The 72089-nt window shown below is 35.3% G+C and overlaps 3 protein-coding genes across 3 annotated transcripts in view; 1 reads left to right on the top strand and 2 right to left on the bottom strand.

Moving 5' to 3' along the window:
* The window catches only part of LOC130988795 (zinc-finger homeodomain protein 10-like), a 1489-nt gene extending 1226 nt beyond the window's left edge, over positions 1-263 (bottom strand). Inside the window, exon 1 of the mRNA XM_057912756.1 lies at positions 1-263. This exon is cut by the window's left edge and continues 1226 nt beyond it. The gene's annotated coding sequence lies outside the window, so the exon portion shown is untranslated.
* Positions 264-46134: 45871 nt separating this feature from the next.
* LOC130988765 (uncharacterized) lies at positions 46135-49613 on the top strand. Its single transcript, XM_057912721.1, has 4 exons — positions 46135-47109; positions 47354-47737; positions 48755-48975; positions 49301-49613. Exons 1-4 carry the CDS (start codon positions 46314-46316, stop codon positions 49556-49558), a joined length of 1659 nt encoding a protein of 552 aa, XP_057768704.1. The 5' UTR covers positions 46135-46313; the 3' UTR covers positions 49559-49613.
* Positions 49614-68755: 19142 nt separating this feature from the next.
* LOC130988806 (uncharacterized protein At5g19025-like) lies at positions 68756-70117 on the bottom strand. Its single transcript, XM_057912771.1, has one exon. The coding sequence runs from the start codon at positions 69635-69637 to the stop codon at positions 68963-68965; it is 675 nt and encodes a 224-aa protein (XP_057768754.1). The 5' UTR covers positions 69638-70117; the 3' UTR covers positions 68756-68962.
* Positions 70118-72089: the final 1972 nt, after the last annotated feature.

The raw sequence follows: 72089 nt of genomic DNA, 5'->3' as shown, positions 1-72089 counted from the left end.
AGATTGTGATTAGAGATGGAGTTTAGGGTTTGGGGGAAAAGCAAGAATCTTTGGCCATGTGGGGAAGGGTGGAAGAAAGGGAGATGGGAAGCTTAAGTTAGAGAGAGAGAGAGGGAGGAGAGAGAAACCAAGAATGGTTTGGTTTTTGTTTGAGTGATGATGATGATATTGATGATGATAAAAATCTTGATTTCGTGGTGATGCTTGTTGACCACTTGTTTTTATTTCTCAACCAGAGTTAATTTATGTGGTTAGCTCTTAACTATGTCTCCCAAATGATGCTTCTTTTTTTTCTCACAATAAATACTTTTTTTTGAGGCAGTGAATCACAATAAATACTTGCTTCTACTCTTAACCAACTTTCATTTTCTCTCTGGGTTTGACTTGGTCTTTTGCATGTAAATTCTAACCATAGTTGACTGTCTAATTTATTACATATTTACATAACAGGAAATCTGATAAATTTGGAGTTTAGTAATCTTTTTGGTATTTTACAGCACATATTATTCAATTGAATTGTTTATGCCTGAGGCTGTGGGATACAGTGTGTACAGTACACTCAGAGGAAAAAGTCATTTGCCTGAGTTTTTCTTTTTTTGAATTCTTTTGTTCAATTTGAAGGGTTGGGTTAAATAAAAAATAATAAGAAAAAACATAAATAACTGTTATTTATGTTATTTTATTGTTCTTTAGTATACCAATTTCAAGAGTAACAAACGTTCAATTCATTGTCTAAGATCTAACTCACTTTGAAATTCCTTTGTAATGGTTAATTGATACCATGACTCACTTTAGACAATTCAAGTCGGTAGAAGGACTTATATCAATTTTTTCGAAGGAAAGATTAAGGAGGTGATTGATACGCTCAAATGGAATGGAAATGAAAATGAAATGAAGATAGAAAATTAATGACAAATTTTAACTGATTTGCATAAGGATTACTATTTGTTAGATTCCATTCATATGATTGGTAGCTAGAAATAAAGTTTAGGAATGAAATGGAATTATTTTATTTTACTAATTTATCTTTTACATCGCTTTCAAAGTATAAAAATTATAAATATAATTGAGTAGATAAATATTTTATTAATATAATTCACGAAAAACATTTACAAAAAATTAAATAAAAATAGTAATTTTGTGGATGTAATATAAAGTTTTATAGGATATATACTCTTTTCTTAAAAATTAAAAAAGTAATTCTATTTTTTTTTCTTTAACTTTATAGAACTTAAACAGTTGAATCAATTAATACTAAATTATGTTAAGACTATTAAGGAATCAATAAAATTTAGCATAAATTTCACATATTATTATTATTATTATTATTATTATTATTATTATTATTATTATTATTATTATTATATTTATAGTAAAACCGTAAGCATAGCAGTTCTCATTTAAAAAGAATATTATTTCATCATAAAATATATATATATATATAAATTATATATATATATATATATAAATTATATATATATATATATATATATATATATATTTGTATTCGTTATACTGTAAATAGTTAATTTAGTTATACATATTTTTTAATGATGTGGACCCAATGTTTATAGCACTCCATATAGGCTACAAAAAAATCAACTAGTTAGTGTAATTGTTGATGTACAATAAATAAGAAAAAATATATATATAATAGAAACATGAAAAAAAGTAGGACAACAAATTATATGAAATAAATACATAGAATCTTATTATATATGATTATGTAATGTGTCGCATCTATTTCAATCCATATATTAAACATATATTAAACTATTGCTTATATAAAGATGATAGTAATATTTTATTTTTAAAAAAATATATATTCAAAAAAAAACTTTTTACATTTTGAGTATAATAATAATAATAATAATAATAATAATAATAATAATAATAATAATAATAATAATAATGTTTCATACATACATATTCATACAAAGAGTAAAATTTTGAAGTAGCCAAAATGAAGCATAAAACACAATTTATGGCCACACATTGAAAAAACACAAATTTTGGCCATTTTTATAGCTTTGGGACGTTTTTGCCCTTAATTGGGCGGACTGGGTAGGGTCAGGAGCGCGGGTCGCGTGCCGGGTAGGATCAGGCACGCGGGTCGGGTTAGGCACTTATGGCACTATTAGTGCCATAAGTGCCAAGCTTGGCACTTATGGCACTAATAGTGCCATAAGTGCCAACGAATTTTTTTTTTTACTCCCCCTGCCCTGTCTACCCCCCAGACCCCCGACCCCACCCACCCCACCCACCCCCAAGCCAAAAACTTTTACTTTATTATTTTATTTTATGGCACTTATGGCACTAATAGTGCCATAAGTGCCAACGAAATTTTTTTTTTACTCCCCCTGCCCTGTCTACCCCCCAGACCCCCGACCCCACCCACCCCACCCACCCCCAAGTCAAAAAAATTTACTTTATTATTTTATTTTATGGCACTTATGGCACTATTAGTGCCATAAGTGCCAACGAAAATCCAAAATAAAATAAAGTAAAATGGTATTTTTAGCACTTATGGCACTAATAGTGCCATAAGTGCCAAACATGCAGAACAAATATAGAAACAACAGCATCATCTAAACCCTAAATGGAACATTTAAACCCTAAATGGATAATCTAAACCCTAAATGGAACATCTAAACCCTAAATGGATAATCTAAACCCTAAATGGAATATCTAAACCCTAGGGGAAGTGTTTAAAAAGTTCCTTTTGGCTTGGGGGTGGGTGGGGGGGGTAGGGTCGGGGGTCAGGGGGTAGGCAGGGCAGTGGGAGTAAAAAAAAAAAATTATTGGCATGGGGTGGGTGGTGGGGGGATGGGTGGGGTTGGGGGTCTGGGGGGTAGACAAGGCAGGGGAAGTAAAAAAAAAAAAAAAAATTTGGCTTGGGGGTGGGTGGTGGGGGGGGTGGGGGGTGGGTGGGGTTGGGGGTCTGGGGTCTGGGGGGTAGACAAGGCAGGGGAAGTAAAAAAATTTTTTTTTTTTTTTTGGCGTGGGGGTGGGGGGGTGGGGGGGGTGGGTGGGGGGTGGGTGGGGTCGGGGGTCTGGGGTAGACAAGCAGGGGAAGTAAAAAAAAATTTTTTTTTTTGGCTTGGGGTGGGTGGTAGGGGGGGTGGGTGGGGGGTGGGTGGGGTCGGGGGTATGGGGGGTAGACAAGGCATGGGTTAATCCCTAAATCTGGATCCGGGTCAAAGAAAGTTGTTGAATCTATTGGGTTAAAGGGTAAATTAGGTAGAGCACATAAAAGATGGCCAAATATTGATGTTTTAAATTTTGTGGACAAAATTTAAGTTTCAATCACCAATAGGGTCATCCGGCCCTATTGTTTCTTCATACAAATATACATGTCAAAACTTAAATTTAGAAGGATTAAGAATGAAATAGAATAGCTAATGTCTGGTAGGTGGAAGGAATATTGATTTCCTTTGATGTAGGAAACTAAGAGTGATGATTCCTACAAAGAAAATATATCAAACAAAGGAATGAATTCAAGGTAGCAATCATCATTCCATTTCCACCCTCATTCCATCATATCAATCACCCCCTAAAGTTTCAACTAAGATAAAACCTCATTTTAAAATACAAATTATGAATCATTTTCAGCTCCTAGATTATGAAGTTTTTCAATGAATTCATTATCATAAAATTTATCAAAATTCCATGTTTCATAGTTCCTAAGAGCAACCATAATGGAGCTCGTTAGGCGGGCTAGACTTGCGCCAGCGAGCCCTGCCCCATTGCCGAGCCAAGGGGCTCGATTGCCTGCTCGATAGAATGAGTCTGACTTGTTGTTGTTAATAGGATTGGTAAAATGGTTCCTATTTTTCGGTTATAATCGAACCAAAAAACTGGTTAATCGGTTAACCGATAATCGGTTTTCACCGGTTCAGTTCAATTTTTGATTATTTAGTTATATGTTAACCGATTAATCGGTTTAACCGGTCAGTTAACTGGTTAAACCGAATTAACCGATTTATCACTATTAAAATTTAATTAATTTATATTTCATATTCGAATTTATGAAATTTCCAAATTAGTAGTCGTCTAGGGCAGAGAGAGGCAGATTTTAAAACTTCACTTCACTTTTATTGTCGCCGTCGGCGCCTTTTCCCACCGGCCACCGGCGCCTTTTACCCCTCGGTCTACCACGCCTCCGTGGGACCGTGGCTGAGCTCTCCCTCGATCCACAGATATTCTTCATGTCGGCTCACCGGTCACCGTTGCTGCCACCTCACTGGTCGTCACCACCACCACCAGCCTCCGCCTCAGTCACGTCACCAGTTGTCCCCGTCGCAGGCTTGCAGCTAGCCTTCTCCTTTGGTAAATAAGCCCTCAATTTTTAGGGGAATTTAGAAATTTTGAATTGACAATTGAGAAGCCCTCAGTTTATGTTTAGCTTGTACTTGTTGTCTTGTTCAGTGGAAGATTTGTTAATTGTAATTGAGTAGTAGATTTGTCATTTATAACTCAAATTTGTTGTCACCATTGAAACAAAAGCTGGGAATACATTTGTGATTTGTTAATATAGAAAGAATTTTGTCATATAAACTTTAAATATAACTAAATCCTGTGTAAAACATCAATTGGATAATTAGATTAGATTGGAGATACGATCCCTGTTCAACTGTTCTTTTTTGAAAACAATACTTCTTTGCACACAAAATATATATGTCCCTACAATTCCTGAGTCATCGTAGGAATTGAATAAGGGACTACCTTCTCTGTAGCTAACTTGTTTACTTGTATCTATGATGCTAGGAAGCTACTTGTTTCTTTCTTGTTGTTTGAGCGCTTAAACGCTCGTTTAAGGGCTCGCTTGAGTGAAGCCCATTTAGGGCTTTCAAACACCTATATCAGGACTACTGAGTGTCCTCCGGACTAGGAATTCAATCAGCCCAAGGTTCTCGTGACAACGAGGGATATGAGAACTTAAAATTGGTTGTCCATCTACCTCATTAACCGATTAATCGGTCCGATTAATCAGTTAACCGAACCATAAATCGGTTTGACTTTTGGTTATTAAAATGGTTGTTAACCGATTCTAAACCGGCCGAACCGGACTGAATACCAACCCTAGCTGTTAATATAAGGCATGTGCATTGCATGCGCCATTTAAAAAAAGAGTCAAAAATTAGATATGAAATTCAATAGTCATTCGATTTTTTTTTCTTCCAAAATAGCTGTTGAATGATAATTTTATTTAATTTTGTTTTTTCAAATTTCTCCTATAAATACATCCTACTTTAATTCATTTTCTTTGGAAGAGCATCCACAATGGTAGAGTCTCTTTGGGGGCTCTAATGAGGTGGTCCCCACTTAAGAGTCATCACTTCATAACAAGGGGAGGGGCTCTAAAAAAAAAAAAAAAAAATTAGCGCACTACAGAGTTATTGAAGTTCCCTAGAATTCTAGGGTTTCCGTCCTCTAGGTTTTTCTAGGGTTTTCGTCTCTCGTCTGAGTTCCGTCCGGGGTTTTTGCCCTCCTTTCGTCGGCAGTGTTTCCGCCTTTGTCTTGCCCTTTACTTTCTCTTGTCTCTCTTTCTTTGTTTCCTTTTCTTTTTCTCTTTTGCTTGTGATTTTACCGGTGTTTATGGTGTGTTGATCACCTCCTTTTCATCGTTTTCTGGTGTGTGCAGGTTCTATGGAGCGGGGTGTATTTCCTTGGGGTTATGAATCTGATACTGGGGTTCAAGAACGTACTAATCGAGAGGCACAGATTGTGGAAATTGAGGGTACAGAGGTGACGGATGGAGTGGTGGAGAATAATGCAACATATGGACTGGTTGGGCGCTTGATCTGCACAAAACCACCAAATGGTTTCCATTTGATGGAAATCATAAAGAAATCTTGGAAAACATCCAAAGACTTCAAGGCACGAGAATGGCGGAAAAATTTGTTTCTCTTCACTTTTGAATCAAATGAGGACCGTGAGTGGGTGATCAAACGACAGCCCTTGATGGTTCGATCCAACCATCCAGTATGCACATTGTTAACGGCAGTTTTTGGGTGAGAGCATACGACCTACCGATGAAATGTATAGCTCCAACTATACTGCGCAATATTGCTGGCCAGATTGGAACAGTTGAGGAGATTGACTCGGAGGTAAATTTTGCGGGGTGTTTTGCCAGATTTAAGATAAACTTTGATGTTACTATTCCGCTGCTTCGTGGATTAACTATTAAATTCGATGGCAAAGAACTCTGGATCCCTCTAAAATATGAAAATTTGCCGATTTTCTGCTACCGATGTGGAATTATAGGCCACCACACCCGTGCATGCGAGAAGGAATCAGAAGAGGATGACTCTGGCAAGCAGTTTGAAGATCTATTATATGGCCCGAAATTGAAAGCTTCTCCTCTTAAACGGGTCAAAATGGCAGAACGGGATAAAAGCTCGAAAAAGGCAGATAACATTTCAGCAGAGGTAAAACCAAAGGAAACGCAGCTAACACCACAAAATCCCAACCTTGCTCACTACTCTTTTCCCAACCACAAAAAACAGCCGGAAGTAATATCTCACAATACTTTTGAGGATGTCATTTTCAAGCCTCCCAAATTCAATAAACCCAGGCCTCCCCCTCTATCCTATAACCCTTCATCCGAACCCGGTCCCAATAATGCCCACCCTCGACCAAAATCTTATGCCCATGTCCCAATAATCCCTCATCTTGGAAGCTCTTCTGATACCTTTTCACCATCCCTTTCTTTGCAAAACCAGGAAAACATTACCCTTCCCCGCCAAACTGATCTCCCACCTGCTTTTATCACCCTTCATGCAGATCACTCGGACATCATTCCCCTCACTTTTTCCATAAATGACACACCTAGAGTTCCCTCCAATCCAACTGATATCACACCTACAAAAGATCTCATCACCCGCCTCAACCTACAGCCTATCCAAAAAACAAAAAAATGGACCCGACAAACCCGCCTACCATCCGAAACCCCCCAAGTATCCACTACTTCGTTTACTAATGCCAAAAAGAGGCAGTTGTGCAAGGAGGAGACTGTCGGCACTCAAAATAATGAAGGAGTTGTGGATTTTGTCCAGAAAAAGCTTAAAAGCACGGTTCTTGCTGATGAATCACCCTCAATTGCATCAACGGCGGAGATTGCTAAGGAGCAATCCCACCGAGCACAATGAATCACCTAATGTGGAACTGTCGAGGGCTTGGGAATCCAGCGACAGTTCGTCAACTCGTTTGGCTTGCCAAACAAAAGCGTCCCGAGGTGCTCTTTCTTATGGAAACAAAATTACTTACTAATGAATGGCATTCAATTCTTCAATGATGGGTTTTAATAACTCTTTTGTGGTGGATTGTGACTGTACCACTGGAGGTCGTCGCGGTGGGATGTGTTTGCTTTGGGGAGATAACTTGGTGGTGACGATTAAGTCTTGGTCTGATCATCATATTCTCAGTACTGTTGATGACTCGAGAAATCCTTCTTGGGATTTTTGTGGCGTTTATGGGTGGAGTCGTACTGAAGATCACCATCTGACCTGGTCTTTAATGCGATCCCTTCTACCTCAGATGGCGGAGAGATGGTTATGTGGTGGAGATTTTAATGAAACTTTATATCATTTTGAGAAATTAGGAGGACAAATAAAAGTTGATGCTCGTTTGGTTTCTTTTCGTGAGGTGGTGGAAGATTGTGGCTTGACTGACCTCGGTTTCATTGGAGATCCCTATACTTGGACGAATAATCAAAAGGGAACGAATCATATTTTGGAAAGACTTGACAGATTTTTCGGTAGTGAAGCGTGGATAGCAGCTTACCCGGGGTTCGAAGTTCATCACTTAGCTCGCAAATCTAGTGACCATTGTCCCTTGGTTTTGATGATGGATAAATCTGAACCTGACACTCTTAATCGGCCTCGTCCTTTCCGCTTTGAAGCTATGTGGTTGAAAGAAAAAAAGGGTAAAGATTTATGTGGCAGACTGTGGGAGATGGGTGGAAGCTCCTCCACAGTTGGACAGCTTCAGCACAAACTCACGGCCATGGGAGCTGAATTGAAGATTTGGGAAAAGACGGAATTTGGACACATTAGGAAACGGTGTGCGCAGATCCGTGAGGAGTTGGCTGAACTGCAGAAACCTTTTAAGGATGCAAACACAAAGAATGAACAGCGGCTGTTAGAAAATGAACTTGATAGTCTTCTCTCAAAATAAGAAGTTATGTGGAAGCAACGGTCTCGGGCCGATTGGATGGCGGAAGGGGATAGGAATACCGGTTTTTTCCATAGGGTCGCTGAAGGAAGAAAAAAAAGAAATTTTATTAGGGAGATTGATACTGGGAATGGTACAATTACTAGAAAACATATGGAGATGGAGGCTGTGTTCAAAAACCATTTTCAACAACTCTTTACTGCTGGTGTGATTCATAACCCCCGGGAGGTCCTCAATTCCATCGAACCGGTCATTACAGAAGAGATGAACAGGGCGTTGATTGCCCCTTATTCACAGGAGGAAATTGTACAAGCTCTCCGTAATATGCACCCGGCCCGGACGGTATGCCGGCTCTGTTTTATTCTTCTACTTGGTCTTCTGCAAAAGTTGATATTGTCCCTTTACTTCTTGATGTGCTTAACAATGGTGTCTCCCCTGGTCCGTTAAATTCTACGTTTATTTGTCTCATTCCTAAGAAAAAGAAGTGCTCTACTCCTAGTGATTTCCGACCTATTAGTTTGTGCAACGTGGTGTATAAACTGATTTCAAAAGTCATCACTAACCGTTTAAAACTTTTTCTCCCTTCTATCATCCATGAGAGTCAGTCGGCTTTTGTTCCTGGGCGTCATATTACTGATAATGCTTTACTTGCTTTTGAAATTTTCCATATGATGAAGCTTAATAAGGCAAAAGCTCATGGGGTGTTTGCTTTCAAGTTAGATATGGCAAAGCCTTATGATAGGGTGGAGTGGAGTTTCTTGGATTCTATGATGCGTCGGTTTGGTTTTGCGTCTTCTTTTGTTGATCTTGTTATGCGATGTGTTACCTCTGTTACCTTTCGTGTGCTCGTTAATGGTTTTCCAGGAGACGAGTTTGTGCCAAGCCGTGGTCTTCGACAAGGTGATCCCTTATCGCCTTTCCTGTTCCTTTTCTGTGCAGAAGCTCTTTCTGGCCTCCTTCGGCAAGCTGAAACAAGTCATTTAATTCATGGAGCTCGCCTTTGTCGCACTGCACCCCGTATTAGCCATCTTCTCTTCGCCGATGATTGCATCATTTTTGGGAGGGCAAACTCCACGAAAATAGGGAAGATTCGGGATATTCTTAGCCAATATGAGTTGGTCTCTGGGCAGCTGGTAAATTTAGAGAAGTCTTCTATTTCCTTTAGTGGAGGTGTCTCGATGGAGACAAAGCTCTTGTTAGCAGGGCAGTTGGGGGTCCAATGTCAAGGCCAACCAGAGACCTATCTTGGGATTCCTAGTATTGTTGGAAGATCCAAAACAGAAATCTTCCAGATGCTTGTTGATCGAACGAGAAAAAAGTCAAAAGATTGGAAGCGGCGTTTTCTGTCAGGGGCTGGGAAAATGATACTTATTAAAGCGGTTCTACAATCTATTCCAACTTACATTATGAGTTGTTTTGCTATCCCGGATCAGATTTGTGAGCAGCTTAATAATGTGGCGGCTTGTTTCTTTTGGGGACAGAAGAATGCCGAAAGAAGAATTCATTGGAAGAGTTGGAGAACTCTTTGCATGTCTAAAGATGATGGTGGCCTTGGTTTCAGGGATATTAGAAGATTTAACCAAGCTTTACTTGCCAAACAGGTTTGGCGTATCACCCAGAATGAAGACTCGCTCTTGGCCCGTTCTCTGAAAGCTCGGTATTTTCCGAGGTCTGATATTTTGCTTACCGGAAAAGCCCATACTCCCTCATTTGCGTGGACTAGCTTAATGGTTGGCAGAGATTTATTGGACGCGGGAATTGCTTGGCGGTTGGGGGATGGAAATAGAATTCGAGTAGGCATTGACGCTTGGCTCCCGGATGGCAAAGGAAATTTCCATGCTGCTCACGTGCCACAAGGTTCGGAAAGGGTTTTAGCTAGCTCGTTGCTGTTGGAAGAGGCTTATATGTGGGATTCGGATCGCCTGGCTGAACTCTTGCCCCCTTCAGAAATTTGGAAGGTTACTACGACCCTTGTTCCGGAATCAAACTCCCAAGATAGGATTTTCTGGCCACATGCAAAAGGTAATGTTTATTCTGTTAAGTCGGGTTATCGTTTGGCTGAATCAATCGTCCGAAGGAATGAAGCTTCGTCCTCTTCGAATAACAATGATCTCTGGAGATGGATTTGGAGGTTAGATGTCATTCCTAAAGTGAAGCTCTTTCTTTGGAAATGCCTCTCGGGTGCGTTACCGACCTCGCGGGGACTGCGTGTTCGTTCAATAGAGGTGGATCCATTATGCCGCAGATGTGGTGATGCAGAGGAAACTACGGAGCACGTGATTATGGATTGCAAATGGGCTAGCTTCCTATGGGCTGTTTCACCTTTGCGACTATCTACTGTTCTACCGGATGAGAGACGAAATTTTGCTGACTGGCTTCAGGTTATTCGCCAACTCCCTCACAAAGATCTCCACAATATTTTTGCAAATATTGCATGGACTATCTGGTACTCTCGGAATATGCTACTGTTTCAAGGAAAAGATGTTTCACATGTCGATTAATTGTCTCCAGCTTGCTAAACGCGTTGAATGGACAAAGAGTGTCGTTGATTCCCCTCCTCAACCACCGCCGACCAGCCTTGCTTGCTGCCATCCTAACCAGGTGAAAGTTTGGTGTGATGCAGCTGTTGATCCGAATTCTGGCATGGGGTTTGGGGTGATGCTTAAAGACTTTGATGGTGAGATCATTGGAAGCCGATATGGATTCATACCCAGGATTTTTAGTCCAGTTGAGGCGGAAGCTGTTGCAATCTCGGAGGGAATGATCTTGTGTCAAGAACGGAATTGTGAAGATGTGATCTGTGAGACAGACTGCCAGACCCTCTTCTGGCTGCTGCGGAAACATGAGAATGATCTCTCATACCTGGGTAAAGCACTCGAAGCCATACACACAGCTGCTCAATCTTTTCGAACTTTTTCTTTCAGTTGGACGCCGCGAGAAGGAAATGCTACTGCAGATAGTTTAGCCAAATTTTCTTTATGTAATAGAGTTGCTAAGGTCTCGTTTGAGAGCCTTCCCCCTTGTTTCAACTCTGCTGGTTTTTAATATAAATTCCTGCTTCCCCTCAAAAAAAAAAAGGCTCTAAAAATTCATTTTCATTTCATTCATATTCATATTTTCAATTTTAAATTCGAACATTTTATTAAATTTAAAATTTAAGCATTACATTGATTAAAATAAAATAATAATAAAATATTACAATAATTTAATTATGGTTGGATCGAACCAAATCAATGACAAATGTGCTCAATTAAGGGGGGTGTATTGGATTGAGATTCTGTAGGATTTTAAAGGATTTCGAAAGTTTGGGTGTATTCAATCCAGACTCTTAAAAGTCCTTTAAAATCCAGAGGTATTCAATCCAGATTTTTAAAATCTTTTAAAATTCAGAGGTATTCAAACCAGACTTTTTAAAGTCTTTTAAAATCAGGTGGTATTCAACATTTCATGTATTTTAACAATACATGGATTCTGATGGATTTGTGATAAACACTCATTTTGCATAATTTATATGGTTTATTTTATGTGGATTAAGTCGAAATTATGCCCGCTTTATGGTTGTTTAGAGTTCACTGCATATAAATTCATGATTTCACGGTTGGGTATAGTTTTGATTGTTTTAACACAGGAATAAGTCTTTCTTGGAGTATGTTTAGTAAGGAATACGTCTAAGGAAAGAGATGTGAGAGAATCGAGCCAGAAAATCAAGAAAAGACGAAGATTTTGAGCTAGAATCGTGAAGAAGAGAAAACGGCAGTCAACGGCCATTGACCGCCGAGTTGGAGGAAAACGTGAAGAAATTCGGCGACTGCTTCGGCGGGCCCCGACCAGGTCGCCGAAGTCCCTGGAGGAATTTTGGCTTTGGTTTTTGAACTCGGCGGTCGCCGAGTTTGAAGGGGATTTGTGCAGTTTTCGGCGGTCAACTCGGCGGGCGCCGTGTTGACCGTCGATCCGGGATTTTCTACGGGCTTTTTCCGAATTTTTATGTTTTCATTTTCAAACTCTGTTTTTACTATAAATAGGTCATCTTTTGACCTATCTAGGGTTCCCAACTTTAGTTTTGAGTTTCATTGCTTTCTAGTTCTTAGAGCTTAGATTTGATTTCTGCAAGATTGAAGATTCAAGATTCAAGATTCAAGATGTCACTTTGGTTTATTTTGGGTTTTATATAATTTAGTTTTACAATTGCTTTCTTAATAATTATGTTTATGTTTTATTTTGTTATGTCTAGCTAGTTCTTTAATCTAAACCTAGGGTTTGTACATAGTTGGTTAAATATGTGTATTTGATTTATTGATATCAATTTGCCCTGTGATTCATGATTCTTGGTGCTTGTTTTCTTGTGAATTATTTGACCAACAGTTTACATGTCTAGCTATCAGTTTGAAGTCTTGAATGCGATGGCTGTTCAGCCGATTCAGGAATGTATGTTATAGTGTTAGCCTTGAGTCTTCAATGCAATAGGTGAAGCTATAGGGAGCTATTCTTTGTGTGCTTTTGAGAGTTAATTTATTCCTTTGAGTCTTGAATGTGATAAAGGATTCATTAATCTACGTTCATATGTGTTTGGTAGAGAAGCTTGTGGATAGTTCGGTGATCTCTCATCAGACGTTGGATTAAATTGGTAATTGAGTCAATAGATTGAATGCATGTGATTGATTAGTGAAAATAGAACCCTAGGGTCAGAGTCTTTTATTATTTGATTTATTCTCATGTTTTATTTGCTTTGTTTTGATTTTAGTTTTATTCATCCATCATAGTTAAGTTTGCCTGAATATTACCAGAGTTTGCATTAGGATTATTTAGAGTAGTTCGTTGTGATAGTCCTTGTGGATATGATACCATGCTTGCTGTTTCGTGCTACAATTGCACTGTTTATTTGCAGTTATTGTTGTTAAGAAATTAGCGATCAATTTGTCAAAAAAATACAAAGGACGAAATCCGAGCTTCAGACTTGAGATTTCGATGGATTTCTCTAAACTCCACGCGGAGTCTATGGATATCTAAAGTCCTTTAAAATTCATGGACTTTTTAAGGTCCTTTAAAATCCTACAGAATCCAAATCCAATACACCCCCTAAATCTGAGTTGAGGCGATTGTGTATTTGTCGGTCGTAAATGAGGATTGTCGAGAAAAATACTGTCAAAATTCTGGCGGAGCTCCAGTTCGAGTACGAGATGGAGCCGAGCTACTCAACGCCTCGTTGTTGCCCTCATCTTTCCATTCCGTTGCGTATTCACATTCGTCTTTAATTATCATGTTGTGCAAAATAATGCACGCAAACATGATATTGCTTAATGGGCATTCTTCAAAAGAAGAGCAGGTCATTGTAATGGGTAAAATCCGTATAAGCCTAAGTATACGACCCAACGGGCTAGCCTGGTAAAGCGGTCAGTACCATATTCATAGCACAAGGTCCAAAGAAAGCCCATTTGCGGGAGATACGTGAATCTGCTAGGAAAAACCCTAAACATGACAGTTACTTGGCGACTAAGTCAGACGAGAGTCGCAGGAGATCGTTTCCTAAGAAGTCGGAACCACTAGGGTTTCAACGAGTATTCTAGCAAACCCTAACCCTAGTCGCCTCCTGGCAGGCTCGTGACCTATATATGCCAATTCATTAACGCAATCACGGCATCCACAATCACTCGTGATGAGGGGTGAAATATGTATTCATCTAAGATTGTGACACGTGGTCTACTTAAATAAGCCAGAATATTATAGGAGACAGGTAGCACCAGAGAACACTCATCTTTAAACAATTTTCAGAGCGGACCAAGTCAAAGAATATCAAGACAGAGAAGACCAAGTCAGAGGAGACCGAACCAGAGAAAACCAAGTCAGAGAAGACCGAACCAGAGAAGACCGAGCTAGAGAAGTGGATATCAGAGAAGTAGCTCCAGGCCAAGTCAGAGAGATGGTTCCAGAGGTGGTATTAAAGACAATGCTCCGACAAAGAATCTGACACCTTTCCAGGATATATCCACTTGGCCTAAGTAGTTAGTGCGCGGAGCGCGTGTATTAGTGTGAAATTACTGTAATACCCTCCTTGTAACCTCTATAAATAGTTCATCCCCATAATAATATACACACGATATTCACCACACCGGAAATACTCTAAGGCTTTTCTCTCTTGCATATAGAAACTCAGGTGAACCGAAAGAAATCTCTCTAAGTCCAAATTTCTAGTTTAATTGTGGACTCATCAACTGGCGCCGTCTGTGGCAAAAAAGTCTAAGACGTGAGAAAATACCGAGCGATTCTGCCTTTCTGGGATGCCTGTCGGAGTTTTCTATCTTCGAGGGGGTATTATAGATCGGAAGGCATAAAACATCGATAAAAAAAGGCACGAATTAAGCATGTTATGTTACAATTAGAGGGCCGAATCAGTTGTGAAGTAGAAAAGTGCCAACGCTATGTTTCAACCCCGCTTTACTTTAAAATTTTGAATTTCTATCATTGTGGTAGTGTTTCATGTGTGTATTTGCATGATTATATGCGCGTCGATTGAAGGCTGTGAATGTTTCACGCAATTTTGTGTGTCGATCTAGAAGTCATCAATGTGTTTGAAATGGTATATAGGTTAGAATACCTTCCTCTTGCCAAAGGATCACTTTGTGATCTAGGTCTGGAATGATACAATGCCACGTACCTCTACGTGCGTGAGTAGATCTGAGAATTTAGAGTAGTTTGTAGGTGTATGCATTTTTTATGCTTATAACTGTCGCTCATCTCCTTCAGAACTTTCACGTGTTTTGTTCCTTTGCATGGTCAGGTTCTCATCTTATGGTTTGTAAAATATGATGTGCTCGAGAATATGTTTCAGCAAATATCCGACTAGCCTCGTATCAACAAAGCATTGCCAAACACTACAACAAGCATATTCGTACCCGCACATTCAAGCCGGGTGACTGGGTGTTACGAAAGGTGTTCCAGAACACCAAGGAAATAGGTGCAAGTACATTAGCCCCGAATTGGGAAGGACCATATCTGATCACCAAAGTGGTTGGACATGGAGCATACAAATTGCAATCGACAGACGGACGTGACATAAACAACAGTTGGAACGCCATCCATCTCAAACAGTATTACGCTTGAACCATACGCTTCTACTTTACTTTATAAGGTCTTCCGAGACCAACTCAATCTACTACACGTTTACTGACCTTTGCATGCAGGTCAGAAATACATTCGGGTTTGATCCCTTAATCGGGTATGTAGGCAGCTCTAAGGAGCGCAGCTCCCCCTTGCCCTCAACACCCGTTTGACTATGACAAATTGAGAGAGTTGCACCACATCTTTAGTCTTAGTTTAACAACTAAGAATGTGCTATGAATGTGGTACGAATCGCTTTACCAGGCTAGCCCGTTGGGCCGTATACTTAGCCTTATACGGATTTTACCCATTACAGTTTCTCGATAATAGCCCAACGAGCTTGATAGACGCCAAAAGCTTGTTCTATGTCCTTCCGAGCCGCTTCTTGCATCAACTTGAATATCTTATTCTTCTCGTCCGATGAGAATGGAGGACTCTTTACAAAAGTGGGCCAATCGGAGTAGATGTCGTCAGTTAAATAGTACCCCATCGTGTAGTAGGAACCATTAGCTTCGAATGTCATCGGTGGAGCCCTGCAATTATTAAAATCTTAAACTAATATGTGTAGTTGTCAATTTCTCATATATAATTCAAGAAATAGTTGATAGACATAGCTTGGATGGTATTAGTGGGTTTTTCCCCACATCGGAAGTCTGTTAAAAGGTACACATTTTTTAAAAGTATTATTTAGTATGTTCAGTCTTGATATAATTACAAAAGTTAGTGTGATATATGCTTATAGCATGTTTATAATATTTTAGTGTTCAATTGTATTTAGAACTCATTTTAATACATTCATAGTTTTCACACCAAAACTAGTTGTGTTTTGGGGGAAAGTATAACAAGAGGGAATGCAGTGATCAATCTAGGCGTTCATTAACTAATGTATTAATTAAAATATTCCAATTATAACAATAACATTGTTAAGTAACGACGATGCGTTGAACACATTGATGTCGTTGTTTGAGTTGGGTACCCCAAAAACGAAGGTCAGATCTACAGATCTTGGGATGCGACAACGTCGAGGATGATCGTCGGTTCACTGTGACCACCTCGAGTGTATACGCTGCCTACCACGCTATTGGACAATTCTTCAACTTCCAAGTGCATGCAATCGAGGCTCCCTAGCATTCCCGGGAACCCGTGCTTCGCCTCGTGCATTGCAAGTAGCCTTCGACAAAATTGACCTCCTCAAGTATTTCGGGCCGAAGTTGCGGATGATTGCTCGACAGAATTTCCTCAAACACTCTAGCGACGTAGACTCGGCAATTCGCATATACTCGTCGCAAGAATCATCAGAATCTCCATTTGCCCGTGTGAATCTTTATCTCTTAGTGCAGTCTTCACGCTGTTGGAAGTAAAGATAAGCCTGCAGGACATTGACGATGCGCAAGAACAAGTCTCGACGCACAGGAAAATGTCGCCGGGAAAAGGCTTCACCATAGACAGGATCGAGGGCAAATTAATCCCGATAAAGACGTTCACCACCGACTTTACGATTGTGATAAATGTAAGCTTTCTTCTTCGGTCTTCGCCTCGGAGGGCTATCCGGTAGATCAATTGTGTGGGCTATTTCTAAAAATTGATTTACGACTTGCATGAATTGAATAGCGGGATTAATGTTGAAAGTGGGAAGAAGAAGACATTGTTGGAGGAAAATGAGAAATAAAAAATTAGTAGTAGGAATTGATTGAGAAATGAAAGAAATATAGTATTTATAGATAAATTTAGAATTAAAAAAAATATTTTTGTAATAACTTTTTAATTTTTTTTTCAACTGAAAGAGCTATTGGAATCAGAATTAAAATTCAATTTTATTATATATATATATATATATATATATAGATATATATATTTTAAATGGCGCGTGTATAGCATGGATCTAACATATTTTTCTTCAAGCATGACATGATGCTTAAAATTCAGCTCAAGTCGAACAGATGAGGCAGTAATGGAGGGGCTTTAACTATGGGGCTCGAATCGGCGAATAGAGCCCCAATGTGGATGCTCTAATAGTCTAACTACTCCCGCCTCTCGAAAAACTAATGTCAATTTATTTTATCTGGAATGATTACTCGTGCTTCATATCGCAATAATTAAAATAAATTAAAGCTAGCGGATTATTGTTTTCTTGCAACATTATAATATCTTTTACATAGCGCTGACACATACTCCTTCCGTCGCATTGATCTTGTCATGTTTTCCTTTTAGGGTTGTCCCATTTAGGGGTGTAATCAAACCGAGCCGAACCGAATAGTGGTGTGTTCAAGTTTGGTTAATTTGTTTAGTATCGAATCGAATCCCGAACTTTACTTACTGAATACTTTGAGGCTCGCGAGCGGCTCACGAGCCTAATCGAGCCTATACAAACTTTCTAAATTTATATTTATATTCAAAATATTGATTATTTTATTTTTAAAATAAATTATTTTATTTAAAATAGTAAACATATTAATTATTTTCTTATGACAAATAAAATTAAGTAGAGATTTAATACAATTATTATTAATTTTAGTGGATAAATATAAGTTGTATATACTAATAATTTATATTTTTCAAGCTGAATCACTTAACGAACATGTTCACGAGCTAACGAGCCGAATACTACTAAGCTCAAGTTTGGTTTGTTTATTTATCGAGCTTCTCTAAACGAACTTGAACGAGCTTTTTTCGAGCCGAGCTCCGAATAGTTCGCGAGCGGCTTGGTTTGTTTACACCCCTAGTCCCATTGATCTTGTCATATTTCTATATTTGGTAATAATTTTACATGACCTCATACATTTACACACTTTTACTACATTAGTTATACTCTCCTAAATAACCGTGCCCAAAAGAAATGTGACAAGCGTAATATGACGGAGGGAGTATTTGGTAAGTTCCATCTGAATGAAACCGCACTCATATTCTAATTACATGGCTCATTTAACTTTATTAATTTCCACAGTAAATATTTTAATTATTTTCTTTATATCCGAAAATATGTATATCAATTATCCTAAAAAGGAAAATAAAGAAAATATTTACTCTACTCACTATTTCTAAATATGTAATTTTTTCCTTAATTTACTATTCTTCCTTTTATAGAATTGATATTTTTTTTTTTGTTTACTCAAATAGAACTGATATTAACTATCGATACAATTGCATTCTCATGCAACGGACTTGTACCAAAAAACTATTTTAAGTTCAAACTCACATAGTGCATGCAACGGACTTATACCAAAAAACTATTTTAAGTTCAAACTCACATAGTCGTATGAGATAAGTGTAATATGTTTGAATGGATTTGTTTTTACTATATATTATATTAAGATCATATAAAGTTAATATTAATTATAATTAATATTTGTATTACGTATACCATATTCGTAGGTAGTATCCAAAATCTCTCAAATCAATATACTCCCTCCGTCCCAGCTTTTTGTATCCACTTTTAGTAGTAAATACTACTAAAAGTGGATACAAAAAGCTTGATTTACTACTAAAAGTGGATACAAAAAGCTGGGACGGAGGGAGTAATATTTTTTGGCTCGATTTATAAAGAATTGTGTATTTCGTATTACTCCCCCGTCTCATTAGTAATGTCTCAATTACTATATCGGAACATCTCACTAGTAATGTCCTATACCTTTTTAGTAAAAAAAGTTTAACTATTTAAAATATTATTAATGGTGGGCCTAATCCACTTTATACACCAATTCATTTAAAATGGGTAGTCTCAATTGCAAAATTACATTGATCTGGTATTTATTTACAAAAATATTTGAAAATGAGATCAAAATTACAAAAAAAAAATATAAGTTTGTAATTTATGTTCTCCTTCAATACAGAGACATAACCAACTAGGATAAATGGCCATCCATGTAAAGTATAATGACAAATACAAGCCAAATATATTTTCACTGAATGATGAATGTAATGCTACATACCTTATGTGAGCACTATTGATAAGCATTATTTTTGTTTAGTCTTTTTTTTATATATTGTATTCGTCCACGATATCGTTTTCACTTTGTGAATGACATGAGTTTTAAAAAGTGGTGGATAGTTGATAATAGTGGATATTGTTGTAAGTGGAGTTTATGTCTCACTATTATTGTGAGTGGAGTTTGTGGACCTTATTATTATAAATAGAAGTAAAAATATTATTGTAGACGAATCAAAATGATAAAAATAGAAATAATATAGTGAACGAAAAGAGGGTTTATTTTGATTCTAACACCTAACAAATTGTTATTGACATTATTAATTTAATAAATTACATAAAAAATCAAAGTTCTTCTTTTAAATAACGTAAAGGGCAACTGAAAAATAGCATGTGAGTTGGTTGTAGACACAATTGAAAGTTCTACTTACTAATTATGAAAAATGAAAACAAGAGTAAATAATAAGAGTAGATAAATAAATGAGGGAATTTGTAGTTGCGTGAGAGTTGCGTATATTTACCAAATTGATGTCAATGTAAGTAAAACAGAAAGAGGCAGATGTGCTGCATTTACTGAGCCCACCCTTAATTTGTCAAAGCTGCCCCAGTCTTTGTCTCGCATTCACAATCACAACGCCTCCCATTTACACTCTTGTTTTCTTTGGCTTAACACCATCGGATTCTTCAATTTCATATTTTTATTATATTTTACTAACTTGAGTATATTATAATTTATTATTTAGTGCAAAACATATTATTCTTTTAGATTAAAAGTTCAAAAATACTACTATATAAAATTGTCTAATATGTACAACCTCTCAAGTGGTATACATAATACTATATATAATTCTAAATATATTATAGAAAACAACGAATTATTTATTATAACATTTTAATAAATTATATCAAAATATGATAATAATAGTACTATTTTACAAGTAAAAGACACCAGCCAAATCTATCACACATATATATTACGTATCACATGGGTTATTAATGTAATACATAAAAATAATGCATAAATAAGGGAAATCTTTATTTGAAAAACAATATACCTTTTGATCATCATACTTTTAAAGTTGCTTCTAGGATTTATCTCACGAATAATGCTTCATAATGTTTATTCTTTTATACGTTAAAATGCTAGTATGAGCTTGTGAGTTTGTTTTTTTGTTGGTAATGTCAAAAAGAAAATAAAATGCTTTTTAGGAGAATAATTGAATAATTTTCGAATAACATGCAATGTATATATGAAGATTTTGTTAACTTGAAATAAAAAAATATAATGATTTAGTAAATGGTTTTACACCTTACGTATGACGAACACAAAAGTTGTATACTACTTCCCTGCCATTAAGAGTTTATTAATTTAGGTTTGACGGGAGTTATAAAAGTATGAACCATTGAATAAAATAAGAATTGAGGATCATTTTAGCCCTTGATCATTAAGATGATCTACGATGAATACATCATTTTAATAGATAAATGTAGTGCTTGCGTCCGAATTTTAAAGAGAGCAATTTTTATTCCGAGTATAATAAATTTAGCAGCAGATGCATTAATTTTTACTAACAATAAAATATTGTAACTAAACAGTACAATTGATAGCACGTAAAGGATTGAAATTTTGAAAACACTATGAATAATCCTACACAATCAGTAACTCAATATTCAGGCAAAGAAATAAAGGGTGATGAAGATCTAAAACTTGACTCAAGTAATGGAAATAAATAAAATAAGATAATAAAAATTCAAGAATAAAAATACTGATCATAAGGAATGTAATCACATTAATTAAATCTATACAATTAACCTAGTAATTCAAATTACTAGTTTAATCCAGTTCTAATGAGAGATCACATAAATAATCACACAGTCTCGCTAGAACAATTTATGATAGTTGATTAGTAAATTCCCTATCTCCGCTAGGTCACAAGAAAATTTACTAACTCCTAAAAGTACATAGCTCCCTATGATCCATCTACCTCCGTTAGGTCTCAAGATTAAAATGATATCACACATTCATGAATCGGCTAAATTGTTACCTCCATTAGGTTTCAAGCTGGATAACTAAACATGTAAATTATTGATAAGCTAATTCACAAGTAATTAGGCACCAAGAATTGTAAATCATAAATTGGAAGGCAATATGATATTAATAAATCAATAGCATAAATTCAATAAACTATGCAAACCCTAGAATAAAAAAAGAAAACTAGCGAGACATAATCAAATAAATAAAAGACATAATTAAAAAGAAAGTAATTGAAAAGACTAAATTAAATAAAATACGCAAAGAACTCAGTATGCAAACTCGAATCTTCAATCTTATAGAAATTCAATCAAAACTCTATGAACTAAAAAAACAATAAATCTAAAAGCTAAAAATATGAAAATATGAAAGTGGTACCCAAAATATGTCAACAAAGGGATCTATTTATAGGCTCAGGAGAAAAATCCAATACAAAAATCAGGAATACTTATATAAAATCTGAAAACAACTCAAAATACGACACCTAAGCGATCGGCTACCGAGGTCGCTACGATCATGCACATTTTCCCTCAAAATCCTCAAGAAGTTTCGACGACCTCACTGGTGGTCACGGCTGGCTTGAGCACAGTAACCTCTGACGGCGGTCGCCGAGAATGCATTTTGTCGTTTCTCGATTAATTTGAGCTCGTTTCTTTGATTCTCGAGCTCGATTCTCTTCATACTCGATCATTTGACCTTTATTGTCAGTGTTGTGTTTCCATAACACTCAAATCTGCACCAAAATAGTCAAAACTACGCTCAAACGTAATATCACGAAAGAATATGAAACTCATTACAAATGATATCACATTCGAGCACAATTCTAACACTTTAAGGAATAATAAATCAATAAAAACAAATCAAAATGAGTGTTTATCACTTACTGAAAAATTGTTACAATTATACCATTTTATTTTCTTTCCTAATACTCCCTCTGTCCACCAATTCATGTCCTAGGCTAGGTGAAGGGGACACGAGTTTTATGAAAAAATGTATTGTTTATTTGTTGAGTGAAGAAGGGGACCTGCAATTAGTAAAAGTCAATACATTAATTGGTGGATTAAGACACGAATTGATGGACGGACCAAAATGACAAATTAGCACACGAAATGGTGAATTAATGAAGAGTATATATATAGGGGTTGGTTTCTATGGAGAAATTATTTATTTTTGTGAAATTTAGAAATATTGAACATGTCAATAAATTTTAATGAACATACCAATAATTTTATTGAACGTTTGGGGATCGAATTCTGGAGTGCGGGATTTTCAACAAATACGTCTGTTCATAAAAAAATTATTGACATGTTTATCAAAATTATTGATATGTTCATATGGTAATTATTTTAACAAGTAAAATAAAAAGAATGTCCTTATAATACTACCTAGACATTTGTAGATAGTCATGCAACGTAATATTTTATTGAAAATTTTAATTTAGACATTTTTTGTTTTGTTTGATGAATAAATTATTTGTTTTTATTTCAAAAGAATTTATTGCTATGTATTTACACACACACATATATATTGGTTAGATTTAAGGTCTACATAAATAGCACATGTTTTATTAATTTTTTTAACAAAAATAAAATAAAATTAATATATTAAAAAAAGAGGATAGAAGAAAGAGAAAAAAGTTTATTTTGAAATTTTAAATGATCATAACTTATTCATTTCAAATATTTTTTTACTGATCAAATTTGACGAATTTTAATAATAAATGATAAAATTATTATTATTTTGAGATATAGTTTTATTCTATATAAGATATTTATATTGCACATATTTTTGTATTCATAAAAAAGAATTCAACATGCATCTTGAATTAACAATCATGATAATTTTTAATTTAATGTTAAAATAATAAGAAATTGATTTAAGATAAATAACATGTGATTATTTTTAAAAAAAAAAAAAAAAAATTCTCACCATTTTTTCTTTGTCCACTGTCCTCGATTTTTTTCCCTCTCATATCTTTCCTATCTCATTACATGTGAACGTGGGATGTTGAATTGTTGATTTTATTCTCTCTCATCTTTCTTTAATAATTTCTAAAATAATTGCCATTCAAAAATAACATTAAATTGGCAGAAAAAAAAATTTGTTAGAAAAAACTGTGTTTTTATATATTAATAGATTACATCAAATATAGTATAAATAAAATTTTAAAAATTAAATTTTTATCGAATTAGATTAAGTTAAAAACTATAAAGTGCCCATTATATAGAACAAGTTTAACGCAATAATCACCTCGTACAAGAAAGAAATTAGGGTTAAGTACCAAATACCCCCCCAACGTTGGGGCCCCTATCACGTATAGGACCCTATAGTCAGGGTCCGCGCTGTTTACTACCTCAATGTGGCTAAACCTAAGCAAATCCCCCCCCAACGTTGGGCCCCTATCGCGTATAGGACCCTATAGTCAGGTATTAAGTACCAAATACCCCCCCAACGGTGACTTAATGCAGGGGGGTATTTGGTATTTGAGGGGGGATTTGCTTAGGTTTAGCCACGTTGAGGTAGTAAACAGCGCGGACCCTAACTATAGGGTCCTATACGCGATAGGGGCCCCAACGTTGGGGATCGGGGGTATTTGGTACTTAACCCAAGAAATTACTATACATATGTTACAAATCTTTTGAATTATGTATACCACTTCTTAAGTGAGATATGCAACGTAAATTATAATTATATCATATATTAATTTATTTATTCTAATCATACCATATATCTAAGGGTAAATATCATGAAAACTTCTGAAGTATACCCGCTTTATCAAAAATACTCTGAAACTTTCAAAATGTTCTTTAAACCCTCAAACTATCAGGTTTTTATCAAATATATTCCGCATCTATTTTTCGATCACCAAAAACGTGATGTGGCTCGCCGAATGCCACAATGTAATTTAGATTATATTTTTTTAAAATGCAATGACAAAAACGACGTCGTTTCGTACCATATCATTTAAAAGAAATCCACTCTGAAATTTAAAATTCACTCCTATCGTGTTTGAAATTCACGCTAATAACCTAGAATTAGGGATAAACACGATAGAATATGGTATGAAACGAAGTCGTTTTTTCCATGTCATTAAAAAAAATAGAATATAAATTACATTGTGGCATCCAGCGAGTCACATCACGTTTCTGATAACCGAAAAATTGATACGGGATATATTTGATAAAAACATGATAGTTTAAGGGTTTAGAGAACATTTCAAAAGTTTCAAGGTATTTTTGATTAAGTGGGTATAGTTCAGGGGTTTTCATGATATTTACCCTGTATCTAATTATATAATATATTGATTTGAGGCGTGGAGTAGTCAACTTGTCATTGTAGATAGCAAAAATTATTAGTTGAACATCAACTTAATTTGTAAACTTTTTAACTAAATCTTACTAGTGTTTTGGATAAAATTATCCCTAAAATATTTTGTACAAACTACGACACGCACACTTTTGCAATCCAATCTCTTTCTCACTTCCTCTGTCTTTCTCTCTCGTTTAGCCCAACGACTCATTTCTCAATCCTCACTTTCTTCTTGCCTCTGGTGCCATGCTCTTCTTTGATTCTCTCTGACTCTCCTATCACCTGCCACAAGTCATCATCTTCTCTGATTCACTGTCACCGATGATCGATGCCTCCATCTAACCCATTGCAAAAATTGTATGCTTTTTCAGAAGTCGGTGAACTCCACCGTCTATCATCACCGCAACGCCGTCGTTTCAATTCTCTCAGTCGTAAATTTGTAGACCTCACCAAAATCTGTGTGATCTAGTTCCAAATCTACGAAGAAAATGAAGATTTAGTTAAGATATTTAGTTTCATCTGACTGAGATCTTGATTTCGTGTTATTTTACTAATTTGATTTGAATTTTGTTAATGGATAGTAATTGGAACAAACTACCATTTTTTTTGGCACGAAATGATAAGAAATAATCCATTTGTATCATTCGTGCCAAGTGTCGGCACGACAGATTTGGCATGAATGGTGCGAATGAGCTAGTTCGTATCATTTGTACTATTCATTCCAAAATCTGTCGCGCCAACGGAATACCATGACTAGATCCCAAAACTAAGTATTTTAATGAAAAAACACAAAAAAAAATGACTACTTAATAAGTATTTGAATGAAGAATATGCCCAAAAAAGTATATCCGAAAAAAATAACAGAGGAGCCCACGTTTTCCGAAGCACGTCACCAAATTTAAAAGGAAAAGATTTTTGAGAAAATAAATACGCGGAAAAGAATGTAGACAAAATAAACACAGGATAAAATGAATGCCACCTTCGACAGAGAAAATCACCTACACTACTGGCAGAGAAAATAATTTAGAGAGAGTCCAGAGATTCAAAGTAGGAGAGAGATCGTTTTGATATAAAGTTTATGAGTAGGTATGAGTATTTTCATCTCTTTAGCATAAAATTGACTAAAACTTATTAAAAATAAATTAGTGGACAACTATTAAATTCAATTATCCATTTGGACATTTCGCACCATTAACTCTATTAATTTATCAATAAACTACTACTCCCTCTGTCCCATTTCAAATGTCTCAAAACTATATGACAATTCTATAGTTGAGACATTTGAAGTGTGATGGAGGGAGTACTATGTTGGTATATTTTAACTTTCCTATTATATATAAATATATTAAACTATCAAAATTTCACTCTCCTACCATAATATTTTTATGAAACTACCATAATTTATTTATATAGCAAATAATTTAAGACAACTAACTAAACATATTTTTAATACCTAATACAATTTAAAAGATCTCAAATTATTTGATTACATAACTACTGATACCTCTTCTAAAAATTCTATTTAAAAAAAAAGAAAAAAAAAAGAAAAGAAAACTTATCCTATATTATCAACCAAACATATGCCGTACCGCGGTGACAACAATCCCAGTTACCATATACTTCGATTCTAACTGCACACATATTCTAAACAACACAACCTTTATTTTGTTTTTTGCTTTTTCGTTTATTCTGTTTATCTATTTTTCTTCTCTTTATTCCGAATAAATTACGATCTAGTAAATACATTATTCTGAAAGTCAGTGATCAACATTCGATTCACCAAAAGTTAATTACATGGACATTAATCGACGCACTCTTATGTGTTTCACTTTATTACACGATCCAATCTGTATACTTACCCTCCGAAATAAATACGTAAATAATGTTAATTTATCCCCATCACCCAAAAGATAAAAAGGGCTCCATTCAATATCATTACTTTCAACGGTTTTTTGACCTTTTTGCTGCAGAAAGAAAAAAAATAAAGTCGGATAAAAACAATTAACAATTGGATCTTTGTTTTCTCAAATAAAAAAAAACAATTGGATCTTTGCATCAATATAGTTCCGCCCAAAGATGAAAATAACAAGTGAATGCGCTCGCAATAATTACCAAAATATTTTTTTATTGATGTTAATAATTAGTGGAAACGTGGTTTTCAAGAGAATAACAATAAGTAGTGGAAACGTGGCATTAATCAAACCAGCAGAAGAGAATCAGTCCACGTGTCAAACATGGGAGCTGCATGCTTCACCACATACGTGGCTGCAAGTTTTGAGGTTGCTTATTAAATTAGTTAATTAAGGAATAAAGAGGTGGTTTTCATGCACTAAACTCCAAAATCGTACGTACGATGTTAGACATTGTAATTTGAACACTTCCAAGTTGTGGATTAATAGAATTCCCATTTTTTTCCTCTTTTCCAGCTTAAAATAAGATGGTAGCTAGGAGAGTTGGGTAATTTATTATGGGAATAACGTTCAACTTCCTAAAATTTTACGAAATGCAACAAAAAGCTTGTACGAGGGTTGAGAGGAGGTAGCCTTCAAGTTAACCCTTTTTTTTTTGGATAATCTGAACACCTTGTTTTTCGGCTCAAATAAGATTTTAATGGATTTAAGGTTAAAGTTTAATAATATAAATGATTATTAGTCTGTAAATACACGAATTTTTTATATTTTTTGAAATTTAACATGATTTTTATTTTTAGCCCACAAATACATGAACTTAGCATTTTTTCTGATTTTTGACATCGACATGAAAAAACTTTATTTATTGTTGAGGTGGAGGCCGGAATACATGACGTGGACAACGAAATATGCACCTGAATAGAATAATTTGATTCATTATTTTGATTAGAGAGTGAATGACATGGTATATACTGGCATTCACGTTAATAGTAAATTAGAATTTTTTTTCATGTCGATGTCAAAAATCAGAAAAAATGCTAAGTTCGTGTATTTGTGGGCTAAAAGTAAAAGTCATGTTAAATTTCAGAAAATATAAAAAGTTCGTGTATTTACAGGCTATTAACCCTAATATGAATAGTGCTTTTTTTTATTGATTCAACAATAAATTTATTGAAACCACAGAAAGAATCATCTATACACACTAAAAAAAAAATATTTTATCTTCTACAAAAATAAATTAATTGTTAATATTAATAGTTCATAATTTTATTTTAATTAAAGAATTGACTCAAACTTTGCGTTGAAAATTAACTAAGAAAAAAAATGAATAAAAATAATACAAATTTAACAACTAAGAGCGACTCGGGTGTTGATTAGGCGTATTTTATACGCATATTTTGGGTGCTTTCATGTGATTTATATGTTTGATTTATTCTATATATCATCTTTTGGTATGATTTATGAGTTTAAGTGAATTTTGATGGTATTTGATAGGTTTTGGAGAAAAAGCTCAGTTTTGGAAGAGTTTGGAAATAAAGAATTCGTGAAGTAAGAAAGCTGTATGCGCAAGCTGAACAGTATGCCCATACCGTCTGGGTGCAGTCCGAATTGGAGTTAGCGAGAAAATTAATGGGCTGTTACTTTATTTTGTTTTTTTTGTGGGCCTAAACTATTTTATTTTATTATGGGCTGAACTCTAAGTTTTGATTAGGGCCTTTGTGCCACTTTTTTCCTTTATTCATTAGGTTTAGTTTATGATTATTTATATAAGGAGATTACATACTTTGAAAAAGCACATACGCATATTCTGGCAGAACTACGGGACGCATACCTTGGACTTGGAGTTTTATTCAAGTTTTCTTTTCTTCATTTTTTTCGCGATTTATTTATTTATTTTCTTATATTTATTTGCTTACGAGTTCTAGCTAATTTCATTTATATCGGCAACGATTTTATTTTATGCTTGCATCTGTAATTCTCTATGTTTATCGATATTAATTGTTTTAACCCATTAGCTAGTGCGCAATATTTAATGGGTTAGAATTAATTATACAGCCAATTAAATCGTCCATACGTAATCGTGGTTTAGGTTTGATTAGTGGTAAATTGACACATCAGGATCAAGGGAAGAGCAGTCTTAATTCAATAATCCTGCGTCAGAGTTTATTGGTTTTGAATCGGGTTTCTCTAGAAATTAATGTTGTCAACTCATTAAACCTATAGAGCGTCGATCTTACGATTGTCAATCGATTAAGGTAGTAATTAGTGAAGCGTCTTCCTAATTACCGAATAATTAAGGAGAAATAAGATCACGTCAGAAGCGTCTTCAGTGGTTATAACTGGTTTGCTTGCATGAATTAAAGTTATGTTTGCATCAATGATCAGAATAATTAAGCTATGATGGACTTAATTGATTGCTGGAATTCTTTATTAATTGTTGGAGTTTTATATTTATTCTTTAGGATTAGAACCATTGCAATTCTTTTGAATTTTATTTATTTATTTATCTTTTAGTATTTTTCCAATTAATTTCGTTTTGTTGAGTTTCTTTGCAGGTTGAATTTTAGGAGAATTCTCGCCGATCCCTTGGGAGACGATTTTGCTCGCTACTGTCTGCGCAGTGTGGGCATATCGGCTGATTGTCGAATATTTTTGGTGTAAAACGACGCACCAAGTGTCGACTCGTTCCAATGAGCTCGGCTCATAAGCGCAAATGTGAGGCGCGTATTTTACACGTGCCATAATTAAAAAACAAATCAATTTTTGTTTAAAAATGAAGCAACGGACGATTCCAACGGCATGCAACGGTTTTTTTTTTCTTCTATTTAAACTCCATCTCTTATTTCTTTTCTTCACATCAATATTCTTTATTTCTCAATCATTTTTTCTTCAATTTCCTTCTCTATCTCAAAATGGCTTCATTTTAGTCCTCTTCTTCTTCGTCTGATGGGGCGACGGAGAGAATAGAAGATATGGTTGTGAAGGTGCAATAAATTGTCAATGTATTTTAAATTTTAGTAATTTAAATTAATGTGATTTACATAAAGAATTGTCTTATTTAAATTTGTGTCATTTAAATTGAATCAAAAAGTCAAAAATCAAATTTTATTCAATCAATGTGAAATGCTCTAATATAACAATCCAATCTAAGATATTAAGCAATTAGCATGGATGCTATTATTATTAAAATAGTGTATTATATTTATTTCTATCATCTTATTTCTTAAACACACCCACACACCCACACACACACTCACACATATATATAGAAGGTGACATCGCCTGACACCATATCTTTCAAAGTCTTCTAATAATGAACTTTTGGTAGAAGTTCCTTCCAAAACGAATGAAATGTTTCTACGTGTCTCAATTGAAAATGAGTTCTTTGTTGCGATCGTAATACTTCAAGACTATCTAAAGTGATCAGTTCTGAGACATCATTTCCGAATAGTCCCTTCAGATCTAAAGCTAGGCATTTGCACATTAACTTCGATTTTGTAGACGAACTTACCACCTTGTTTTTTATATAAATTAACAATATTAAATAAAGAAATTTACGTCATAGGAGACTCGAACCCAAGACCTTTGACCTTAGGCATTAATCTCATACCGTTTGATCAACACACACTTAGCACCTCTTCTACCTTCATAGTATGATTGCTTGTTCAGATATGACTAGGTTCAAATAGCTTTGGTGTGTGGCTATATATGTGGCTTTTGAAAAGAATATCACTATAATAATAAAGTAATAAAATTAATTTACAAGGAAAAACAGTAACACACTTTTAGACCCATAACGGGCATTGATTTTTATCGTAAGCAGCCCTTCTCAAAGGAATACCTCATAATATCATCCGCGTCAATGAGTATTTATACTACTAAATTAATTTGGTACAAAAATAGGAAATTTTGAATTTATTTCAATCAAAAGCAGATTGGATGAAAGTGATTTGTGTGCCTGGAAGTATGGAAAGATTGATTTGCTCACATGCTAGAAAGACAAGTGGGCTAAAAAATGTTGAGACTTTTCCATTTGGGCTGAGAGGTTAAATGATGGGCTCAAATTAATGGGTGTTAATATTGTGGACTATGAAATAAATATACTTGGGCTAATAATGGCGTTTTATAATTATATAATTTACGGTTATTAACATGTAAATACACAAACTTTTTTCATTTTTTAAAATTTAACATGACTTTTATTTTCTACCAACAAATACTCCCACCGAACCACTGTATCTGAAACTCCTTTTATTTAAGGTGTCCCACTGTAAGTGAGACTCTTTTCTTTTTTGATAAAGATTTTACCTTTTAAACACATTTTCACTTTTTCACCTACAAACAAAATACACTTTTCTTAATTTCTGTGTACAAAAAAAGGTCTCACATACAGTGGGACGGAGGGAGTACATGAATTTAGCATTTTTTTTTCTAATTTTTGACACCGATAAAAAAAATTATAAATTTTTATTGACGTGAAGGCCGTAATACCATGCCATTAACTCTCCAATCAAAATAATGAATACAACTACTCTATTCAAGTGCAGATTCTGTAGTCCACGTCATGTATTTCGGCCTCCGCGTCAACCGTAAATTGAGTTTTTCTTTGTCGGTGTCAAAAAAAAATGTTAAGTTCATGTATTTGTGGACAGAAAATAAAACTAATGTTAAATTTTAAAAAGTGAGAAAAATTTGTCTATTTACAGGATAATAACCCTACAATTTAATTTAACAAGGTGTGACTTATGAGAACAATGTAATCACATAAATAGTTTAATATCATATTCCATATATATATATATATATATATATATATATATATATATATATAGATAGATAGATAGATATAAGGAGACTAAAATAAAAACACTTCTTAAAATATGAACATAAGAACAATTTTCAGTCCTTAGATCATCAAGATTTACAGTTGATTCGTAACCCTGTTGGATGAATTTATGGTCCTGAGTTCGAATCCCAAAAGGTAGCAAAAATTTATTTTTCACAATTCATACGTTTCTACACTGAATTCATACATTGAAAATTGTTCTTATTTCTTATTTAAAGAGGTGTTCTCACGATAGCCCTTTCCTATATATATATATATATATATATATATGTGTGTGTGTGTGTGTGTGTGTGTGTGGTTCTAGAGAAAACTACGTTATTTGTGAGAACGTGAGAATCATCAAATCTAATGCATCCACTGTAAAATTAATGCATTAGCTGTTAAAATTAATGCACTAAAAAAATTGTTCCCTTCAGGATTCGAACCTAGGATCTCCATTCATCCAACAAGATGATGCATCCACCGTAGATCTTGATGATCGAATGACTGAAAATGGTTCTCTGTTATTCTTTTATTTAGTGGTTCTTTCTTGAACCTCTCCATATATATATATATATATAGGGGAAGGCTAAAATAAGAATGCTTCTTAAAATATAAATTAGGAACCATTTTCAGCCCTTAAATCATCAAGATCTACGGTTGATTCATCACCTTGTTGGATAAATTCATGGTCCTGAGTTCGAATCCCAAAGGTAGCAAAAAATTATTTTTCGCAATTCGTACCTTTATACAGTTTATTCATGCGTGTTATACATAAAATTCATGCATTTTTACTGGTTCGTAATTCTTAAAATAAGGGTGGTTTATTAAATAACCGCTCCATATATATATATATATATATATATATATATATATATATATATATATATATATATATGGAGAGGTTCAAATAAGAACCACTAAATAAAATTAGAACAGAGAACCATTTTAAACCATTCGATCATCAAGATCTACGGTGGATGCATCATCTTGGTGGATGAATGCAGATCCTGGGTTCGAATCCTGAAGGGAGCAAAAAATTTATTATTTTCGGATGCATTAAATTTAATAGCGAATGCATTAATTTATATAGTAGATGCATTGATTTTAATGGTTCTTATGTTCTCACGATAAGTGTGGTTCTCACTATAACCGCACCATATATATATATATATATGGGCGCGCTCCAGTGAGACCCTCTATTTTTCGTGAGACACCGAGTACCATGAATAAGACGTATATATTGATGAACAAGGGCCACAAGGCAATATATATACTTATGAATAACGAAATTTAAAATATTTCGCTTCCTCCAGGATTCGAACCCTGAGAAAAAAAAAAATTCTCCCTCTAGATACAATATCAACCATAGGATTGATGAAATAAACGCACGAGATCGTGTCTCAGGTCTCGCTAAAAATAGAGGGTCTCATTGGAGCGCTCCCTATATATATATATATATATATAGGGGCACGCTCCAATGAGACCCTCTATTTTTCGTGTAACATGAGAACAATGAATAAGACATATAATACTAATGAACATGACATATATTTAACGAACAAGATGTATATACTGATGAAAAATAAAATTTATAAAATTGGTAATGAATAAGACATATATACTGATGAACAAGGCAGTATATATTGATGAACAATGCAGTATATACTGATGAATAACAAAATTTAAAATATTCTGCTCCCTCCAGGATTCGAACCCTGCAAAAAAAATCCCCTCCAGATACAATATCGACCATAGGATTGATAAAATAAACGCACCATCGTGCCCTAGATCTCACTAAAATTAGGGGTCTCATTGGAGCAGATATATATACATATATATATATATATATATATACATATATATATATATATATATATAGGGGCAGTTATTCAATAAACCACCCTTATTTTAAGAATTACGAACCAACAAAAATGCATGAATTTTATGTATAACACGCATGAATAAACTGTATAAAGGCATGAATTGCGAAAAATAATTTTTTGATACCTTTGGGATTCGAACTCAGGACCATGAATTTATCCAACAAGGTGATGAATCAACCGTAGATCTTGATGATCTAAGGGCTGAAAATGGTTCCTAATTTATATTTTAAGAAACGTTCTTATTTTAGCCTTCCCTAGTGAATTGGGCAAAGAATCTGTCTTTAACTTTAATAACGAAAACATATTTAGCAACTAGTTCAACTCATTCTTAATGGAATTGTTGATACTGAAGCAATTGATCATGTTTGTTACACGTTGCAGGGATTCTTAGATAATAATAATAATAATAATAATAATAATAATAATAATAATAATAATAATAATAATAATAATAATAATAATAATAATAATAATAATAATAATAATAATAATGTTCTTAAATTAGATATATTTTGGCCAATGAAATTTGTGTAACTAAGCCTTTTTTATTTATTTTTATAAACAAAATATTTTAAAGTCATGTCATAGTGAACTCAAACTCAAGATCTTTGACCTCAGATATTGACCACACTATCACTAAGCTAATACATACACGCAACAAATTTCTTTTATAGAAAGCATAGATTACTCTTTATATATAGATCAATATTTTATTATTAACTTTTGAGAAATATGTTTAGTTTAAATTTTATTGATTTTGCAAGGAGTGGTTTAAAAATCGCAGAAATACCTATTTTTTGTTATAATTTTACGTTTCTCTTAATCCTTCTTTTAATAAATTGTCAAAACAAAATATAATATTGACTTACTTTTCACTTTATACCTATAAATTATTTGATAAAGTGATTGTCTAATGAAACTCGAGTAACTACTTTAATTTGAAATACGGATGGATTTAGATTGCATATCGGCACAATATATGTCGAGGCCATTTGTTAATATGGCAAGTAGTCAATTAACCACATGCATTTGTGCAGGTGATATCCCATAAATATAACTATCTACCGCCTATTAATCAATTTAAACTCACTTTCAATAAACCATATTATTCATGTATAACCCTAAAATATATCGAGAGAATACCTACAACGACTTGTGATGTCAGTGAAAAAGTGGCGATAAGAATGGCTATCAATTTTAAATAATATAAAATTAATATTATCGTGATCTTTAAAAAAAATATATTATTGTTAAAAAAAATAACAGTCGATTTTAAAAAATTCTTAACGATTTTAAAACAAGAATAAAATAAAATAAAAATTAATATTAACGATAGAAAATAACGACCGATGTTAAAAAATACTCCCTCCGCCCCACGAAGCTTGAAAAACTTTTTTTTTGGGTTGTTTCGCGAAGCTTGAGCACTTTCTTTATATGGCAAAAAATTTACCCTTTATTCACCTTTTTCACTTTTACACCCACCATATTTAACACAAAAAATACCAACTTCTTAAAATCCGTGCCGAAAAGAAGTTGCTCAAGCTTTGTGGGATGGAGGAAGTATTTAAAAAGTTAATATTAAAAATTGAATTCAGTCTTTAATTTTTTTTTTGAAAAAATAGAAATAAAATAAAAAATAATAACGATCGAATTTTCGATCATTAAAAAATTAAAATTAAAAAAATATACTATTAACGACTGAAATTCGATAGTTATAAAAATAAAAAATATTAAAAAATAAAAATTAAAAATTAAAAAGATATTAACAACCGAAATTTTGATTTAAAAAAAATCGATCGTTAGGACCGCTAATTTAACAACTGAAAATTTTGTTTATTACTATTAATTCCAATTGTTATAGGCGTTTTTTTTTTTTTTTTTCTAGTAGTGAATTATATACATAATTGAGTAATTTTATCATCATCAGTAGATTTTCTTCAATCCACCATTTTAAACAAGGGAAAATGTGTAGATTGACCCCCGATGTAGTAGCCCCTATAGCGTATAACCCCTCTTACTCACTGTGTGTGCAACTAAACCCCTGAACTTCGAGAAAAATGGTGTAAATTCCCCCTCTAACCTAACACCGTTAAGTGTCCGTTAACGTTTGGGTTTAATTGCACCCTCTACTTCAGGGGTGGATCTGCACCTTAATTTTATTATTATTATTTTTTTTATAATTTCAGCAACCCACCTCCGGCATCAACTTAACCGCCCCCTGTACTTATCGGCTCCAACTTACACTTTGTCAGCTCGCACGCGTTCAATCTCTTGATCGTCGACTACTTACCGCCAACATGCATGCAGCATCACCAACTCCAGATGTGGACCTGGATCGAATCCTGCTTGGTCCAAATCAATATACGTATTTTTTTACTTAGGTCAGGATCCGGTCCAAATTCATTAGGTCCAAAAAAACGAGATTCATGTCAAGATCCATTAGATTCACAAGGTCTCGAGTCCTGACCCGGATCCATTCTTTTTTCTCTTTTAAAATAAATTTATAAATATTAAATTAACCAAAAATAAAATCATAATTATTATCTAGAGTTTTAATAATTAATCAAAAATAAATAAATAAAATTTAAATATATATTATATAGATAAATATATACACAATTAATATCATAAGATAAGTCTAAAAGGTTAAGGTGTAGGAGGTAGGGCTGGGAATCGGGTCGGGATCGGGACCCGATCTCGATTAAGACAAAAAATCGGTACCCGGTCTCGAACCCGAAAAAAAATCGGGTACCCTAATACCCGACTCGGGTACCCTAAATTACCCGGTCAAAATTACATGTTTCAGGTCAAACTATGAAAAATCAAGTGTTTCGGGTATTAGGGTACCCGAATTACCCAATTTTGCTTAATCGGGTAGTAGGGTACCCTAATACCCGAAAATACCCAATTTTTTTATTTTTTTTTTCGAAAATGTAACCCCTATTTTCATGCTTTGCCCTATATAATCTAGTACGTTTTCAATTCCCTGTATTAACAAATTATATATAACATCAAATCAAAAATCAACTCCCAAGTCTAAAATTTTAAATGGAACGAACGTCTAGTACTCAAGTCTAATACACAAAGTCTAGTACACAAAGTCACAAACAATGAAACAAATGTCAAAGACAAAGTCTAGTACACAACTAGATCACAATTCACAATCACAAAATGATGTCCATGGCTACTACTCTGTTGCACGAGTTCCACTTTGCTCCGTCTGACTCTGTGCCGTCCTCGAATCACCATGAGTATAGCTATGGAGCACTGTAAGAAATTGAAATTTAGGTATAAAATAAACTAAACAAAGTAATGTAATAAGTAATAACATGTGAAATAATTAGAATAAAACTTCCATCGAGAACTGTAGACTGTAGCCCATCGAGATAAGACTTCACATGTTTTACTGCCCCATCGTTTGTTGTTGCATTGTCTAGCATGCAACAAAGCAATCTCTGCAACCCCCAATCCTTCATTGCCGTCACAATAGCTTCACCAATATCAACTCCCTTGTGACTAACAATCTTGACAAAGGTAATGATCCTCTTATGTAAGATCCAATCCTTACTGATGAAGTGGACAGTAACACACATAAAATTTTTGTTGTTCACTGAAGTCCAGCTATCTGTGGTCAATGAGACCCTACCTATGCCCTTCTTGGCGAAGAAAGTCTTCAACCTATCTTTTCGATCCAAGAAGACCTTCACACAGTCAGCTCTGATTGTTTGCCTTGTAGGAATCTGGAACATTGGGCAAGCAGCAGCAACAAATTTTTTGAAACCCTCTTTTTCCACATGTATGAATGGGAGCTCATCAAGGATAATCATCTCAGCTAGAGTGAGCCGAACAAACTTCTGATCAAATTTCCAAGCTGACAACGAGCTAGTTTCATCCGTGCTAGTAGGTGTGAAATGCAATACAGTTTGACCTCCTGTAGCATTCTTATGCTTTCTAGAGCACGAAATAGTGTGGTTCTTGAGTCCATTCGTTCCATTACGGTATGAATCGGCGCAAATAACAGCTCCACATGTCTTGCACTTCCCCTTGCGCGTCTTCTCCGGAGGATCACCTTCTTCAACCCACATAAGTGTGAAAGCTTTTCAATGATCTGAGCGTGCACTTCCTTTCCTTTTCTTTGATACACCACTTTGAGATCCAGTTTCTATTGTTGCTTTCCTGTCTTCGCCGATAGGAATATCCTCTAACCCATCATCATCCATATCATCATTCATATCAATATCGTCTTCCTCAACTCGATTACTATTGCGAGAAGATGCCATAACAATGTAGCAAACTACAAAATAAGTAAACACACTCATTTAGTCATTTAGAAACTGAATTCATAAACAAAATAATCCAACTGTACCAATCTGAATTCATAAGCAAAGCAAACTGAATTTATAGATATGATATCTCATAATAGCTCAAACTAAGTAAACACACTCATTTAGCATATCTTAGATTTAGCAAACTGAATTTAGTGAATTAACAAAGCATATCTATAGCAAAACAAGCCAACTGTACCAATCAAACCATATCTAAAGCCAACTGTACCAAATACCAATCAAACCAAGCAAAGCATATCTAAAGCAATCAATAAAAAAAGGAAATCAAACTATCAAATATCAATCGCCAATCTGTATCAATAAAAGAAGATATAGTGCACAAATGAAATCACCAATCTGTATCTGGTGAATTATAATTGAACGTGTATAGATTTAATCGGTGATTTGTTGTCGAATTACGAATTATACCTAGTGTCGTTTGAAAAGCGAGAGAAAAGCAAAGTTAAGAGCACGAAAGTCTAATTGTTGTAGTATTGCAAGCGAAGATAGCGTAAATTACAAAGGGTGTATGCATTGCTATTTATAGATTACAAGCTAAGGGCAAAATAGTAAATTCAGTGCTAAAACATGCGCCTCGCATGGTCGAGGGCATAAGGGTAAATTTGCCCTTAGTCGGGAGATTTCTCCGCTCTTTTGGTGATTTCTCCGGCGAAGGCCATTTCTCTGACACGGTGATTTCTCTGACATAAGCCATTTCTCTGGTGAAGATCGTTCCTCTGACAAGGCCCGTTCCTCTGACCAAGACCGTTTCTTTGATGGCATTTGTTCCTCGGGCGAGGTCCGTTTCCCTGATAAAGGTCATTCCTCTGCTCTGGATATATTACTCCTCATCAGTATCAATACAACCCCAAAATTGAAAGGAACCAATCAAACATTCAAACTAATCTGAACTGAACCTAAGTAAATATAGATATAGTGCACAAATCTACACATAACACACTGAGTCATTAAAAAAAAAAAAGAAGAAAAAGAGGAAGAATCGTACCTGGGGAGTGGGGACGGCTGGCGGCGTCTGCTAGGAGCTCGGAGGCGGCGCGGCTACTGGGACGATGGAAGCAGCTGCGTGGCTGGGAGGCGGGCGGGACTCGGACCTGGCTGGGGACGACTCGTGAGAGTCCGGCGCCGCTGCGTCATGGCGGGTGGCGGTGGAACGACGGAGGCCGGCGCCGGCGCGCCGCTGGGTGACTGGGGGATTAGGGAACAGAGGGAGTTTGGAACAGAGGGAGGCGGGCGGGAGTTCAGCAGGGAACAAAAATGGCTAGGGCTAGAAGTGTTTTCAAAATGATTAAATTAATTAAATAATTTAATATATATTTAATAAATAAATCGAGTATTTCGGGTATACCCGATACCCGATTTTTAAGCACTCTAATTACCCGATCCCGAACCCGAACCCTAATTTATCGGGTATAGGGTACCTGATACCCGATTTTTTAGGGTCGGGTAAAAGGGTACCCTATACCCGAACCCTATCTTCCCAGCCCTAGTTGGAGGAGATGCTGTTGTGCGGGGCGGTGAAGAAGCTGGTGGCGTTGCTGCATGTAAGCGGTGGGCAGTCGACAACCAAGAGATTGGGCGCGTGCGACCTGACAAGGTGCAAGTCAGAATCGATGAGTACGGGGGCGGTTAAGTTGATGCCGGAGATGGATTGCTGAAATTATAAAAAAATAAAAAATAAAAATAAGGTGCAGATCCACCCCTGAAGTAGATGGTGCAATTAAACCCAAACGTTAACCGACACTTAACGGCGTTAGGTCAGAGGGGGGAATTTGCACCCTTTTTTCGGAGTTCAGGGGTTTTGTTGCACACACAGTGAGTAAGAGAGGTTATACGCTATAGGGGCTACTACTTCGGGGGTCAATCTGCACCTTTTCCCATTAAACAAAAGTAGTCTAAATGATAGAAATAATCAAGACCTTTGGAATATTCTAAAATTCCAATCTACCTAAATGAATAAATAATTAAATCTTATTATTCTTATTTATCAAAATTAATTGTACAAAGTAAATGCATGCCTTTTAAAAGCATACAATAATCTTTTGACTAGAACCACCGATCACAAAAACAAATGATATCAGGCAAATCTATTATATAATAGGATTAATCTCACCATTTTAAAATTTACCATATATAATCTTCATCATTTATTAATTAATTAACTATTACATTCTATAGATTCATTAATCATAATAAATATAATTAATAATATATATATATATATATAATAGTATTAACATTACATATAATCTAAATTAATAAATTTTATTATTTATTTTTTCTAGATAAAAATTAGATTTACATGTCTGATAAGAAAAAAATTATAATCTATATACGATAAATTATTTTAATTGAATGTTAGTGATTAGATGTATATTTGTTATTAATTTTATATTTCTCAATAGCGTACATATTATATGTATATGTTGCAATATATTATATTGCATGAATATATATATATATATATATATATAATATTTATATTCTTAATTTTCAATAAAATTAATTTTAAATTAAGTTTGAATTGAGACATGCACGTATATGTAAATTATAAACGGGTCCGGTCATTGATTTACATGTTTGCATAATAAGGCACAAATTCTATAAACTGATTACTTTAAAACAAAATCTTATTTTATGTCTATCAAAATAATTAAAATTTTATTTTTATTTTTTATAAAATAAATCCATACATTTTATTTATATAGGGAAGAAAAATATATTTCTCATTTCTGCAAACTTTATTTGTTTCTGTTCGTCCATTACTACTACTACAATAATAATAATAATAATAATAATAATAATAATAATAATAATAATAATAATAATAATAATAATAATAATAATAATAATAATAATAATAATAATAATAATATCTATTCTATAATACGAATAGGCCTTAGCTTACGTGGCAGGCCTCAAATTCTTTCTTTTCAATCTCAATCTCCAACGTGACATTTGAGATTCCAATCTATATATTCTCATTCTCACTTTTAAAACAAAAGTCACGCCTCCCTCTTCCTCACGCCTCCCTCTTCCTCACCCTATCGTTGCCGTCCCTGAATCTGGTCGGCGTCGCCTCCCCCTTCACTGTCTCTCTCTTCTCTCAATCCTTTTCTCTCTCTAAAGTCGATTGCACACTCAAATCGAGCCCTAATTGCCCCTTAAACTTCCCTCCTCCATCTCCCTCTAAATTCAAGAGTCGTCGTCGTCCTAAGGGCGGCGTTGCTCCGCCTCATCTCTGACTCCCTCTTCCATCCCTTAATTAGTTCGATTCTGTTTCCACTTCTTAAACCCATGAGAATTCTCCATTCGAAGCAATTAATACAAGAGCCCTAAGATTTCTTTTTCCTATAACCCGTTGCCGTTCCTTCTTCTAGACTCCGACGAAATAGTCGCCGCTGAGCTTGCGGTTCGTCCGCCGCCGAGTCACCGCTGAGCCCTGGAGTTCGTCCACCGTGCCGTCGACCCCCACCCCATCGACGACTTCTCTATTTTGATACCTCCATTTCCTGATCTGCCTTGATTCTTCCTACACACCTATGGTAAGTAATAAATTAGTTTCCTAATTTAATAACGCGTTTCACTATTTTAAATATAGAATGATTATTATTTTAGAAAGAACAAATTTTGGAAAGAATTTTGGCATCTGCTATCAAGCGTGTTGTGATTGTTGCATGGAAGCAATATGATTTATCAACTCTGATGAGGGGTGAAATATGCAAGGTCCTAAGATCAGGATATGTGGCTTTGCTTGGAATACCAAAGATGAGCAGCAGGGAGCAAAGAAGCTGTGAGAAATAGGCAGAGGGAAAAGTCCAGAGCAGAGCTAACCAGAGCAGAGTTGGCAGAGCAAAGCTTCCAGAGCAGAGCTGCCAGAGCGGAGTTGCCAGAGCAGAGCTGCCAGAGCAGAGATGCCAGAGCTAGCCAGAGCAGAGATGCCAGAGCCAGAGCTAACCAGAGCAGAGATGCCAGAGCAAAGCTTCCAGAGCAGAGCTTCCAGAGCAGAGCTGCCAGAGCCAGAGCTAACCAGAGCAGAGCTTCCAGAGCAGAGGGCCAGAGCCAAGTTGCCAGAGCAGAGCTGCCAGAGCTAAGTCATTAAAGTCAGAGCCAAAGCCAAGCCGCCAGATCCAGAGTCAGAGCTAAGTCGTTAGAGTCAGAGCGAGAGCCAAATCGCCAGATCCAGAATCAGAGCTAAGCTATTAGAGCTAGAGCGCGGAGCCACACGCCAGAAGGCGGAGCTACTTAGCAGAGCGGAGCCAAAGAGTAGAAGTTTGCCCCAAGGAAGGAAATCCAGAGCTACTAGACAGAGCGGGATGATGAGGACAGAATCCAGCTCTGTAATTAGGGGACAACGACCTGACAAGTTATAATCTAAAAATAGCCTTAATTAGTTTAATGGCGAGCATGCGGAATAGATGACCAAACGAATTTACTACTTTACCCCGACTGTAATGCCTATAAATACCTACGATGATAAAATAAAGCACACGCTCTCTCTTTTACTGCTTTAAAAACTCTTCTCTTTCCTTTCTCTCTAGAGTTTGAACTAATAAAATTACATATATAAATAAAATATCTAAATTGTTAGAGTTATGTTTGTTAGATAGTTGACAATAGGAGTCATGGTTGAATATAATTTCATATTTGATGATGCTCTCTCAAACTCTAGATGAGATGATGCTCAAAACTCCAGACGAGATGATGCTCTTTCAAGTTTTAGACGAGATGATTCTCTTTCAAGTTTCAGACAAGATGATGCTCAGAATTTAGAGGTGATCTGTCAAGTTTGCGACGAGATGATGCCCACAACTTGGTTGGTCTTAAAACTCCAAATAATACGATGTTCGATAAATCAGTTATGGTCTTTTAAATATCAGGCGAGATTATTTTCATAATTAGTTATGCTTTTAGAAGTTTGGAATTATATGATACTCACAATTCAATTATGATTTTTCAAACTCCATATAAAATTATGGTCAAAACTCAAAAGGCAAAATAAAAAAAATTGAACAAAATTAATAAATCTTGTAACAACAAATGCAACAAATCAATCCTCCATCATACCTATGTCAAATTTATATGTATTTATACTCTTTTTTTTTTCTTACGCGTCAACTTTTTATAAAATTTCATATGAAAACTAATGGGTATTTTTATGATCTCAACAAAATTAATAATTTAATTGCTAAAAGTTGTTGAGATTAATATAATTTAAAATGTATTACTAATTTAATTTAATTTAATTTAATTAATTATATAAATAATTTACATAAAAAATTATTTTATATAATTATCATAAGAATAACATAAAATATATAAATTACAAGAAAATATGTACCCGTCGAATTTCGACGGGTAATACACTAGTATGATGTAAACGTTACGCATTAGCTTTTGCAAGGTTGGGATGCTACAATTTTTTAACATCAAATCGATCATATAATTAAGCCACAAAAAATAATTAGGTGAGATATATAATGCTGTTTAGGTGTAGAAACCGTTGACTTAATACATGTTTATCTTCTTCCATATATCATATTTTGGCTCCTCTACATCAACATGGCTTTGGCCCCTCATTGCTGGACTTCTAATTAACCTTTATCTATCATAAAATGAATCGTATGTCAATTGGCAAAACACTAATCTTTAATAAAAAAAGGTTGAAGTTTGAGTTATCATAACAAAAAGGAACCGTGACGATCCTTTTAAGGGGAAAAAAGAAAAACTAAAATTTTCAAATAAAGTGTAAAGTTAATTTTACTCCCTCCGTCATTACAAATGTCCCATACTTTTGAACACGGAAATTTAAAAAATATTTAATTAGTATATAAAGTGGATGGATGAAAATTATTTAAATATTAGATATAAAGATAATATATTGTCAAAAAATAAATGAGATATTTGTAATGGGACGAACATAGTAGTATTTATAGTACAATTATAACATTTTATTAATTATCTTATAATAATAAAATTATTGATTGATGCAGCAGAATCATCCGCAACATGAGATATATATTTTGTTATGAATTGATCCATCACTGAAAAAATAAATATAATTAAATATTGAACAAGATACATGACTTAAGTTAGAAAATATCCATCACAAAAAAATAAATATCATTAAATATTGAACAAGATACATGACTTAATTTAGAAAAAAATGTTGAATGTATATTTGCAATAAACTATCAATAAACTTAAATTCAATTATTTTAAACTTAATTTGCTTCTCTGTTATGCATTAACATTCACATTTTTAAGAATTAAATTCACTTTAATAATTAATACGATTATAATAAATAGAAACTTAGATCTAATCAAATAAAATTATTTTAATTTAATAACACACGATATTTTTTATGTTAAAATTACTATCGATTAATATAAAGATATGAATTGTTAAATTAAAGTTTATTAGCATTAGCGAAAAGTTTATTAGATTTATTTAATTTTTAAAATTTTAATATGTAATCTACCCTAAAAAAGAATTGGATTTTTTTTTTTTTGGGATGAAGGAAGTATTTATTTAAGTTGCTACTATGTAAATTAATTAGCACAAGAAACAGTTGTCGCAGTCATAATCTGATCTGCCTCGATTAGTGTGGCCGCCTCAATTTGTTTGAATCCAATATTCATTCTCATCTAGCTGCCTCCATTGTCGTAGTTGCCTCCATTTAAAATGCACTATTGCTTATTTGTAGTATAATACTATTATCTATTACTCCCTCCGTCCCGCTATTTAAGTCTCGTTACTTTTCGGCACGGAGATTAAGAAGAAGCAAATTAGGTGACTAAGGAATGTGGTCCACATATTTAAGTATTGTGATTAGGGAATAACTAATTATTTCTATTTTATTTTATCAATATCAAAAAGTCTTAATTTTTTTCTTATTAATTTAATTTTTAATAACCAATAATTAAATTAATTATTCCTTAAAATTCGAAATATACCAAAATCTGCAATTTCCAAAAAAATTAAAAAAATCTGCATTTACGAAAAATACTTCAATCAATGTGCATTTCAAAAATACAAAATCTACAATTCAAAATCAATGTGTTCTTCAAAATCAATGTGTTCTTCAATCTGCAAAATCAATGTGTTCTTCAAAAGTAATTTTGAATCCAAAATCTACAATTCTGGATTCAAAAATACAGAATTCAAAATTTGCAATTCAAAATCTCCAACTTCAAGCTTTAATAAACATTTCCAGAAATCTGCAACTTCAAGCTTCAACCCATTTCACCAATCCATTCTATTTGAACACATCAGAAATCGAAGATAGGTTCCAAAGCGAAACAGTTCTTAAAGAGGGGGAACCGTGGGATATGGCCTTGAGACCAAGATCTGTCAGCCCACGAGTAGAAGCACTTCCTCGGATGGAAAGCTTTCCCAGACCTCCACGACTTGCAGTCCCAACAGCTATGGAAGCAAGTCTCACATCAGTTGCCTTTTTCCCCTCCAAGCATCTAGAGAGAAATCCATTAGATTCTTCTTCATCGGGCCTAATTCCATCCACACCATCAAATTCACACTTCCCCTTAAGAGAGAGAGCAGGGAGAAAGAGATCTCGATAGAGAGAAAGAATGGGGTTACCTGAGACAGAGGGCGGCGGTGTGACGGCAACGGTGGTGGCGGGACTCACCAAAGGGGCGAAAATTCGAAGAGAAGCAGGGAACCCTAGAAATTGGGGTAAGAGAAAAGCAAGGTAGGAGGGAAAAGAAGAGGCGGCGTGGGTGGAGGCGGCAGGGGGTGGCGCGATGGTGGAGGTGGGAGGGCGGTGGAGGTGGCAAGATGGTGGAGGTGGGAGGTGGGAGGGCGGCGGATTGGTGAAGAAAAGAGAGAGGAAAGAGAATGTGGAGAGAGAAAGAAAATTAGGGGTTAATTAGTGTGATAATTAGTGATCTCATTTAATGTTAAGCATCCTCTTATTATTTCCTTTTTAGGAAACGGGACATTATCGGTGGGACAACCCAAAAAGGAATACGAGACATGAATAGCGGGACGGAGGGAGTACATATTATAACTAAATGACATGGTGTTTGTATATTTTTTTATATAAAAAAAATATTAAATTTTTAATTTTGCCACGTGTCAATTATTCACAAATGCAATAAAAAGATCTAAATTGAACTTTTGGATCTTCAAAGATATATTTATATCGTTAAATATTTATTTTGCATTTAATAACGTAACACCCTAGCTAATTCCCATATGTATAATAAATTTCTAATCATCTCAAGAACCCGCCCATCTTAATTCTCAGGTCTTCACAATTAATTATACTCTCAACCGATAACATTTCATCATGCAGCATGCATTTTATAAAAATATAGAAATATAAAAATATTTCCTATGCTTTGCTTTGTACGGAGTGCAAATGTCAGTATAACTTACAATATATTAATGAATTTTAAATTTAATATGGCTACTAATTTGCCTATCTATATAATTAACTTACATATATATATATATATATATATATCAAAGAATTTTGAAAGTAGAAGGTGAATAAATATGTGTGATATGTACCACGACCCGCGAATCTTTATCGGATTAAGTTGAGTCCAACTAAGCAAACTGTGCTAAAATTGCTGATAATACGTCAACCAAAATTTTAATCATTTTTCAATTTCCATGCGGCTACTAATTAAATTATGCAAGAATGAGACATTTTATTCCTCATTTTTGGCTCACTCTTTCAACCCAAAATAATATGAGAAGGAAATTTCGTGGATATGTAGAAAAATGTATTGCACTCCACCTATATTAATTAATCTTGTAATAATTTATGAGCAGTTGATTAGAAATGGCTCTGATAGCTTCCTGTTGGCTGCTTGTCGAATCTTTCGTCGTCCCACATGGATTTGTCAAGTGGTTTTTCTTGAGTTTTTACATTCATCCATTCTTTCTTGTTTTCTGCCAACTCTTTCTATGGCTCAAGGAGTTAATCTGCTTCTTCTTCTATCCTTTAAAAATCGCGTTGCGCCTCACTCTGTTTGTGTTTGGTCTGATTGTGAGGCTAGTCTTGTTTTTGTTTTCCTACATTAGGCCAATCAAAGGTGATCTCTTTTATGATGCTCTTGAACCAGAAACTGAGCATATTGCGGTACAAGATTGTCAGCTTTTTATTGGTAGAAGTAGATTCGAATCAATAGAAGAAATAGTTGGCGATTGCTGTGTTAAAGATTCATGGCTGAATCAGTACTTGTATTCTGATCATTACAATTACACTACCTCTGCACTCATCATATACGATGTTAACATGTCGGAAAGCATGGAGGTACACCCTGATCAGCACAAACGTACAACTTCATCATCTCCTTCCACTTTCGTGGATCAATCGGTTGATGATGATGACGACCTCGAATCATCTGATGAAACTGAAGATTCTGTGATTAGCCCTGATTCCAGTGCTTCTGATCCTCTGATGCTTGAGAATATGCTTCAAGACGACAGCGTTTCGCCTATTTCAAGTCTCGATTCCAACGACTCCTCGTCAGCAGGCGTCGTGCTTGATGATGCCGAAGATCCATTTCACAACAAGTACACCTCGAGAGTGAGATTCTTCGACGTTCTCTATCATGAAAGACTTCATGGAATTAGTAAGTGCAGCTATTGGTGTGCCTTCTCTTTGATTGGAAAATGGTGAAAATTTTTCTTCTTTTCTTCACATGTTTTGTATGCTGGATAAAATTCCAAGACATCTGTTTTTCACTCGAATTCATGATAATATTATCGCATATTTTTCCACCTTAGAGTAGTATATGGGATAAAAACAGTGAAGAGCATTAATAAAATTAAATGTGATAAAATTTTCGCATCTTTTATCAGCTCTTTTTCCTGCAGGTGCAATCTTGAACGAGCATTTATCGAACCCTCACGTGTTGGACTGCATCGAGCCATCGGCAAATTACCCGATGGTTTGGAGTAGAATGGCACGAAAGAGGGTGCTGAGGAGTTTGGAAAACGATCTTGAAATGATTAATGTGGCTCAATCTTGCCTCTTCTGGGAGGCCCTTGATCATCAGTATCACAAAGTTGAGGCTCTTTCATTATCCGATCATTGCGGAAACATATTATTTCATCATAATATTTCAGGGAAATTTCAAGAACTTCAGATTCTATTGGAAAGATTTGTGGAAAATCAAAGATGTGAAAGCCAAAAACCTTCAAGTGTTGCTAGTAAAAGACTTTCTTTGCAGGGTCTTCTCCACGTCCCTGATGCAACAGGTATTATTAATTAATATTTCTGCAGTAAATATATTGAGTCCCAAATTCTGGTTTTTCTTTAGGTAAACTTGGATTAGTGGCGATCGAGTTGTGATTTTTTATTTTATTTTTCCACTTCTCCATGATTTTCTAACCTGATTCTTGACTTTTTAAATTGTACTATCATGTAGATAGAATAATCCGGTATAGGAAATGTTGAATAACATTATGGTTTTTAGCTGGTGATGATGATCAGTAGGAGTGTGATAATGTTAGAAGATTTATTTATAATAATGCATTGGGTAAAAAGGAATGCAAATTTATAGATTAATTTTGCAATTTTACTGGATCAAAATTATTATAAGAAAAATCACTAAATACCACACCTTATTGCTTAATTTAGGGAGTACGTAGCTAAGTTTTTTTTTTTTTGTCCTTCAATGAAACTGAGTACTACTAGTTTTACTCCCACAAGAAATGTCTTTTTGGGGCAAAGAACTAACTTGATGCATGTTAAAATTTTACAAAACTAATTTTAACTACTGCACTGTACAAATTTTATAGTATTTCGTGGATTATAATATTACTTTATATATTTTGAAACAAAGATATCATTAATTAATCTTCTAAAATGGTACAACGGGTCTTTCAAATCTATTTGGTTGGGGTGTGGGACCGGGGTTGGTCATTGACTTGGGCGAATCGAAGTCATTTTAAAAGCATTTCTATTTCGTTTGTATTTACGCAATATCATTGTCTCTAACAGCCCTTACTAAACTTGTAGTAAGTTGTCTCTTATCCAACTCTAGCAATTTTTTCCATACTTAATTGAACCATATTATATATATTTCCCCTGTTGGGACCATAAATATTACGTATTTATATTTTCTTTAATTAATTGTTTTGCAAGCCTGCTAACTATGATTCCAGTAGGTGGTGTTGACTGAAACATATAGTATTAATTATTCCCCCAAAACCAAAACTAAAAACAATAGGACAAACACACAATTTTGAGACGCTTATTAATTTTATCCATAGGATTTGTCCTTATGGAGATGATGAGCGAAGATAATTGCATAAGGCCAACTCAACTATTAGAAGCCATTGACAAATGCATCCAAGCTTTCTGGTTATACATCAAAACAGATGATCGAAAGAAACCATTTTGGAAAAATGAGGGTATTTGGAGGACTCATCCACCTGTTGAAGATCCTCAGGACTTGGAGCTTCTATACAATGTGCTCAAAGATTTGCACAAGGTACTAATCATGGATATGATATTTTTTGGGATGTTAATTTAATACTAATTGCTTAAAAAATAATGAACTTTTACCATATTTGATTTTGGACACCACCTTAGCAAACTCACCACACATCACTCACGTGTATAAGTGTTGAGTTCAAAATGATATCGTTGAAACGAATTGAACATGTACATTTTGCTAGAAATTAAAAGGTGATGTTATTATTGCTACAACTTAATTATAGAACATGTTGAAAACCAAAACCGGATCAGAATTGTTTAGCAACTATATATAATCCCTACAATAATGTAGCTAATTTGACAATTTTTGGATTTTGAAGAAAGGGATAATGCTGAGAGGTGTACAAGGGAAGAGCAAGTGTTGGATAAGAAGGAAAGTGAAACCAATGCAAGCAGAGCATGAGAAGAGAAATATTGTGGTTGCCATGATTGATATGAAGCTGGTGCAAAGGATGCTTAAAATGTCTTTAATTTCTAGGTCTCACCTCAAATGGTGTCAAGACAAGCTTAACAACTTAGATTTTAAGCAAGACAATGTTTTTAGGGCCCGTAACAGTCACTTGTTTCCCTCGCCTTAGATTCCTGTCTTGATCATTTAATTTGTACAAAATAATATTTCGTCGTATATATTAATTAGTACTTTTTTTTTGACAACGTCATATATTAATTAGTACTAGTACTTCGTCTTTGCGATATACTCCCTCCGTCCGCCAAGATTATGTAAAAATTACAATATCGGACGTCTGTCAAGATTATGTCACTTTCCTTTTAAGGCAATGGTCCCAGCATCCTCTTTAATATTTTATCCTTACTAACACTCTTTATTTACAAAAAAACCACCACAAATTCAATCTCAACCACACATCTCATAAAGTGATGGGATCATTTCTCCACTATATCAAAATCATCACCAATTTTATTAAATCTTGTGTCCAAGCAATTTACATAATCTTGGCAGATGGAGGAAGTATATATATATAGTTAGGGTTCGTCTTTGCGATGTAGTTCGTATGGTACGAGTGACATCTGTGTATAATATAATTATGTCACCTTAATATCTTGTTTAATAAATACTATGAAACACACGATCCCATATAAATCTAAAAGTACGATAAAATTATACAGATTTGTGAGATTTTCCATACCACTTCTGAGGCAATATACGTAGAGAATATGCACTCATATTGGGAATTGGAACTCAATATTTGGCCCTTCATCTTAAAAATACAAATTTCGACAACTTTTTGCAATTTTGGACGGTATTGCTCTTAATTTTGGCGGATCGGATCGGGTTGAGCGCGAGTTCGGGTGGTACTTTTGACACTAATGTTATAATTTGTGCCAAAAGTATCAAACTACCTAGAACAAAAAAAAAATACCTAGTAATTTGGTACTTTTGGCACTAATATTGTCAATTGTGCCAAAAGTATCAAATTACTTATTATTATTATTTTTTATGTTGGTACTTTTGACAATAATATTCTCATTTGTTCTAAGTAATTTGGTACTTTGGGCACAAATGATAACATTAGTGCAAAAAGTACCAAATTACTTTGTATTTTTTTGTTTTGCTTTCCGTTGGTACTTTTGACAAAAATTATAACATTAGTGCTAAAAGTAGCACACGAACCCAAACGGCCAACCCGATCCGGTCGGTCCAACTTAAGGGCAATACAATCTGAAATTGCAAAAAAAATGCCAAAATTTGTGTTTTTAAAAAGGATGACAAAATATTGAGTTTCATTGCTCAATATGACTATCTCAAAAGTTGACTCATATACATAAAACCAATTTTAATTATAACATATATTGATTTATTATTGACTAAATTGCCGTAAAATAATTTAATTATAAGAGCATTTTAGAAATTAAAATTTTATGATTTTAATAGAGAATATGCACTCATACAGCCATATTGAGCAATGAAACTCAATTTTCGGCCACCCATATGAGAAAAACACAAATTATGGCCATTTTTTTTTTACAATTTCAATCCAAAATACCATTGATCCCCCCCCAATCCTACTCTTTACCCATACACGTGATTCTTCTTATGTCTTCTCCCCCTCCCACTTTCTCTTGGCACAAATGGTCATAATTGTGCCCAGTGTACCTAATGAATGCCACAATTGGCACGAATTTACTCATTTGTATATGTTGTACCATTATTCAATCTTCAGTCGCATTTGGCACAAATGTATATAATTGAGACAAGTGTACCTAATGAATAACACAATTGACACGAATTTATCCATTTGTACCAACTGTACCACCATAACCAGCTAGGGTTGTAATCGAATCGAATCGAAGCGAATATCACCATATTCGATTCGTATTCGTGAAATTATACTAATATTCGATTCGTGGTTCGATTCGATTTCGAATATTAAATACGATTCGATATTCGATTCGTTGTTATGTACGAATTATTCGATTCGATTCGAGTATTCGATTCGTTTTATGAAATTTTCTTAATTTTCTTACGAATATTCGATTTGAATATTTGATTCGAGTATTCGACTTGTATTCTATATCATTCGATTCGAAAATATTCGATTCGAAATTCTGAAGAAAAAAAAAACAGTAGATGAGGCGTGTGATGGCGACTGGCGGCGGGCGACGAGCCTAGCAGACGGAGACGGCAGCAACAATCGGAGAGGGCGACGCCGCGGCGAGGTGCTGGCGACTGGCGGAGAGGGCTACGAGCGACGCTAGCATATGGAGACAACAGCAGCACTGCAGCAGACGGAGAGGGATACGCAGCTGCGGGGCGTGAGTGGAGAAGAGAAGAGGAAGTGCGTGGAGAAGAGATCACGTGGAGAAGAGAAAAGGAAGTACGTGGAGAAGAGAAGAGGAAGCTCAGGCAGGCCGCTAGAGGAAGGATGTTTCAGATCTGGAAATGGAGGCGCGCGCTAGTTAGAAATGAATTAGGTTAGAATTGTTTGTACTATTTTTTGGAATCTAGTTTTCTAGTTTTCACAACTTTTTTGCAATAAATTAATAATCATATGCGTGTGTATAAATAAATAAATAAATATATATAACTAATTTTCTTAATGCTGGTGTCATGGACTAGTTTGGAGATCTTGAGATATATATACATCTATAAATTGTAGCGTGAAGAAATCAATGAGCATGCTATAAATTTATTTTTTGTTATGTGAATCGAATTTAATTAAGTAATGGAAGGTTAAAAAATTAGATATTACTACAAAAATTATAATTAAAATGTTAATATTCTATATATATATATATAGTACATATATACAATTAGGGTTAGAATTAGATATTATAAAATTACAATTAAATATTATATATATATATATATAAATATTATATATATATATATATATATTATATAAATATTATATATATATATATATATATATATATATATTATATTATATCGAATCGAATATCTACGAATATCGAATCGAATATCATAATTTCATATACGTATTTGAATAATAATCGAATCGAATCGAATATTTGTTATCGAATACGAATCGAATAATTTCGAATACGAATAGAGCAATTTCGAATCGAGCAAAAATATTCGATTCATTTACAACCCTATAACCAGCACACCCCAATCCGAACCTGAAGCCCAACCCCCGCGCAAACTCGAACCCAATCCGCCCTAATTAAGGGCAAAATGGTCCTAAACGTAAAAAGTGACCAAAATTTGTGTTTTTTAGATGGGAGGCCAAATATTGAATTTCATTGCTGAATATAGCTATCTCAAAAGTTGACTCATCCTAATACTACATCATACCAAATAACATACTCTCTTTGTTCCTCAAACATCTTCATAAGGAATGGTGGCAGTCCCACAAAAAGTGAAGATTATAAGTATAATAGTGAATGCAATTATTTCCAAAAGTAGGTTAGAAAGATGTTTTGAGACAGCCGAAAATAAAAAGAGAGGAAGATGTTTGAGGGACGAAGGGAGTATTATATTTTACAGATAATTTAATATATTCTATCAAACATGATATTAATATGACATATGGTAAAAAAAAATATCACCCTTTATCGTATACCACGTATCAAATGAGCTTTTAGTGAAAACTTTTAAAATAATAATATCATAATGATATTAATGAGCTAATCATAAAACAATATTCATTTTGAGATAAGAAAACCAAATAATATCCGCACATATAAAGAGAAGAAAATCGGGGGAAAAAGGTTGACAACCGCGGTCTGGTAATTGGTGAGAAGAGGAAAATGAAAGAAAAGAGGAGGGGGGCTGGCAGAGAAGTGTCGGCCGACGGCCTGGGTAGTTGACGAGAAGAAACGAAGAGGGGAAGAGAGGGGGGAGGGGAGGGTGGGCGGTGAACTTGGGGCTGGGCCGCTGGGTAGGAGTTTAATTTTAGTTAATATATATATATATATATATATATATATATATATATATATATATATATATATATATATATATAGGGGAGAGTTCAATGAAGACCACTCCCTTATATAAAGAATGAAGACCAAATCATGTGCGTTGATTCTAAAATATCCAACGGTTTTGATTTGACTGAATTTTTTTATAATTTTCGTTTATTTTATTGCCAAAAGGGTTAAATTGGCCATTTTAATCTCTCTCTCTATCTATACATTCTTAAATGCTCATATCTCTCTCTCTCTCTAATCAAATACGTCTGATTCCTCTCACTCTCTCTCTCTCTCTCTCTCATACTTGACAATGGAGGTCTTTTTTCCGGTGAAGCCGCGCCAGACCAGCAACGCCGCTTGATAAACATGCATTTTTACCTCTTGGTGTGTCATTTTTGATGCTTAGTTGTGAGGATTTTGTGTGTTTGATGGTCTATTTGAGCTTATATTCGTTTATGGTCAAGAACTTGTTACTTTCTTGTGTTTGAACGAATTTTCAGAAATAATGAAGCAGCATTTGGAAGAATTGGCTGAAATACAAGTTGTAGTTTGTCTCAAGAGGAGTTCGTGAGCGCAAACGGATCATAAATCAGAGTTCGGACGAGAGAGAACGAGCCAAAACAAAATCGCTGCGCAAAGCTGTCAGGAGTTCTGTTTCGTCACGCGGGCCAGCCATGCGGCCGCGCGACGTGGCCACGCGAGTCGCCGTATTTCCGCCCAAAATTCGTTTTTTTAGCGATTTTGGGTATTTTTGAGAGCTACAAGACCTAGGGCATATAAATACTCCCCAAGAACTTATTCTCTGCAAGCTTTTATCACTTTGTATCATATTTTACTTTTCCTGAGAGCTGAGAGAGACGGAGAACAGAGCAAGAACAAGATTGAAGATTCTCGATTTCAATACGGTTTTTCTTGTTGGATGTTTATTTGTATTTTTGAGATTTTGATTTCTAGTCATATGTCTATGTGTGGCTAGAATCCTTTTTTCCCAGGGTTTAGGGAGTAGACATGATTTGAATTTCTGACTGTTTGATTCAATTAATTGAGATTGTTTTTCCTTTTTATGTTCTTGTTACAATTGTTTGCTTTATTGATTGGCCACCAATTTAGCATAATCATAGGTTTTAATTTGAGATCGGGAGATGATAATCATTACCTGAACTAAGAACATAGAACACATATATTTAATTCTAAAGGGAATTGATATTTGTGAGGGTGTTAATCCTATGAGCTTTTAGGAGTTGCATGTTAGAAGTGCGATCCGGGGACGGTAGCCTTGCATGTAATCAACGGTTTGTATGCCATGGGAGTGAGTATGAACTAGCTTTGAGATTGCCTTAGGAATCATCTTATTAATTGAATTGAATATGTTAGTTAGGAGAATCTGTTGAAACCTTTGCCTTGGGAAATCTTCTCTTATCTGTTACTCCGCATTTTCGCAGCTTGATTTATTTTCTTTCCTGCTGTTTATTTATTTAGTTTTTAAAACCAAAACTCTTAATTTCGTTTGTCCAGATAGAGTAGGATAATTTAGGATAGGAATTGGTAAATTCAGTCTCTGTGGAATACGACCTTGCTTGCTACTGTACACAATTGCACCCGTACACTTGCGGCGTGTTAAAAGAAATTAGCGAACAAGTTTTTGGCGCCGTTGCCGGGGACTGATTTTTATCAATACTATCTTTTAATTGTTTGATACTAATCTGGATTTTTTTTTGTTATTTTTTATTTATTTTCTCTATTTTTCTTTTGGTTCTTACTTTTTTGGTTCTGGAGTTTTTCCAAGTAGTGCATGAGCAGCTATGGAGATTTTTGATAGCGTGGGCACTACATGCTATCAATGGCCAGCCGAGAGGGTATATTTGGAGAATGTTGCTGCCACCACAAATTCTGATTCAGTTACTTTGTTAGCCACTCAAATCGCTGCATTGTCTTCCAAGATAAATGCTTTGAGTATTGCTAAGATGGAGTCAGCTGTGAAAAATCCGATGATGATGGAAGAGGCAAATTTTGTCAGCAATTGGAATTTCAGGAATTTTCAGCAGGGTGGATTTCAAAGAGGACAGCAGGGAAACAATCAGAGTTGGCAACAGTTCTATCATGGAGGGTGCCCGAGTAACGCGCTTCAGGCTCCACCAGGCTTCTCTGTCACCAATGGAGTCATCAATGAGGAGAAGAAGCCTAATTTGGAAGAGCTGCTGATGAAATTTATCTCCAAGCCGGATGAGATGATGGAGAAGCTTGAGTCTACCACTGCTGCTTTAGGGACCCGGATGAAGGTGTTTGAGACTCAGATGACTCAAGTGACTACTACTATTAGCAATCTATATCAGTCGGGCCAATTCTCAAGCAATACCGTGGTGAGTCCAAAAGAGCAGTGTATGACCATTGAGCTCGAAAGTGATACATCATATGAAGAGCCTCAAGCGATGGAAGAAGAGCAAGAAGTTCTGAAAGTTGAGATGAGCTTGAAGGATGAAAATTTTAAAAGTGTTGAAGAGCGCGATGTCCAAAATGTAGTTGACACTTGCATCGACCAATGGAAATCATTGAAGGCTTGTCTCTTTAGCTTTTATCTAACTCCATCTTTTGATTTTAATTTTGATTCATCTGATGAACACTTTTTGGGGTGTGGTAGTACTTTTGATTGTTCACAGGATGACCATAGTTTTCAAGAAATTTTGAAGGTTGGAAAACCACCTTATCATTGGTTCGCAACAGATGATGTACTCAAATTTGATGAAAAGTGGCCGCCACCTATTCCTGCTGGATCGTCGAGCTAACGACGTTAAAAATAGCGCTTGTTGGGAGGCAACCCAATCTTGGTTAGTTCGTTTCTTTTTATTTGCTTGTTTGTTTTCGTGCCCCACAAATCCTTTTCAAACTTATTCTCCTCTGTGGTAAATAAGTTTGGGGGGATGTGTCTTCGTGGATGCACTTTTTGTTGTGGTTGTTTGTTTTGTCGTTGAGTTTTCTTAGTCTTGGTTTGGTGGTTTCTTTGTGATGTACCTTGATGAAGATGTGAGTAGTGTAGAGATTGGTTGGATAACTGGCTCATGATGATTTCTATTTAAAACTTATGAAATTGCATGCGTTTGTGTTGATATTATTGTGATTGAGCATGAGTGATGAATGATAAGCGTGGTCTCTATGTGTTTGCAATCAATGAAATAAGCTGTGAGAATTTGAGCCTTGACTGTCACCATGTTTACAGTCTTATTTCTTATTCTTGAGTGATTGTTCGAGCATGCATGTTTCTCACTAGAACTTGTCTTGGTTTCTCCCTCGAGGTCACATAGTGTGCTTAATAACTTTGAGATGATAGAAGGCCATCTTTGCTAGCCTATTTATCCCATATTTGTCCTATATCTTTATATGATCCTAATTCACCCCTTTGAGCCTTATTTTTTCATATTCGTTGTCGTAGCCATGGGTGGGAGCTTGGAGTTTGTTGATATGAGATAATTGGGTTGTGGAGATGAATGATCATGAGTTATGCTTTGTGGTTTTAAATTGAAAATCCTAGTACCCTACAAGTTGTTGAAAGAAAAAAAAATGGTTAAAAAAAAGAGAAAAAAAAAAAGAGAAAAGAATTGAAAAAAAATGGGTACATAGGATGCATTAGAGAGACATAATGTATGAGAAATAATTGTTGAGTTGTGATGGTTCTCGTATTGAAAAATTTGGTTTTATGAGAGGTGAAGGATTGTGTTGAGTAAGAATGTTATAAGGTTGGTGATCGAGCTACATTGAGGAGTATCTTTTAGTCACTCAGCCAAATATATCCCACCTTACCAAAGAGCCTACATTACAACCCTTAATGAAGACCTTTTTGATCTTGGTTATAAGAGCACACATTAAGTGGTGGGGAGGTGAGACGATTGACAAGCTTATGAATGAGTACTTGTTTAGCTTGAACTGAGCGTATACACGTCCTTTTTGATTGATACACTTGAGAGTTGAGAGTTCTTATTTTCTTTATCCTTTTGGTGAGGATTGCAATTCATTGAGACCATAATTTGAATTTTTCATGATTTTGATATCTTGATAATAGGAGATACAAATGCATGTTGGTAATTTTGTTGACAAATCTGAAGCCACAATGTTATCTACTTTTCTCTACGCTTGTTGATTCATTCTTGGTCCATCTTTGTTTTGTCCGAGGACGGACAATAGTTCAAGTTTGGGGGATTGATAAACATGCATTTTTACCTCTTGGTGTGTCATTTTTGATGCTTAGTTGTGAGGATTTTGTGTGTTTGGTGGTCTATTTGAGCTTATATTCGTTTATGGTCAAGAACTTGTTACTTTCTTGTGTTTGAACGAATTTTCAGAAATAACGAAGCAGAATTTGGAAGAATTGGCTGAAATACAAGTTGTATTTCGTCTCAAGAGGAGTTCGTGAGCGCAAACGGATCATAAATCAGAGTTCGGACGAGAGAGAACGAGCCAAAACAAAATCGCTGCGCAAAGCTGTCAGGAGTTCTGTTTCGTCACGCGGGCCAGCCATGCGGCCGCGCGACGTGGCCGCGCGAGTCGCCGTATTTCCGCCCAAAATTCGTTTTTTTAGCGATTTTGGGTATTTTTGAGAGCTACAAGACCTAGGGCATATAAATACTCCCCAAGAACTTATTCTCTGCAAGCTTTTATCACTTTATATCATATTTTACTTTTCCTGAGAGCTGAGAGAGACGGAGAACAGAGCAAGAACAAGATTGAATGTAACACCCCAATTTTCATAAACTTTTCAAATTAAAAACTTTGAAGAACTAATATAGTGAAAATAAAATTTATTGATTTATAAAGAAAATTTAAATTAATTTCAAAGTCAACTTGCCAAAACTAAAGTAGTAACATGAAAATAAAATAAAACTTAATAAGTTCAACTAAAATGTCCAATGTAAAAGAAATCCTTATCCCTAGTCATTCTCCACTTCCATGGCCACTTCGACTCTGAAACTGCAAAACTGAAACGATAAGGGGTGAGCATATTGAAAATATACTCAGTGAGGAACATAACAAATATCCACATACGTCACATATATAATCAAATCACATTATCATACTTGCAAACATACGCCAAGAGACCGGAGCCCCTTGACAAACATAATCATAGTTTGAGTCGATGGCTTAAGTCCCATGACCAAACACATACATAGATCAATGGCTTAGGTCCCATGATCGCACATAACATAGATCAATGGCTTAGGTCCCATGATCGCACATAACATAAATCAATGGCTTAAGCCATTGATCGATCATGGGACCTAAGCCATTGATTTATTGTTATGTGTGATCATGGGACCTAAGCCATTGATCGATCATGGGACCTAAGCCATTGATTTATGTTATGTGCGATCATGGGACCTAAGCCATTGATCTATGTTATGTGCGATCATGGGACCTAAGCCATTGATCTATGTATGTGTTTGGTCATGGGACTTAAGCCATCGACTCAAACTATGATTATGTTTGTCAAGGGGCTCCGGTCTCTTGGCGTATGTTTGCAAGTATGATAATGTGATTTGATTATATATGTGACGTATGTGGATATTTGTTATGTTCCTCACTGAGTATATTTTCAATATGCTCACCCCTTATCGTTTCAGTTTTGCAGTTTCAGAGTCGAAGTGGCCATGGAAGTGGAGAATGACTAGGGATAAGGATTTCTTTTACATTGGACATTTTAGTTGAACTTATTAAGTTTTATTTTATTTTCATGTTACTACTTTAGTTTTGGCAAGTTGACTTTGAAATTAATTTAAATTTTCTTTATAAATCAATAAATTTTATTTTCACTATATTAGTTCTTCAAAGTTTTTAATTTGAAAAGTTTATGAAAATTGGGGTGTTACATTGAAGATTCTCGATTTCAATACGGTTTTTCTTGTTGGATGTTTATTTGTATTTTTGAGATTTTGATTTCTAGTCATATGTCTATGTGTGGCTAGAATCTTTTTTTCCCAGGGTTTAGGGAGTAGACATGATTTGAATTTTTGACTGTTTGATTCAATTAATTGAGATTGTTTTTCCTTTTTATGTTCTTGTTACAATTGTTTGCTTTATTGATTGGCCACCAATTTAGCATAATCATAGGTTTTAATTTGAGATCGGGAGATGATAATCATTACCTGAACTAAGAACATAGAACACATATATTTAATTCTAAAGGGAATTGATATTTGTGAGGGCGTTAATCCTATGAGCTTTTAGGAGTTGCATGTTAGAAGTGCGATCCGGGGACGGTAGCCTTGCATGTAATCAACGGTTTGTATGCCACGGGAGTGGGTATGAACTAGCTTTGAGATTGCCTTAGGAATCATCTTATTAATTGAATTGAATATGTTAGTTAGGAGAATCTGTTGAAACCTTTGCCTTGGGAAATCTTCTCTTATCTGTTACTCCACATTTTCGCAGCTTGATTTATTTTCTTTCCTTCTGTTTATTTATTTAGTTTTTAAAACCAAAACTCTTAATTTCGTTTGTCCAGATAGAGTAGGATAATTTAGGATAGGAATTGGTAAATTCAGTCTCTGTGGAATACGACCTTGCTTGCTACTGTACACAATTGCACCCGTACACTTGCGGCGTGTTAAAAGAAATTAGCGAACAAGCGCTCCCCCACGTCCGTCTCTCTCTCCTCAAAATCGCCATCCCTTCCTTCCTTGGTAATGGCCGTCGTCGCAGGTGGAGCCACGGCCACCGCACCCTAAATCCCTAAATCTGCGCCCTTTTCTTTCGATCTCCGGCGACCACCGCAGGTGCCATGGCCACCGCCCTCACTCTCCAGCAAAATTTGGTGGAAAAAATGCGTTCTTTTCCTTATACAGAGATTTCGGATTTGGCTTGAAAATTTCTTATGTGACAGTTAGTAGTAATTGCTTATTCGTATAAATTACAGTGTGGGATTAAGGATAATCCTAAATCAGTTGTCCTATTTTTACTGTATTTTCGAATCTTGATGTTATAGATGAAGTTTGAAGCTTATTTTTTGCAGAGTGCTTTCTTCTTGCTTAATAATTGATCGCCTTGGTTGAGTTGTTGAGCCGCTAATGTAATGAAGTATTTTCACAAATTGAAGTGGTTGCAGTTGTGATTTCAATGGAGTTCAGTTTTTAGCCATGAAAATTAAGCAGAAAATCCTAATGAATATATTAATGTTCATCTATATGTTCGTAGAAAAATAAATTAACATATTAATGTTCGTCAATATGTTCGCAGGAAAACAAATGAACATACTAATGTTCATAGAAAAACAAATGAACATATTAATGTTCGTCAATATGTTCGTAGGAAAACAAATGAACATACTAATGTTCACTTATTATGTTCATCGACGGATCAGGTCCTAAAATGAAAAGAGAGGAATTTTCGGGATTTGTTTAATAGGATCTCAGAATTCGCTGGATTTGAGTGGACATATTTGCCCTTTTCAGATTAAATAAATATAATTAATTAGTATTTAATTATATGAAAAATCAAATTAGGAAATTATATGAACCGTTGATTGGAGTGAGATGAATGACCATGATTTGGTCTTTATTCTTTATCTAAGGGAGGGGTCTCCATTGAATGCGACCCTATATATATATATATATATATATATATATATATATATATATATATATAAACATTTTTTAATGTACGAATTTTATCCAACAGGGTTACGAATTCATCCAACATGGTTACGAATTGTGAAAAATAAATTTTTGCTACCTTTGGGATTCGAACCCAGGACCACGAATTCATCCAAAAGGGTTACGAATCAACCGTAGATCTTGATGATCTAAGGGCTGAAAATCATTTATATTTTATACACTTGAGAGTGTTTTTATTCTAGCCCTCCCCTATATATATATATATATATTCAAACGGTGTTAAGCACCGTTAAATGGCAGATATGTATTTGGTTCCGTTTTGCCACGTTGATGTAGTAAACAACACTGATCCTAAGTATAAGGTGCTAAAGTCGATAGGGGCGTTAACATTGGGGGAAAATTGGTACGTAACCCTAAAATAAATACATAAAAAGTAAAAAGAATTTCCCACACCCCGACTTCATCATCCCCCCAATCAATTCATCTACCCCAATCTTTACACATTTCCACGCTACATTGTGCAAGTGTGCAAGCGTGCATTATCTTTAGATGCTCACATGTTAGGTTGTATGAGTATGTAAGCATGATAGATAAAATTGACATAATGCAAAAATAGATACTTTCATATATTTTTATATGCGACTATTATTTATTTTTATTATCTCAAATTGGATATTTTAATTTTACCTATATCATAACACATATTAATAAAAGTTAAATCTAAAATTGATAAAATATGCTTCATATATACTCCCTCCGTCCTGCCCACCTTGAGGTGTTTCTTTTTGGCAAATGAATTTAGGAGCTATTGAGGAGCTATTGTTTAGTTATTTAAGTACGTTTGTAAATTTATGGTTATATAATTAGTTATTTTAAATATAAAATTAAAATTAATTAAATTTGATTTTTTTATTTATTCAAAACACCCCCCACCCGTCTCCTCCCCCCATCACCACTGAACTGCCCCTATCGCTGGTGCACCTTCCCTTTCCGGCAGCCCTCTCCCCCGGAACAGCCGAAGAAGACGCCCAGAACCAGCTCCACCGAAGCAGCACCCCACCCCACCCCACAAAATTAGTCAACCCCCCTTCCCACACAAATCAACCGAAGCAATTCCCTCACTTGCAAAATTTAAAGCCGTGAGAAATTCCCCCATCATCAGCGGTCTAATATGTAGGAACCGATCTTCCTCCACCCACAAGTGACCGCGCCGCCTCCCATCCCAGATCCGCCGCCATCTCAGATCTGCCGCCTCCCAATCGGAGCGAGTGAGAGGGAAGGGAGACGGAAGCAGCGAGGCGTCTGTGTGTGTGTACTGTTTCCAGTGAGAGACGAGAGAGAGAGGTGTCAGGGGGTAAAGGGGCGGCGACCGACGTGTCACCGGAGAATATAGGGGGATGCATTTAGGGATGGCAATCGGGTACGACGGGTACGGATAGTGACTATCCATACCCATACCCACGAACTAAATGGATAGTGATTGCTACCCACGAAACTATCCATGGATATCAAATGGTATCCAAACCCGCTACCCGCGGATACCCGCTACCCGTCGGGTATCCGCGAAACCCGCTATCCGACGGGTATCCGTCATCCACTATCCGACTGCCGGTGCGTGGAGGAAAGCGGCTGGGCAGTGCCGGTGCGCGGAGAACAGCTTGAGAGTTGAGAGGAGGGAGTTGAAAGAAGGGAGGAAGGCGGAGGAGGAGGTCAACGGCTGGAAGAATGGCGTTGCTGGACGAGGTCGGCGGCCGGCGAGTGGTTGCCGGCTGGTGGCTGGAACCGCGACTTCGCGAAGAGGGCGGCGTTGCTGGGCGAGTGGCTGGCGTTGCTGGACGAGGGCGGCGGCCAGCTGGCGGCTGGACGAGGGCGGCGTTGCTGGGCGAGGGCGGCGGCCGGCTGGTGGCTTGAATCTCGACTACCACAAGGGAAGAAATGGTTGAGCTGCTGAAGTTGAGCGACTGTGTCAGTGTAACGTGTTAGGGGCATAGGAGAATTAGGGTTTAGATTTAGATTATTAGAGCTTGGGCCTTCCTTCAATTTTTATTTGGGCCTATTTTCAAATATAATATGCTAGCCCATAATCTTAAAATATATATTCAAGGCCCATATTTTATAAATTTTTTTTGTGGATATTTGACGGGTAATTGACGGATAATTAGCGGGTATTTTTGGCGGGTAAACGGGTTTCGCGGGTATGGATAGTAAGTATCCAAACCCATACCCACGAACTAAATGGATAGTGAATTGCACCCACGAAACTATCCGTGGATATCAAATGGTATCCAAACTCACCCTAATGGGTTCGGGTTTTCGCGGATATCCGCTACCCACGGGTAGATTGCCATCCCTAGATGCATTTGTGTGTTGTGCATGTGTGCATTTGCGAGCGCAGCAGTTGTGATTTCACCTGCCGCTGCGGTCGTCGGAATTTCAGAGGGAGGCGGTGGCGGCGGCGAGGCGTCTGTGCATGTGTGGGTGTGTCCAAGAAGAAATGAGGGTTATTTGGGATGATTAAATGAAAATAAGGGGTACAATTAGTTTTGTTAATTAGTGTTTTAAATTATGTAATTTTTGCCAAATAAGAAAACGACTCAAACTCGGTGTTAAATGAAACTAACATTTGCAGTCGTACAACGCACGAAAAATATTTTTATATTTTATTATACTATATAAAATTGATACTGATTATTATATAAATTTTTTAAATATAATTAAAAATACTACTCCTTCGCACTAGAATTGGCACATTTGTCTTTTTTGTTTGTCCCACTAGAATTGACACTTTCCTAAAATGGTATGTGGTCCCTACATTCTCTACACATATAAAATAAGTGGACCCTATCTACTTACACTCTTAATCCTTTATTCTTAATCTCCGTGCCCAATTCAAAAGTGTCAATTCTAGTGGGACGGAGGGAGTATAATTTAACATAAATATATTTTAGTTTAATATAAAAATAATATAGAATAATTCGTATTAATAAAAATTGATATTGTAAAAAAAGAAAGAGTAAATATCACTTTTTGGCCCATCGTTTGAGTGGTTTTTCAAAACTGTCTCACCTTAAGGGTAATTACAAAATAATAACCATCATTTCATTTTTTTCTTGTTTGTGACCAGCAAAAATAATCCGACGAATATAAAATGAGGTGTTCTGACGAACAGCCATGTGTCAATACTCATGGAATTAAAAGAAAAAAGAAAAAAAATTCACACACACACAAATCAGTAATCAATGAGCTCGATTTTGTAGGAAGGCAAATTGAAGGGATTTATACCACCGATGAAGATAACAGGGAAGGGGAGCACTGATCCGACAACATTGTCGTCGAGGTTGACAAGAACCTCACGGTAGACGCCGTGGCCGTGCATGATGTTCAAGCCGTTGGAGTCAATGTAGTAATCCGGGGGATTTTTGTACCAGAACTCGTCGCCGCCGTGGGCAGAGACGTACACCTCAATCACGGCTCTCTACGTGTTGTTAGGGATTTGGATCCCCTGGTAAACGGCGTCGTTCGCGCTCTGAATTTTGAACCAGAACCCTTCGTCTCCAGCGCCCGACATCGGGATGATCAAATCAGCGGGGACTTGGTCCAGTTCGAGCGATGTGTTTGGCGTGAACGACAGTGGGCAGCTATGTTTGAGTTTCCTGGCGGTCGATTTTAGTGAGCAGCGGCGATCGGTTGGGTTGTTGATATTGTAGAAGAGGAGGGTGACGTTGATTTGGAAGCTGGTGGTGTAGAATTTTTTTTAAAAAAATTCCATGTGTATTGACACATGGTTGTTCGCCAGAAAACCTCATTTTGCAGTCGTCAGATTATTTTTGCGGGTCACAAACAAGAAAAAAATGAAACGATGGGTATTATTTTGTAATTTCCCTTAGGGTGGGATAGTTTTGAAAAAACTCAAACGATGGGCCAAAAAGTTATATTTACCCAAAAAGAAACCAATGTAAGTTAAAAGATAATTAAAAAAAATACATTTATTCAAAAAAAAGAGGAGAGAGCAGAGAGAATTTTCTTAAGTTTTAATCTTTAAATAAATATAATTTTTATATTTTAAATCCAATATTTACATAACATATATCAAATTAAAGTTCTTGTCATGATCTTTAATTTGATATGCATATCAAATATTTTATAATTAGTTAAATTTCACAATTTTTAAAAAGAAATAAAATAGAAAAATAAGAAGTTAAAGAAAAAGAAAATAAAAAGATGTATAGCTTATAAATAAAGCTTCAATTCTATTTTTATTTTTTTGACTTGGGAGAGTTGGGGAGGGGAAGTAGTGGGGTTTGAACTCGGGACCTCACTGTTCACACACAGGAGGTCGCACCGCTTGGTGTCCCCTTTAGAAACAACCTTCAATTCTATTCTAACTACAAAATTGACACTCAATTTTAAAATTGATTTGAAATTGAAAACTCCCTTTTTAATATAGTATAGATTTTGGTAACATTATATTAGTAACATTCTATATAATATTCTAAAGTCTGCCTTGATTCTCGAAATCGAACTTGGACTCTCCATAATTAATTATATGCATAATCTTTCCCTTCATGGTTTTTATTAGAGGTAAAATGAAGAATGCCCATTTAGGGATTAGGAAAAACAAATAATATTCATACTTATAAAAATATACTCCCTCCGTCCACCAAAAAAACTCCTATTTGCCCTTAAATATTTGTCCACCAAAAAAACTCCTACTCTACTTTTTGGACAATTATATCCTCCCTTGCTTTTAAAATTAGTACACCTTTACCTATTGGCCCCACTTTACTCTATCATTACTTATGTTATTATTGTTATTATTATTATTATTGTTATTATTATTGTTATTATTATTATTATTATTATTATTATTATCCTTATTATATTATTATTATTATTATTATTATTATTATTATTATTATTATTATTATTATTATTATTATTATTATTATTATTATTATTATTATTATTATTATTCTTATTATTATTATTGTTATTGTTATTATTATTATTATCCTTATTATATTATTATCCTTATTATTATTATTATTATTATTATTATTATTATCGTTATTATTATTATTATTATTATTATTATTATTATTGTTATTATTATTATTATTATTATTATTATTATTGTTATTATTATTATTATTATTATTATGTTATTATTATTGTTATTATTATTATTCTTATTATTATTGTTATTATTATTGTTATTATTATTATTATTATTGTTTGTTGTTGTTGTTGTTGTTGTTGTTGTTGTTGTTGTTGTTGTTGTTGTTATTGTTATTATTATTATTATTATTATTATTATTATTATTATTATTATTATTATTATTATTATTATTATTATCTTATTGTTATTGTTATTGTTATTGTTATTGTTATTGTTATTATTGTTATTGTTATTATTATTATTATTATTATTGTTATTATTATTATTATTATCCTTATTATATGATTATCCTATTATTATTATTATTATTATTATTATTATTATTATTATTATTATTATTATTATCGTTATTATTTTATTTTTATTATTATTATTATTATTATTATTATTATTATTATTATTATCCTTACTATTGTTATTGTTATTATTATTTTATTATTATTATTATTATTATTATTATTATTATTATTGTTATTGTTATTATTATTATTATCCTTAGATTATTATTATTAGTTATTATTATTATTATTATTATTATTATTATTATCGTTATTATTTTTATTATTATTATTATCGTGATTATTATTATTATTATTATTAGTATTGTTATTGCTTATTATATTATTATTATTATTGTTATTGTTATTGTTATTATTATTATTATTATTATTATTATTGTTATTATTATTATTATTGTTATTGTTATTATTATATTATTATTATTATTATCAAATAGCTAGTGAAAGATTAGTAAAAGTAATCACAATACATAAACCCACTACCCTTTTAGTCTTTTACACCACCTTTACACCACCTTTTTCAGCTTTCTTAGTCTCCGTGCCGAACCCCAAATGGGAGTTTTTTTGGTGGACGGAGGGAGTATAAAAGATAACCACTCTTTATCGTTCTTTTTAACGTGTGTAGGCATGCATTAGGCTAATTTTAGCTAATGCGCACTTACATGCTCACACGGTGACGACGTACACCCTAACATATAAGTGTGCATTAGATCAGTTTTAGCTAATTCACGCTAATATGCTTGCACGACCTATCGTGTATTGGTCGTGTTTCGTGCAAGCTAATGAACGCTTGCACACTCACACGATTAAGTATGTAAAGATAAATATGATATGCACCAATATCATCAGCGACGATGATGCAAGAAATGGGAGACACCGACATCAGGGGCGAGATGGGAGACGATGGGAGCGTGGAGTTTTTTCTTTCTACGTGATAACAAGAAGCCTTTCCCAGCTTGTTCCTGCAACATATGCACAGTTCACCAAACTACAAGACAGTAAAAGTTAAGGTTATGATCTTTCACCATCGATACTCCAATCACAGTTCAAGTGTGAATTCTGCAGCACAGACTTGGGAAATCTTACACTATTTGGCTCAATTCTCAGTCATCCTATACGATCTTATTCAGGATTACGGAGTAGCGAGAACAGGTGCAGGATAAACTTCATGGATAAGACTATTATTAATCAAGGAAACATCAATTATCAGCCTTTCATTCCATAAACTAGAGATAAGGTAGGCCAAATCATGCATAGTAGCAGCAAATATTTAAGTCATGAAATTTAACAATCATTCCTGTGCTAGACCACACTATCAAAATTAGGAGGAAGAAGAAGAAAAAGAAAAGGGATATTATATCACCAGAAGAGGAATCACATGTCACCTACATATAAAAGCTCTAATCAGCTCCATATCAAAATAAAGCCATTATCATCCTTGAGATATACTGCTAATACAAGTGATCAGGGTCCGAGATTCACTGCCACAGTGAATAACAAACTACAGACGCACAAGTGGGAGCAGGTACGACTGAATCTAAACGGTCCCCTGCAAAAGTCTCGTTGATTATCTCTATCAGATGTTCATGAAGAGGATCCTCTTCAAATTGATGAATCCAAGTTTTTGCAAATGAGACTAAAGACAACCAACTGTAACTAAAACTGGCAGATTCTGGTCTCGATCGATCAGATTAAAATTCAGTTCATCCATGCTTCAATGCATTCAGAATCCATACCCAAGACCAAAAGTGACAAAGGAGCAACCAGAAGTCACGTATCAAACTCCTGATCACGAACTCAAGTGCTAGCAGACATTGCCGAAAAAGATAGAGGGTATTTGGTTGAGCTTATAAGTTGTTTAGGAACTTATATAGAAGTGTTTGGCAAAATAAGCTCCTAAACAGCTTATAAACAATTAAAATGATCTCCATCATTTTATAAGTACCCCAAAAAAATAACTTTCGTGCCCCAACTTATTTTTTTATAATCTTATAACCAACAATCATTTTACAAAAATTACCCTACTATAAGTTGTTATTTCCATCATATATCCATCCAAATTCATAACTCTTCAATTCTCTCTCTAGCATAAACTCAATTATCCAAACACTTTGATAACTTATATTACATCTTATACGTTCTTAAAACATCTTTAAAAGTTGTTGGAGCATATAAGCGGTCTGAAATCAACTTAGCCAAACACCCCCAAACCCTCATTTGAGATAAGATTACAGCAGATACAAAGCAACACGGGACCATAACAAGAACCTTCCTTTGCAGCAGAATAAATAGCAATGAACTAAATTTGAGAAAGTGAATTCCAGATTCTTCGAATAACTAGCAATGTATATTGTTCAGGTAACTTATTCAAATGAGCTTATTCATATCCTTCTATAATCAGAGCAAATGAACATGTAATGTAAGGGGACCCTGCTCATCTCTATCACTATTTCAGTATATCTATCTATATATATAAAGGGAAAACAAAGGTGATGCCGATGTCAAGTAGGCCTACTTTCTAACCTTTCGAGATCTCCTAGGTCCCGGCACCTCCATTCTGCCGAGGGAGCAGCCACACCTAGCCCGGAACACGAGCACCGCCCTCCCATTAGGCGGCGCCATCTTCTTGAGCTCTGCCTCCAGCTCCCTGTGATGATCGCGAGGCAATTCAAACAGCCCCTTCTTGTACGATGCTGCACTGCGCTGAAGATTATTAGACTTGCTCACAGCATCCTCAGTTTCCAACTGAATGTCGAATTCAGCAGCCTTGCGCAGCCCACTGCAGCCGCTTTTGCCGCATCTGTTGTCCGTGCACACGGTGATCGCCACCAGCGCCGTCACCGCGAAGACTATGCTGAGCCCCAAGCATCCGAACACCAGCGGCGCGCGGACAACTTCCTCGATCACCACCTCGGCGACTTCCTCGGACAGCTCGGCGGCCTTCTGCCCTAGAATCTTCACGTACGGATACAGCAGGAATCCGCAGGCGCAGACCACGGCGATCAGGATCACCACATCGATCAAGGCGGAGCGGGATTGATCGCAGCGGTGAGGGGGGTTTGGGTTCCTTCTGTTCTTGCTGAACTGATCGCTTTGCTTCGCCTTCGAACACGGGTCGCTTGGATTCACGGATTTCGCCATTTCTATGTGCTGGTCAACCGGAATAGAGCTGTGGAAACAGAACATTTGGATTGGAATTGCACCAGAGGTTTCCAAGATTGAATCTTTGCCCTAATAAATCATATCTCAATCGAGAATTGGTAAAATTAGGAATCCGAATTGGTGAAAACAGAAATCGGAAAAAGGGGATTTGACAGAACTCCAGTTGAGTTGAAGACCATCAAACGACACGGAGATTATATGTTTAACAATCAAGAATCGGTATCTGAAGAAAAATTTCGATTGGAATAATAGTTCTTGGCCGGCTTGAGGGGACAAAGCAAATTTGTGGAGTCATATGTAAGTAGTCATATATCAGAGGCTGCTGTCTGGTGGTTTGATTTTATCAGTTAAGTTATCCCTTCCTTGTAAAGCTGCGTCAGTCGTCAGATGAGATTGAGTGGCTCGGCTTTAGATGTTAGCACACATTACACACATGACAGACTCTTCGCGTTGGAAGTTTGTGGACTACGATGGACTGGACTTTCAACTATATGATGTTAGGATGCTTGATTTTCTCAATAAATTAGGATGAAATTATTAATTTGGGCCTACTTTGGTCAACTTTGAGATCTATTAGGAAATTATGCTAAACTAGTTTGAAAAAGTCTACTTTGTGAAATACGCTCAAATATGTGATACTATATAGAGGGGGGAAAAAATCCTAAGATCACAGCTCAATCACCTACGGATCTAGCCTCATCAATACACCAGTAGGCTTTTTAAAACTTTTCTTTCAATTGAAGGAGTCAGAGATATGACTGAAAACGATGAACAGTTGCTTATAAAAGAGTTCAGTCGAGTAGAGATAAATATAGAGTATGGTGAGAAAACTTTTTAATAAACTGAAAGAAAATCAGTAGAAGTTTTCACACAGGTGCGGAAGCTAAGTGAACTAAAAAGGCCTTTAATGCAACAAGTTACATATTTTTAAGTTTCTCCTTTTAAGTTATCAGTTTCAGTATAGAGTGATTGAGACCGAAAAACGAAATCAAAATACTGAAACTTGTAAACGACACAAGATTTTTACGTGGTTCGGAAACACGTTCCTACATCCACGGTCAGTCGATCAGGCTGACGAGTACTCGCTTGTGCTTATGGGTGCACAGCAAACCTTACGATTGAAACAATTGTTTCAGTGCCAATACACTGGGTTGGACTTCTCGTCTCTTTTCTCAATCTCGCAGATACGCTAAGACTTCACTCTTCTTGCATGCGGGGGCTAAGAACTCTTCGAGTTTAGACAACCGTCTAAAACTCTATCACTCAAACACTCTTTTCGCTCGGTTGAAAAGGGGTTTGATCTTCTAACTAAATTACAAAGAACAAGCTCTCTATAATATGAACTTAGGCTAAAGGTTTACAATGTATTGCCTAAGTACTCTAAGAGAATGTAGGTAATCAGGAATCTGATTTGAGCTCTGTATATTCTCTTCTTCGATTCAAACTTTGGATGATTATGAGTATGCTGAGTTGCAAATTCGGCAGAGGTTCTGATATTATCCTAACGTGTTGTTGATGCAGCAACTCGGGGACGATGAATGACATCCAACAAGGGTTGGTTGACTCGTCGTTACGCAAATAGATGAATTCGACTTGGAATTTCAAGAATAATTCGAAAAGCTCTCAATAGAGAATAAAACTCACAGTTTTGATAAATAATAGGTTCAAAATTTTCGGCCACACCTAAAAGCCCTATATATAGGCAAAAAACTAAACCTAGTCTAATAAGGAAACAAATTAAATAAAACCCTAATCAATCTCTTAACCATGGTTTTGCTAGACACATTCGTGCAACTCCCTCCATCAATAATCATGCTGCACACCTTGTCTTGAACAAGACATCTTGTGTGAAAGAGATTCTCCCGTTGCTCGCTCTCATCGGATTGAGTTTGAACACTCAAAGCTCTCCTAGCTACCATCAACTGTCCAGCAGGTGCGGAAATCTCCTCAATCTTCTCTTCATAATCGACATTCTCCAAAACTAGCATATCTGGATCGATCTCCTCACCGTCAGTCACAACTTCGCCGCCATCTCTCATGATCATAAGTCTCCTATTCGGACACTCACTCATAATATGCCTAAATCCTTAACACTTGAAGCACTTCTTATCTCGATTTCAACAATCGAAAACTGCCTGATTTGCTGAATTCGAACCCTCGGGCCAGGACCTAAAGAACGACTTCTTTTCATCTCTCGGCGGCGTCTCCTTCTCCCATTGGTTCCCTTTTGACGAGGAACCACTAGAAACTGGTTGGGATTGCCCCTCCAATTGCCCTGATTCTGTCTCTGGTTGCTGCTGTTGTTGCCCCTCATCTTGAGTTGATTCTCTATCTTAATGGCTATGTGAACCATATCCTCCAACTCAACATAGTGCTACAACTCCACCTTATCACGAATATCCCAATGCAAACCAGTTAGGAATCTCGCCATAGTCGCCTCCCGTTCCTCCACAACATTAGCTCGAATCATGGAAAC

This window comes from Salvia miltiorrhiza, chromosome 6 (assembly GCF_028751815.1).
Source record: "Salvia miltiorrhiza cultivar Shanhuang (shh) chromosome 6, IMPLAD_Smil_shh, whole genome shotgun sequence".
NCBI classification, from domain to species: Eukaryota; Viridiplantae; Streptophyta; class Magnoliopsida; order Lamiales; family Lamiaceae; genus Salvia; species Salvia miltiorrhiza.
This window is presented reverse-complemented; position numbering and strand designations above follow the sequence as displayed.

Coding starts and splice junctions, on each gene's coding strand:
- LOC130988765 (XM_057912721.1), top strand. CDS start 46,314: ATGGCTCTGATAGCTTCCTGTTGGCTGCTTGTCGAATCTTTCGTCGTC. Junction 47,110..47,353: donor TGAAAGACTTCATGGAATTA/GTAAGTGCAGCT, acceptor TTTTTCCTGCAG/GTGCAATCTTGAACGAGCAT. Junction 48,976..49,300: donor TGCTCAAAGATTTGCACAAG/GTACTAATCATG, acceptor TGGATTTTGAAG/AAAGGGATAATGCTGAGAGG.
- LOC130988806 (XM_057912771.1), bottom strand. CDS start 69,637: ATGTTCTGTTTCCACAGCTCTATTCCGGTTGACCAGCACATAGAAATG.